The sequence below is a fragment of the Nicotiana tabacum genome, chromosome 15 (genome assembly GCF_000715075.1).
Source record: "Nicotiana tabacum cultivar K326 chromosome 15, ASM71507v2, whole genome shotgun sequence".
NCBI lineage: Eukaryota > Viridiplantae > Streptophyta > Magnoliopsida > Solanales > Solanaceae > Nicotiana > Nicotiana tabacum.
The window spans coordinates 74,136,018-74,208,106 of record NC_134094.1 but is presented as its reverse complement, the minus strand read 5'-3'; the positions used below and the strand labels follow the sequence as shown (position 1 = coordinate 74,208,106).

At 37.5% G+C, this 72,089-nt stretch overlaps 1 protein-coding gene, 1 long non-coding RNA gene and 1 pseudogene across 4 annotated transcripts; all 3 read left to right on the top strand.

Moving 5' to 3' along the window:
- The first annotated feature begins 23,566 nt into the window (after positions 1-23,566).
- Positions 23,567-34,804, top strand: LOC107765958 (putative pre-mRNA-splicing factor ATP-dependent RNA helicase DEAH4). 3 transcript variants are annotated; one of them, XM_075230877.1, is made up of 17 exons: positions 23,569-23,884; positions 24,364-26,598; positions 26,762-26,854; positions 26,972-27,076; positions 27,239-27,456; positions 27,624-27,676; positions 27,812-27,928; positions 28,616-28,707; positions 30,507-30,593; positions 31,118-31,332; positions 31,444-31,536; positions 31,810-31,933; positions 32,749-32,896; positions 33,062-33,131; positions 33,367-33,527; positions 33,769-33,944; positions 34,026-34,804. In XM_075230877.1, the coding sequence occupies exons 5-17, from the start codon at positions 27,258-27,260 to the stop codon at positions 34,174-34,176; spliced, it is 1,686 nt and encodes a 561-aa protein (XP_075086978.1). In that variant the 5' UTR covers positions 23,569-23,884; positions 24,364-26,598; positions 26,762-26,854; positions 26,972-27,076; positions 27,239-27,257; the 3' UTR covers positions 34,177-34,804. The 3 variants fall into 3 exon arrangements, 2 of the variants coding, with proteins under 2 accessions (XP_016440142.1, XP_075086978.1); XM_016584656.2 differs by lacking the exon at positions 24,364-26,598 and having other exon boundaries at positions 23,567-23,884; XR_012699299.1 differs by lacking the exon at positions 24,364-26,598 and having other exon boundaries at positions 23,568-23,884; positions 33,367-33,490.
- Positions 34,380-34,499, top strand: LOC142170090 (U2 spliceosomal RNA; annotated as a pseudogene).
- Positions 34,805-40,482: 5,678 nt separating the features above from the next.
- On the top strand, positions 40,483-43,744 carry LOC107765959 (uncharacterized). The gene is made up of 2 exons (XR_001643562.2): positions 40,483-40,619; positions 40,739-43,744. It is a non-coding gene; the product is annotated as an uncharacterized LOC107765959 (long non-coding RNA).
- Positions 43,745-72,089: the final 28,345 nt, after the last annotated feature.

Sequence of the window (72,089 nt, the reverse complement as noted above, 5' to 3'; positions counted from 1 at the left end):
ACGGAGCTAACGAAACCACTAAAACTACGTTCCGGGTTCAAATTCATAAAAAGTCAAACTTGGTCAACTCTCCCAAATTAAAGCTTCGACAATGAAATCCATTCTTCTAATTCGATTCCGAATAACCTGAAAATCAAAACCGACGATTCACATAAGTCATAATGTATCATACGGAGCTACTCATACCCGTAAACTACTGAGCGAAGTGCAACTGCTCAAAACGACCAGTTGGATCGTTACAGTTCTTTGTGGAGCGTTATATTGAAAGGTAGCGCTTAGAAAGTTTGGTGAATTTAATTATGACAAATATTTTTTACTTGTAGAAATCTGGTGATAGCATAAAAGAGACAAAAAAATCAGGGACCTTCTAATATCTTTAAAGTTGCAAAAGAATTCAAAAGGACATGTCTCCTCAAAAAAGTATATATGGTATATTTTATAATCGGGAGTATCTTTCGTATTGCATAAATTAAATTAAAAATATCTGAAGAATTGTATCCTGTCAAATAATTTGTATTATTTTATTTAGATTATTAAAAAGGTATTTAAGTAATTTGACTTTTAAGTTTAGAAGTTCCTACTTTTAATATAACTAGTTCTAGACACACGCGTTGCGCGTATATTTTAATACCAATTAGTATTAACTTTTTAAAAAATCATATAAATATACAACCTTGACGTAAAATTCTATATTTGTTGACAACAATAAGTAAAAAGATGGAGAAATTAGAGAGCAAAATGAACAAGAGGGGGTGGGTAAATGTGAGTGCTCCTAAGGTTTTTAGAGCAATGACTTCATATGTTTTTTTTACTCCATATATGTCATCAATCTAATATATTCCATCGAACTAAACTGCGTATATAACTAATTTTCTCCCTGTGACTATTAGAACTACTTCACTGGACTAGTAACGATCTGAATTATGTCTGATATAGAATATATATCATAGGCACTGCGTTGTTACACATTATTGCAAATAAAATATATTTATTAGACTTCACTAAAATAAAATTCCATAATTCAGACCTGTATTTAAAAATTCAAGTATATACAACTGCTCCTATTAACATTCAAAATAAGTTCCACGTACATTATTCATTGATTTTTTTTTAAAATTTAAAAAGCTAAGAAGTGACAAATACACAATCCTCTATTTACACAAACATGTATTTTCATATTCAACCCATTCCACTGGTTCACTATCCTCCTCGATTCCGCTCTTCCTGTTTCTTGCTTACTATTACTTTAGCTTTATTTACCATAACTACAATGGAGTTTAAAGAAGAGTGGGGATGTAGGATATTTATTGACATTTTTAATTTCTAATTAACTAATATAATTTACTTATAAGTTGTATATGATTTTCTCCTCTTTTCACCTTTTAGCATTTTGTCTGCAAAATTAATCTTTAGTTTTCGAGCAGTCCCGCAAGAATTTACGATGCTTCAAGATTTTCACCCCTCACAAAATGATTGGTTTTATCTTATCTTGATAACACAAATGGTTTATAGTGATTTTAGAAAAAGAGAAATAAAACGATATATATGAACGACTAATCAATTATGTATAATTTGCATTAAGTAGATGAATATGATATTGCATTAAATTATTTGAATGAATTTAGTCTATAATTGATGAATTACTCATGAGTACTCCAGAGAGGCTTAAAATATATTTCTCATTTCATAATCTAACTAAGTTTGCTTTTTAAATGACATTGCACGGAGTACATCTATAATTTTTTTTAAAATTGTCTTCAATCCAAGATGATAGCATATAAAATACAATGAATTAATTAAAATTTACAGTGTCTCTAAAGTGTATACAATAATGGTTGAACGTATGGCAACCTGTTATTGGGATTATTTCTTTCATGAATGTTGTGAATTATTTATTACCACACCATTAAGTATAAAATATCATTTAATGTGAGGTCATTTTAATTTTAGGTAGAGGGCAATTTGGTCATTCAATTTTTTAAGGACATTTTAGTAACTAACTTCATCTAAAAGTGTTCATGCTTATAATATAGTATGATATGATATAGATTTTCAATGTATATTTAGTTTAAAATTGATTTTCATTTTGATGAGTAGTAAAATAGGTAATAGGGTTTAATTTTACCTTACTTTTCTATTTTATGATAATCTATAAGTTTCCACAAATGAAAAGATATAGAGTATAATATTTAGGAAAAGTACATCCTTTACATATCGACCTTGTAATGATCCAACAGGTCGTTTTGCTTTTTAGATCCTCGTTTTCCTAAATAAGACTCCTCGTATGTGCTTTTACTATTTTATTATTTGTGGTGATGGTTAATTCGGGATTTGGAAGGGTTCAGGTTGAAATCGGAGTACTTGGTTCCTTAAGGTTGGCTAAAAAGGGCTAAGTTTGACTTGAGTCAACGTTTTGAGTAAACAACCTCGGAACAGGGATTTGACGATTCCAATAGGTTCGTATGATAATTTTGGACTTGGACGTATGTTCGGATCGGGTTTTGGATGACCCGGGAGTGTTTCGGCGCTTAATATTGATGGTTGGCACCTTGAAGGTTTTAAAGTTCTTTAAATTTGGTTTATAGTAGGTTTTGGTGTTATCGAGGTCCGTTTAAGATTTCGAGCCTGGGAATAGTTCCGTATGGTGATTTAAGACTTGCACAAAAAATTTGGAGTCATTCCGAGTAGTTTAAGTATGTTTCGGCGCAATCGTAATAAGTTGGAAGAATTTGAAGTTCATAAGTTGATTCAATTTGGTTTGGGGTGTGATTCTTAGTTTTGGTGTTGTTTTTCGCGTTCCGAGGGTTCGAACAAGTCTGTCTCATGTTTACGGACTTGTTAGTATGTTTGGGCGAGGCCTCGAGGGCCTCGGGTGCAATCCGGACGGCACAGATTGAACTTGGACTCAAAAAGGGCTGCTGGTGCACCAGTTCTGGTGTGCCCGCACCTGCGAGCTTTTGGCCGCAGAAGCGGCTTTGGAGCAGTTGGCTAGTGGTCCGCAGAAGCAAAGGGGAGTGCGCAGAAGCGGACTCGCATCTGCGATGAGGAGCCGTAGGTGCGAGAAGACCGCAGATGCGCTTCCCTGACCGCAGAAGCGGGATCACGTCCGCAGAAGTGGCCAGCACTGGGCATGGGGAATTTTGCAGAAGCGGACCTAGATCTGCAGAAGCGGTACCGCAAATGGGGCCAAGTGACCGCAGGTGCAAAATCGCTGGAGGCAGAATGGTCAATTTAATGCTGGACTTAGGCTATTCTGGCTCACTTTCTTTCATCGCTTGGGCGATTTTGGAGCTCTTGGAGAGGAGTTTTCACCTAGTACTTTGAGGTAAGTAATTTCTATACAATGTGTCATGACCTAAAATCCGTTTAGTCATGATGGCACCTAACCCAACCCGCTAGGTAAGCCAATTATCCACTATCCAATTCCATTAACAATTATTAAAGCAATTTACGTAAAGAAAAATCTTAATCTTATACATCCCCCAAGAACAAGTAGTACAAATCATGAGCTTCTAAGAACAGAGTATACAAAGCTGGTATGAAGTAAATACATCATCTATTTGAAAAGTACATAAACAGAGTTTTATGAATCTAAGGCTACCATGAACAAGAGGCAGCTACAACTGGAACGCATGTACATCTTCAGATCCAGCTCCTAACGAACGCAGCAACATCAGCGACCAATATCTGCACGCAAGGTGCAGAAGTGTAGTATGAGTACAACCGACCCCATGTACTCAATAAGTAACAAACTTAACCTTAGGTTGAAAGTAGTGACGAGCTCGTACCAAGGTCAGAGTCCAACTTCCATAACCAACAATAGTTCATAACAATATAAAACAAGTAATACCCAAAGTAACTCAGAGATAAAATGCTCAATAAAATCATAATTTCTAAAAATAGTTCTGCCTTTCAAGTATATCAGTAAAAACCCAAATCGTTTACCAAAGTTGCCAAAAATATGAATAAGTTTAAAAATAATAATTTTTCCAAAATCCTTTCCATAATAAATAAGATGTTTCATTTTCTTTCAAGATAGCCAGTGTAAAACAAATGCATCACTATGCCCATATATCAATATGTGTGAGAGGTCATGAATGACGTGATACCGTACAGCATGAGAAAAAAATATCTCTATGCCTATATGCCATGGGTACATGTCAATGCAATGTATCTCAGAGATGAACTCATGTACTCACACTCTCAGAGTACTCAATCTCACTTTCTCACACATTCCACTCATCATGCTCAATCACTCGGTACTGTATATGTCCAATCCGACCCAGGGAAGATCCATCCCGGAATATACACATCAACTGATCATTAGTCACCCAGTACCAAGTAGGGCCAATCCAGCCCGTGGAGAATATCCATCTCCAGGTATATAATGCTTCGGACATGATCCATGTCCAGGGAAGATCCATCCCTAAATAATATTAACTGCGCTCACTGGGGGTGTACAAACTCCGGAGGGGCTCCTACAGCCCAAGCGCTATAATCCGCACAAACAACTCATGTGTCATAATATCAATATCTTGATCCACACGGACAACTCACGTGCTATAGTATCAATATCCTCACAAACAGGCCCCCGGCCTAACTCAGTCATCAATCTCTCCAGTCTCACTCACGGGCTCACAATGTCATGAAACCAGCCCGACAACAATGATATGATGTATCAATAAATAACAAGTGAGATTGAGATATGATATGAATGCATGAATATGACTGAGTACAAAATATCACTGAAAACAGTAAAATAGCAACAAGAAATGACCAATATGGGTCCTAGCAGTATCGTCATAAATCCTAAACATGGTATCTAGCATGATTAACAGCTCAATTATTTTATCACATGGTGAAAACACGGACATCAACAAAGTAGGACCACTATACAGTGCCATGAAAACAACAGAGTCCCAATTCACATGGTGCACGCCCATACGCCCGCCACCTAGCATGTGCGTCACCTCAACACAAATCACATAACACGTATTTCGGGATTTCATACCCTCAACTCCAAGATTAGAAGAGTTACTTACCTCGAACAAGACGAATCCAATGCCGAGCAAGCTAAACAATGCTCCCGAAATCCCATTTTGCGCGTATTAACTCATGAACAGCTCGAATCTAGCCACAATAAATTTGATTCAGTCCACACAATTTATAGGAATTAATTCCATATCAAAATACTAATATTTTCCCACAAAATGCGAAATTACACTCCAAAAATTGCTCGTGGGGCCCATGTCTCAGAATCCAACGAAACGCGCAAAATCCGACAACCCATCCATTACAAGATCAACCATACTAATTTCACTCAATTCCCACTCCAAATCGATGTTCAAAACTCAAAAATTCATTTTATGAAATTATAGGAATTTCCTTCGATTTCTCTTGAAGATTCGATAATTATACACAAAAAATGAAGATTAATTCATGAAATATAATTACAAGGGAGTCAAGAACACTTACCCCAAGTTGTGTGAAAAAATTCCTCTCCAAAATCGCCCAAACCGAGCTCCAAAATCCGAAAATGAGTGAAAATATAGAACCCTCGAACTTAAAGGGTTCTGCCCAGGTTTTTCGCATCTGCGGACCCTGGGCTTGCACTTGCGCTCCCGCTTCTGCGGAAAAATGTCGCACATGCGTTGCCCGACTTCCTCACCATTTTCCGCTTCTGCGAATCCCTGCCCGCATCCGCGCAATTGCAGGTGCGGAAATCCCATCGCACCTGCGACCTCTGCTGACACCCTCCATCTCTGCACCTACGCTCGAGCTGCCTCACCTGCGGCCAAGACCCTCGCAAGTGCGATCACATCAAAGGCAGCAGTTCCAGCATTTTTCTTAAGTCCGAATTTGATCCGTTAACCATCTGAAACTCACCCGAGGCCCCCGGGACTTCAACCAAACATACCAACAAGTCCTAAAATATCATACGAACTTAGTCGAACCCTCAAATCACCTCAAACAACGCTAAAACCATGAATCATTCCCCAATTCAAGCCTAATGAACTTTGAAATTTCAAGTTTCCACAAATGATGCCGGAACCTATCAAATCAAGTCCTATTAACCTCAAATTTTGCACACAAGTCATAAATGACATAACGAACCTATTAAAATTTTCAGAATCAGATTTCGACCCCAATATCAAAAATTCAACCCCCATGTCAAACTTCCCAAAAATTTGACTTTCAACATTTCAAGCCTAATTCCACTACGGACCTCTAAATAATTTTCTGGACAAGCTCCTAAGTCCAAAATCACCATACGGAGCTATTGGAATCATCAAAACTCCATTCCGGGATCGTTTACACATAAGTCGACATCTAGTCACTATTTTAACTTAAGCTTTAAACCTTGTAACTAAGTGTTCTAATTCATTCCAAAACCTCACCGAAACCGAACCAATTAACCCGAAACGGGGCTGTAATACTCAAAACGACCGGTTGGGTTGTTACATTCTCCCCCACTTAAACATACGTACATCCTCGAACGTGCCAAGAGTTGTTCCCAAGCCATCAAATCACTATTCCATCTTACCACGTACGTACCCGGGGGTGATCCCACGTCACCCTATTCCACATAGGCCTGACAGCACAATACCAATGAAAATCCTTAATTTAACCTTAGCCCAAAAACCTTGGAATTCAATTCTCAACCTTTAGGATTTCTTTTCAAGACATGAATATTACATTACACATTGTATGATCCTGAACAAGCTGCATCGAGCCATAACCATAACCACGGATATAATCACCTAACATATTACACAACTCGCATGCTCATAGCACCATTCCTGATCACAATAACTACTCCAAAACCAACCAAGTACTAGTATTAAACCCCATATCGAACCAAACTTCATCCCATAACCTTCGTATACTGTTGATAATAAAAGAAACACGCGGAATCGTGTAACCCCGTATGAGATCCATAATCACTTTCTAAGCCGACTTTCAATGTTATCCTCCCAAATATACCGTAATCGAACCCGATAGTACCCATTCTAGGTCCTATGACCTTATATTATTAAACACGGCTATCCCACAGACATGCCACACCAATATAACTCAGAGCCACAAATCGTGTCATCCGTGCGCCAATACGCAATAATTCAAATGTACTCAGTCATGGAAAATGACTCAAATGAGAAAACTTCCCCGTAAGATTAACAAGTACCGCCACAACGAAATGCTGAAAATCCATCACACCGTAGAACCATCACACGATTCTAACACAAGGTTCATACCTTAACATAACTCCGTTGCAATGCGTGACCCCATCCAAACGCTGGTCAATATTATCTACCTCGAGCCACCCTGCTCAAAATCAATAACCACGGAGAGGCAAATAACACAATGCCACACAAAACCTGAAAGAACCTAACCAATATGCAATCGATCATGCAATACCCAAATACTCATCTCGCTCAAATTCTGCCATAAGGCCCCCAATAGAACTGCACCATGTGTGCATATAACCGATGAATCACAACTCCTCGTAGCATAGAAGAGTAACTCACATACCACTTCAGAACACGAATAATTTCAACATCAACTGAATGGCACATCCCTCAACAATAGCAGTATGGAGCCAACCAATCCGACTCGGTGTATAATACACATCCTAATTGGGCCTACCAATGGACCCCCAAATCAATTTTGGTCACCCACAAATATATAAATAACCCTCCGAAAACTCACATCGACTGAATCATAATGCATCATATAATCTGACTAGCTGCGGCCATGACTTCATAGTCCGCAACCATGAAACAATTTGCTCCTGAAAACTCTCAGTCTCCAAATCCATAGAATACACAAATCTCCATTTTTGATTCCATTTCCACAACATGAATGTCTAACACATCTCTTATACATGATCTTCCCACGAGGAATACTTCACCCATTCTTTCGTGCCACATAGAAACATCTTAAAATCAACAGTCGATCAATCAAGAGAGTGTCGTAATATCTATGACATATCCATAATTCAAAACATAGTGCGCCTTCTGAAATGTACACTCTACCCACGCAATACCAAATAGTTATAGCATTCATCTAAACATCGAAAATCGTACATGCCATCTAAGAATTTATGACCTCCCCTTCAAAACTAAACTGTGACCTTGCACACACCAACCTTAATCCCACACAACACACCGCATATATCATGCCATCATATGAAAAATACGAGAACCTCATAATCATTCTGAGTCACAAGTAGAATACATATCCGATCAGCCATAAGCCTTCCATTTGATCCCACCCGGTAGAAAATCACAATACTCAACATGCTACCTCACACCGATAGAAAATATCCATCTCAAACCATGGTGGAAACCATCCAGAACACTTTGAAATCCATTTGCACATAACCAAGCTATTAGAACTCAATTCCTCTAACTCGACCTAGCCACGCAGAAACCTAAGAATATTGCCACCAAAACATCTGTAAAGTCTTACCATATCGTGATTACCCCAAAGAACCGATCCTACCATTACCGTACTAGTCCAGCCTACTACCCAGTTGTCCTATTTTCTCTGAATTTCTTTTGAATTACCCTCAAGTGTCATTTATCCTTGTAAGAACATTATGATCCTTACCCAAAACTCACTATAAGACAGCCTTAACATAAAACCACACCGCCCTAAGGCCCATAAGCTGTTGTATTCTTTTTAAGCATCTTCATAAATACCACAACTGTAACACTTACTCTGAAAATACCTTATGTGAATTTGAAATTGTTTTTCTTACCTTCCTTATACAAAAATGCAGAATCCACAGTCATACGAAATTTTCGCAAGTCCAGGTACCATCAAATGCAAGTCTCAGATTTTTTTTTTATCCATACACAAGTCCGGAGAAATTCTCAATTGCTATATATAAACCTCGAACCTATTGGAACTCTCGAGAGAGAGAGAGAGTCTCCCCCCTTTGTTCAAATCCAAATTACACCGCCCAAATGGGCCAAAAGACACGTGTCCCATTAGTACAACAACACTCAAAGAAGTAACTCTACTTTAATACCACCTATCAAACTCATACTCTGTGCGCACTACATTATTCACAAATAACAACTCACTCATCCCATGATTTTCATATACTCATAAAGCGCCATAACCCGTATCCAGACATTTCTTTACTAGAGTCATTCTCGAACTCCACCTCTGCAAGTCATAACTAACCCACAAGTATGCCTCAGCCCAAAACTAAACCTTTACATATAACCATGAAATTGAATTGTTAACAGCAGGCTCCCCCACTTGGCTCGAAGCCATAGATTAAAACACTCGATAACTCACAATACCCATACTCTATTACTGCCTTAATACCGCAGTCAGTTCAACAAAAATTCTTCTCAAGCTCATACCATGCCAATCATAAAAAAATACCTCAATCGTCCGCTTAAGCTCGCATCCATTCCCTTAACACTCAAGTCAACTTTCTCAACCATGTTCAAATTCAAGTCTCAACACATACACCCTGCTGGCAGAAAAGAAACTCTATATTCACATCATAAGGAATACACCTACGTAGATTACTCCGTAGGAGATAACCCACCTGCTTAGTCTCTAATTGGCATCTTGTTATACCCTTTTTGTAGCCACAATTACTATGAAATCACTTAATCTTTCTGAGTTCAAACTCAATAACCAGACACGAGAACTTAATTTGCCCCAAAATTTAACAACGTGAAAGATCCTTCAAAACATTCATACTCGAGACTGTACGTCACATCAAAACGAAAATCAAGCACCCAATGGCCTTTTCTTTACATTTAAAGGAAACACTTCTCGTCACATTCAAATTTTCTTAACTCATCCCGCAGTTACATCATACTCATCACAAGGTTATTCCACCGCTCATCAAGCCAGAAATTTCACTCGTAGGGACATCACCGGACATATGAGTCCAAATGTACAAGTTACAACTGAAGCTACCATGCTCAAGCTGCAGTCTAACCATGGCCTCAAGTCCTCCAGACTGGCCAATCCCCAAAACACAGAATACACATCTTGAACTTCGTTCATAGAATCACAAGCCGGCGATGCACAGCTGATACTGAGCGCTCATGTGCACATACAAATGCGTGGAAGGAATTCAAGAGTTATGTCTCAAGCTGAATCAATTTCGCACGATAAGGAAGGAAAGATGGGAAGTATATATCCTAAATGCCCTGTAGCCTCTCGAAGATAGGTATGGACGCTATCATACCGATCCGCAAGACTCTACTAGACACTTGCTCATGACTTGTAGAACCTATGAACCTAGAGCTCTGATACCACCTTGTCACGACCCAAAATTCGTTTAGTCGTGATGGAACCTAACCCAACCTGCTAGGTAAACTAATTATGAACTATCCAATTCCATTAACAATTATTAAAGCAATTTAAGTAAAGAAAAATCTTATTCTTATACATCCCCCAAGAACTAGTAGTGCAAATCATGAGCTTCTAAGAACAGAGTATACAAAGCTGGTATGAAGTAAATACACCATCTGTTTGAAAAGTACATAAACAGAGTTTTATGAATCTAAGGCTGCCATGAACAAGAGGCATCTACAACCGAAATGCAGGTACATCTTCATATCCAGCTCCCAACGAACACAGCAACATCAACGGCCAATATTTGCACGCAAGGTACAGAAGTGTAGTATGAGTACAACCGACCCCATGTACTCAATAAGTAACAAACCTAACCTTATGTTGAAAGTAGTGATGAGCTCGTACCAAGGTCAGAATCCAACTTCCATAACCAACAATATTTCATAACAACATAAAACAAGTAATACCTGAAGTAACTCAAAGATAAAATACTCAATAAAATCATGATTTCTAAAAACAGTTTTGCCTTTCAAGTACATCAGTGAAAACCCAAATCGTTTACCGAAGTTGCCAAAAATATGAATAAGTTTAAAAATAATAATTTTTCCAAAATCCTTTCAATAATAAATAAGATGTTTTATTTTCTTTCCAGATAGCCAGTGTAAAACAAATGCATCACTATGCCCATATATCAACATGTGTGAGAAGTCATGAATGACGTGATACCGTACAACATGAGGAAAATACATCTATATGCCTGTATGTCATGGGTGCATGTTAATGCAATATATCTCAGAGATGAATTCATCTACTCACACTCTCAGAGTACTCAATCTCACTTTCTCACACATTTCACTCATCATGCTCAATCACTCGGTACTGTATATGGCCAACCCGACCTAAGGAAGATCCATCCCCGAATATACACATCAACTAATCATCAGTCACCCAGTACCGAGTAGGGCCAATCCAGCCCGTGGAGAAGATCCATCTCCAGGTATATAACGCTTCGGACAAGATCCATGTTCAGGGAAGATCCATCCCTCAATAATATCAATCGCGCTCACTGGGGGTGTGCAGACTACGGAGGGGCTCCTACAGCCCAAGCACTATAATCCGCACGGACAACTCACGTGCCATAATATCAATATCTGGATCCGCACGGGCAACTCACGTGTTACACGAACAACTCACGTGCTATAGTATAAATATCCTCACAAACAGGCCCTCGGCCTCACTCAGTCATCAATCTCTCTAGTCTCACTCACGGGCTCACAATGTCATGAAACTAGCCCGACAACAATGATATAATGTATCAATAAATAAAAACTGAGACTGAGATATGATATGAATGCATGAATATGACTGAGTACGAAATATCAATAAAATCAGTGAGATGGCAGTAAGAAACGACCACTATGGGTCCAAACAATTTCGGCATAATGCCTAAACATGATATCTAGCATGATTAACATGCTCAATTATTTTATCACATGGTGAAAACACGGACATCAACAAAGTAGGACCACTATACAGTGCCATGGAAACAACAGAGTCCAAATTCACATGGTGCACGCCCACATGCCCGTCGCCTAGGATGTGCGTCACCTCAACACAAATTACATAACACGTCTTTCGGGGTTTCATACACTCAGCTCCAAGATTAGAAGAGTTACTTACCTCGAACAAGATGAATCTAATATCGAGCAAGCTAAACAATGCTTCCGAAATCCCATTCTATGCGTATCAACTCCTGAACGGCTCGGATTTAGCCACAATAAATTTGATTCAGTCCACACAATTTATAGGAATTAATTCCATATCAAAATACTAATATTTTCCCCCAAAATCCGAAATTACACTCCAAAATTTGCTCATGGGGTCCACGGCTTAGAATCCGATGAAACTCACAAAATCTGACAACCTATCCAATTACAAGTTCAACCATACTAATTTCACTCAATTCTGACTCCAAATCGATGTTCAAAACTCAAAAAATCGTTTTATGAAATTATAGGAATTTCCTTCGATTTCTATTGAAGATTCAATAATCATACACAAAAAATGAAGATTAATTCATGAAATATAATCACAAGGGAGTCAAGAACACTTACCCCAAGTTGTGTGAAAAAATTCCTCTCCAAAATCGCCCAAACCGAGCTCCAAAATCCGAAAATGAGTGAAAATATCGAACCCTCGAACTTAAAGGGTTCTGCCCAGGCTTTTCGCACCTGCGGAGCCTGGGCTCGCACCTGCGCACCCGCTTATGCGGAAAAATGTCGCACATACGCTGCCCGACTTCCTCGCCATTTTTCCGCTTCTGCGAATCCCTGCCCGCATCTGCGCAATCGCAGGTGCGGAAATCCCATCGTACTTGCGACCTCTGTTGACACCCTCCATCTCTACACCTATGCTCGAGCTGCCGCACCTGCGGCCAAGACCCTCGCAGGTGCAATAACATCAGAGGCAGCAATTCCAGCATTTTCCTTAAGTCAGAATTTGATCCGTTAACCATCTGAAACTCACCCGAGGCCCCCGGGACCTCAACCAAACATACCAACAAGTCCTAAAACATCATACGAACTTAGTCAAACCCTCAAATCACCTCAAACAATGCTAAAACCACGAATCGTACCCCAATTCAAGCCTAATGAACTTTGAAATTTCAAGTTTCCACAAACGACGCCAGAACCTATCAAATCAAGTCCGATTAACCTCAAATTTTGCACACAAGTCATAAATGACATGACGGGCCTATTAAAATTTTCAGAATTGGATTTCGACCCTGATATCAAAAAGTCAACCCCCCCTCCCCCGGTCAAACTTTCCAAAAATTCGAGTTTTGTCATTTCAAGCCAAATTCCACTACGGACCTCCAAATAATTTTCTGGACATGATCCTAAGTCCAAAATCATCATACATTAGAATCATCAAAACTCTATTCCGGGGTCGTTTACACATAAGTCGACATCCGTTCATTATTTTAACTTAAGCTTTAAACTTTGAAACTAAGTGTTTCAATTTATTTCAAAACCTCACCGGACCCGAACTAATTAACCCGATAAGTCATAAAATAATTGTAAAGCATAAATTGAGCAGTAAATGGGGAAACAGAGCTGTAATACTCAAAATATCCGATCAGGTCGTTATACAATGTAAGTTAAATACATAGATTATGGGTAGATTTTAACATATAAAAATTGTGAAAATCATGTGTTTAGGTGAAAAACCTAGGTTTTTGATAAAAATAGAATTTCACCACGAAAATAATTATGGAATTGAGTGAAAACTATATATTCGAGTTCGTGAGGTTATGGGTAACATTTTTCTTCAAAAAAATTCGGAATCCGGGCACGTGGGCCCGGGGGTGAATTTTAGGAATCTTTCAATTTGGGTTGGGTAATTACTCTAATAGTTAAATTATGAAATTTTGAACATGTATTGATTAATTTATACTCCCTCCATTTTAATTTATGTGAACCTATTTTTCTTTTAGTCTGTGCCAAAAAGAATGACCCATTTCCTTATTTGGAAATAATTTACCTTTATGCAATGATTTATAGCTACACAAAATATATGTGCCTCATTTTACACCACATGTTCAAAAGTCTTCTCTCTTTTCTTAAAATCCGTGCCCAGTCAAATAGGTTCACATAAATTAAAATGGGGGGAGTATAACATTTGACTAGTTTCGGGTCGTTTGGCAAAGAGTTGCGGATTTAAAGCATATTTATGGATCGTGAGTGAGCTTGAGAACGACGTAAGTCTCTTGCCTAACCTTGTAAGAGGGAACTCATCCCCTTTGGCGTATTTTGTTGTGAATTTCATGTGTGGGGATCTACGTACGTACTAGGTGATAAGAGTCTATACGTAGCTATATTCTATGTGATGTCTGGGTAGTCTTAGACTTACACCATGCTTTGTTTGATCTATTATGTTGGTCATACATATTAGTTGTCTTAAATAGAGCTGAGATTAAGGATTTTAAGATTTAAAGTCTCCCTTTTAAATTTCTTATGTGTGGGGAAGAATGGAAGAATTTTATAATAACGTTGAGAAATCTATGTCCACTCGCGTCGCAAGTATTTTCGCGAGCGAAGTAAATTTTCTCTACTCTCATGCGAGAAGTTCGCCTCGGCAGGTTAATAGATGCATCTATGGTTCGTGTCGTTCGACCCTCAGCAGTGCACACAATATATACACATATTTTGAATCGGGTCGTACGACCTCGGCATAAATCGTACGTAATAATACTTGGAGCCTAACCTTCTTGATATGATTTTATTGGCTTGGGAGGTTACAATTATTTAAATGATGGGAATTGACTTGGGATTTATTATTAGTGAAAGAAATGTTTATTTATCGCATGTTATAGAGATTTATGGTTGTTTACATAACTCATGCTTATTTAGAATTTCTATATTTTATTGTTAGCCCATAGTAAGTGTCGAAGTCGACCCCTCGTCACTACTTCTTCGAGGTTAGACTAGATACTTACTGGGTACATATTATTTATGTACTCACGCTATACTTATGCACTAACCGTGCAGGATCTGAGGCAGGTGCATCTGGATATCATCCCGACGCGCACTCCTGATACATCGAGACTTAGTGGTGAGTTGCCTTTCCAAGCCGTTCTGCAGCACCCGAAATCTTTCTTTTGTATTTACTTTCTGTCTACTTTATTTCAGACAGTAGTTTAGTATTTTGTGCATTCTACTAGTAGCTCATACACTTGTGACACTAGGTCTTGGAATTTTGCTAGTAGACGTTTAATGATTTTTGAGTATTTATTTCACTACACTTAATCTTACAATTTGTTATGTTTTATTTTATTAAATTATCTCATCTCTTACTTATGTAATAATTAAAAATCAACTATTTCAAAATTGTTAAAAGAGTAAATACACGGTTAGTTCAGTGTTGGCCTGCCTAGCGGCGACGTTGGGCGCCATCACGACCTATAAGAAATTGGGTCGTAACAGACCTTGTCTCCAAATCTGTCTTATATACCTGTTAAACACGGTAATAATATTATGCACCAAAACTTTTAAAAGTGTATCTATTATATACCACTTCGGTATTTGACCACATTTGCTTAAAAATTACTATTACACACGCCAATCAATACCTGATACGTGTCATAAATCGAGGAAAAAAATAGAAAAGAAGCTCCACTCCCCCCACCCCACCCCACCCCCTCTTCTCATCATCCCAAAGGAAAAAAGGATGCATAAAAGGACAACCCCCACCCCACCTTATCTTCCCAACCCCATCATCTTCTCCACCACTATCACATCACCACCAACCCTTCCACCATAAGTACCTTTTTCTCTAAATATAGATTCAACTCTTTGCCATTTTTTAACAAATTCAGTAACATCCATCACAAATCTTTATAAGAAACTTCAGATTCAAGCTCAAACCCAAAGCTTTAAACTTGTTAATGGTTTTTTTGAATTTTATCAAAATTAATCACCAAGTTTTCAGTATGTTTAAGCAAATTTTAACTCAAAAATAATAACGAATTCAAACTAATTTTGTCTGTCATGGAACATCAAAATCGCCAAGACCGGGTTAAATTTTTAAACTTTTCCAAAAGGTCAATAATGGTGATTTTTACAAGACCCAATAGCTCTTATATTCTTCTTATTTTTCTTCTTAGTCATGGGAGGTTGGAGAGACAAAATAAGAGGAGTAGACAAAATTGGTGTGGGGGTGGGGAAGAAGAGGAAACGGGGGGAGGGGAAACGCGGGGGAAGGGGTTGGGGAAGAAGACATAGGTATGTTCTTTTCTTTAATTTGAAAAGGAAATAGTAAAAAGGGGAAGGAAAAAAAACTTAATTTCAGAATTTTTTTTCTCTTGTGACATGTATTTTTTTTAGCTTTCACGCGCTTGTGTTATGTGTAATACACGCACATGACACATGGCAAAAGAGGTGTGTAATAGACACTTTTAAAAGTTTTGGTGTATTATATTATTCTCGTATTTAACAGGTGTGTAAGAGGGATTTGGGGACAAGGTCGATATGTAAAGTATGTATTTTGCGTAATATTTATGTAATGCTTGAATGGGAAATTCTCCCACCACTTATAACTACCATCCTCAATCCGCATCCACCACCATCACCAATCGATGTAGCTACTTATATCACTAGCCATCATTTGCGATAATCACTATCAATCACCAAAAATCACCACCATCACCCATCACCATATGTCGCCAACACTACTTTCACTCTTCACCACCATTAGTCATTATCATCATTTGCCATCATCATCACTTGTCAACCACCTCATCACTTGTTATTACTTTTTTTTTATTCCTCTTTGATCCCCTTTTATTGGAGTTATTGCTCCTTTGGTGACTCGAACCCACAACCCTGTAATTATTATCACTTTAAACTTCCATATATTCTCATAATAAACCCATCTTTAAAGCTACTTTCTCAACAAGCTCTAATTTTTTCTTCATACCTTCGGGTATAAGATTAGGCTATGCTTGAGCCTAAATTCATATCAAAGGTATGAATTTGAAATGCATTGAACTTCAAAGATTTTGATAGAGTTTAACTTCAGACCCCACCCAACGGTCTACAATTTGAAACTTTAGACTCGCGATTGATTCGGGTATTTAATTCTGAGGCGGTTAAACTTTAAAAAAATTATAAACTCTGACTATTTATTAAACAAGATTCCCAAACAGATCTTACTTGGGCACTTCGCCAAACTTAAAGCTGGAAACTTAGCTAGCGTTTGGACATAAAATAGAAACTTAGCTCGCGTTTGGACATAAAATTGGTTAAAACTTGGAAAATGAGTTTTTAAGTTGTGTCGTAAATAATATTTGAAAGTTGAAGTTGTGTTTGGACATGCATTTTATTTGAAAAAAATTTGTAAGTTTTGTGATTTTAACCCAAAAATTGATTTAGACCAATATTTGGGAACTTGAAATTTTTTATCAAAAACTAACCATATTCCATATGCACAAACAATATTTTCAAAAAATATTGAAAATAAATTACCAATTGTTTTGGCCAAACGGGAACTTATCTAGCTATATATAATAGGAGAGGCAATTAAAGACAACATAGTAAGCCAAGTGACAACATAATAAAAAGCCAATTCGTAATTTTAGGACAAAGTTAGTTAGGTTAGGTAATAGTTAGTTCTTTTCTGAATTTAAATTTTAATAAAATTAAATTATGCATTATTTATCATTAATAATTAGTTACTCTTTTTGAATTTGAATTTAAGAAGAAAAGTCTAATTTGAATTTGAAATAATTATAAGCAACATAGTAAAACATATAAAAATAAAAATGTTATATCGAAATAAAATAGAAGAAAAGTCTAATTGTTTATTTTATATAATGTAGATTTTAAAAAAAAATATTAATACATTTTATACAAAATAATAAAAAGAACATATATTTTGGACGAAGTAAAAAGTGTAAAAATCAAAACTTTATATTGAAAATAAAATAGAATAAAATTCTAATTACTTATTCCATATAATGTAGAAAACAAAATCAAAATATTGATACATTTTATACAATATATATATATATATATATATATATATATATATATATATATATATATATATATATATATATATATATATATATATATATATATATATGTATTTTTGACGAAGTAAGAAATCTGTATTATCTATGTTATATTAAAGGAGGTATCTATATATTATATATTATCTTATCTATACATAATAAAAGGATAGGCAAAGATATCATATTAAATCAAGCGACAACATAATTAAAAGACATTCATGTTATAAAATAAAGACTATAAAAGAAATAAATTGAAGACAAGTATGAGGGAGATTGATATTTTATTCAACTTTCAAAGTTATGTTCATAATGAACTAAAAACTCCTCTATTTATAGAAGAAAGGAAGCAGTTGCGAGGCTTTTCAGGAAGCAGATGCAAGGCTTTTCTTTAGCTGTTTGTAAACTGTCTGCATGAGCTGCTTGCAACCTGCCTGTTTAATAAGAAGCTGCTGCAAATCATTTCATTGAGTTGCTTGCAACCTGCCTGCATCAGCTGCTTGTAAGCTGTCTGCATGAGCTGCTTGCAACCTGCCTGTTTAATAAGAAGCTGTTGCAAATCATTTCATTGAGTTGCTTGCAACCTGCATGCATCAGCTGCTTGTAGATAAATTTCAACAGAGTACTAAATGGATAATCTTCTTCAGGAAGATTATCTATAGCGGAGTAATGAATGGACATCCACAATATAATATTTTTATAACACTCCCCCTTGGATGTTTCATTAAAAGATAATGTGCCCCGTTAAAACCTTATTAGGAAAAATCCAGTGAGAAAAAAACTAATGAAGGAAAAAGAGTACACATATTTAGTAATACGCATTTCTAACTGCCTCATTAAAACCCCATGGGAAAAAACTTAGTAAGAAAAAAGAGTACAGTGCGTATTTCACTCCCCTGATAAAAATCTTGTTTCAGATATTTGAGTCTCCGCATTCCAATATTGTATATCATCTTCTCAAAAGTTGAAGTTGGCAAAGACTTAGTGAACAAATTTGCCGGATTGTCACTTGAATGGATTTGTTGCACATCAATGTCACCAATTTTCTGAAGATCATGTGTGTAGAATAATTTTGGTGAAATGTGCTTCGTTCTATCTCCTTTTATAAATCCTCCCTTTCATTGGGCTATGCATGCAGCATTGTCTTCATATAAAATTGTGGATCTTTTATCACATTCCAAACCACATTTTTCTCGAATGAAATGAATCATTGATCTCAACCATATGCATTCCCTACTTGCTTCATGAATAGCTATTATCTCAGCATGATTTGAAGAAGTAGCAACAATAGATTACTTTGTGGAACGCCATGATATGATAGTACCTCCACATGTAAACACGCACCCAGTTTGATATCGAGCTTTATGGGGATCAGATAAATAACCTGCATTTGCATAACCAACAAGATTTGCACTACCTTTGTTATCATAAAACAAACACATATCAAGAGTTCTCTTTAAATATCATAATTTATGCTTAATCTCATTCCAATGTCTCCGTGTAGAAGAAGAGCTATATCTTGCTAGTAAATTAACAGAAAATGCTATGTTAGGCCTTGTAGCATTAGCAAGATACATAAGTGCACCAATTGCACTGAGATAGGGTGTTTCAGGACCAAGGAGTTCCTCATCCTCTTCTGGAGGTCGGAACGGGTCCTTATTCACTTCAAGTGATCGAACAATCATTGGTGTACTCAATGGATGTGCTTTGTCCATGTAAAAGCGTTTTAAGACCCTTTATGTATAGGCAGATTGATGTATAAAGATCTCGTCTTCTAAATGTTGAATTTGCATACCAAGACAAAGTTTTGTCTTTCCAAGATCTTTCATCTCAAATTCTTTCTTAAGATATTCAATTGCCTTTTGGAGCTCTTTTGGAGTTCCAACAAGATTTATGTCATCAACATAAACAATAAGTATAACAAATTATGATGCTATTTTCTTTATAAAAATACATGGACAAATAACATCATTTATGTAACCTTCTTTCAACAAATATTCACTAAGGCAATTATACCACATGCGTCCAGATTGCTTTAAACCGTACAAAGATCTTTGTAATATGATTGAATATATTTCCCGAGATTTTGAATTTGTTTCAGGCATTTTAAATCCTTCAGAGATCTTCATATAGAATTAATCAAATGAGTCGTATAGGTTATGACTTACATTTAAATGGCATGACATCTTCAGGTGTCTGGACTACAGGTTCGATCCTCACAATCTTTTACAATATTATGCACTATATTGTATCAAATATATCATCGACGATCATTTCGTATCAGTTCGCAAACGACATAACTTGTTGAGATCTCATCACTTTCTTTATTTTCAAGTACCTGAACTTTTTCTGGAGTTTCATGAAATGTTATGTCGTGGGCTCTTCCAGAGCTTATTTCCTCCTTATTATGATCATTTTGATCATTTGCTCCTATTCTTTTCAAGGATTGTTATCTTTAGAACCGATTGGTCTACCACGCTTCATGCATACAGTAAACTCTATCCTTTAGGGACTTTAATTTTAATAGGAGCATTTGCAGCTGAAATGTGATATTTAATTTTGGATCAGCAAATGATTCTGACATTTGACTTGAATTATCTTCTAAGCGAGGATCATATTAATGATAATTCGATTCATATAGCATATTTTCAGCTGTTTTATTCCATCCCCCAAATGTTAGAAAAACTAACTCATATCCCCAATCTTCTTTGGGAAACATATCTTTGTGCATTGTGGTAGAGAAACTAATCATATACCACACATCAAAAGTTATTAGATAGTAAAAATATTTGGTTTCTTTATCCTAAACCAATTGTGAGAGGAGGACTTATTATATTTTGTTGGTCTGATACCTACAAGTGCTGATGTATGCAATTTAGAAAATCTTAGATCAACACATGAGGCTTTGTTCTTATAAGCAATAGTTTAGCCATTAATAGGAGGTATTCAATGCTAAACTAGCTTGGATATAAACCAGCATCATCAAGATGAACTATCTTGATTTCATAATCTGAAAATTATGCTCTTAATTGAGAAAAACAATTTCAAATGCCAAACTACAGGTTGACAATAAATATACATGTAACCATCTTATATATGCATCTATAAGTGGTTCACATGATAGGTGAATGGGCCTATATTCACCTTTTATATATTTCAGAATTCGGAGATTTTAGTCCCAACTTTAACTGGTATAATTAAGTTATTATGAGAACAAGCAACACAAGAGAATTCTTGAAGAATCTTCTAGTTTTTCAGTATATGTTTATCTGAATTCTCAAATAGCTCATTTAAAAATGGCAAATGAAAACTTCAAGTTTATCATGGCATGTGCTATCTCTAAGTAAACTTCTGGTTTACTATGGCACAAACTTTTGCATCAGTAAACTTCTGATTTACTGTGGCTACTTTTGTATCAGTAAGTTTCTGATTTACTGTGACTGCTTTTGCATTAGTAAACTTCTGGTATATTGTGATACATGATGTAGTACAAATTTAAAGAATAAGGCAGGTATCTTCTCATATACATATTTACTCTATATGATTGTGGAAACATGAAGATTTTCAATCTTTCAATCATTTGTAGTCTCAGTATGATAGCCATGTATATTAGTAAACTTCGATTTATCATAACATATGTTTTGACCAATATAATGACAAATAAGCTCTTTGGGAGCCTTCCATTTATTGTCCACAATCAAATATTATTCATACACTACTCGTGTCATGTGTCTTCTAGACAAATAGTTAGCTCTTCGGGAGCTTTTGTTGTACTACCAAATATTGTTCAGACACTTCTAGTGTCATGAGAGAAAATCATAACCAAATGAACAATATAAAGCTAATTCTAAATTTATAAATGACAAAAATTAAGAATTTTAATATTTCTACTACTAACTTTGTGATAAATATCTCCTTCAAGGAGAAATATCATTAACATCTGAATATTTTGTATCAATACGGCAACCACATAGTCATTGCATCTTTTAAGGAAAGATACACGAGTTGCTATTTCCTTCGGAGAATTCAATAACTAACCATAATATATTAATGTGGTTGTAGTAGAAAGCATTCTACAAGAATGCTTTTGCCTTAGAATGATTTAATAAAATTATCCAAGATATTTTACGTACAACAAGTACGTATGGCAATGATCTTTATGCTACAAAAATAATATTTATATCCTCTATTATTCTACCTCTCCAGGATGTGAGTTGTGGTATTTCTTCATTTACTCCAGGGAATAAAAATATACTTCAAAAATAACTTTGAATAGCTCATTATTTTGTTTAAGTACATAAAGATACTGCTTCAAAATATTTTCCTACTTCAGGAGGAAATTTCAATTGTGTTACTTCTTCAGGAGCAAATTTTAAATACGAAATATTGAGTATATATTCTCTCAATCATATTAACTCTTCTGGAGGTGAATTGTAATATATTTACAACAAGAGCGCGTTCATATTTACGACTTTATTAATATTATCACATTCACTTCAGGGAATAGATTAATATTTATAAAAAATTCTCATCCTTCAGGAAATCGAACATAATTATCTGAACGTGCATTAATCACATCAAATTGTGATGCTTCAACCTCTTTTAAAATATTTACTACTTCAGGAGCAAATCGAGGCGTGCATGTAATATAGAGAATATTTCTCTAACTTATCTTTAATTGTAACCATAGAAAGCCTAAATTATCACTTCTGATGGTCATAGGCATATACCACTTCTGGTAGTTAACAAAATTTAGTTACAATGAGATATACGAAATATAACACTTCTGGTGGTTGTATATTTCTTGCAAACTCTGCTGGAGTTTAAGTGGATCTAACAATGTTATTCACTTTGTAATCCTTTATTAAGATAATAAGGATGAAAACAAATACCAAAATAGGTACTATATACGTAACATATAACCAAGCAAGCGATGATAAAGATATTAAAATATAAGCAAAAGGCTCAAATTAAATTACGCAAATTTGGCCACTCCATATGTAAGTGATATCTACATCACTACTGCCAAGAAGAAAAACTCACCACCTCAAGGATATAATCTGCCTTATGATACTCGGAATGAACAAGATCTGACCACGGACATAAAAGTGTCGCCTTACATCGGAGATGAACACTGAAATAGAAATTAAATTCGATGTAAGTGCTCAAAATGACAGAGTCTCGTGCTGATAACGTGTTATAAAATAAAGATTATAAAAGAAATAAACTGAAGACAAGTATGAGGGAGATTGATATTTTATTCAACTTTCAAAGTTATGTTTATAATGAACTGAAAACTACTCTATTTATATAAGAAAGGAAGTAGCTGCAAGGCTTTTCAGGAAGCAGTTGTAAGACTTTTCTTTAGCTACTTGTAAGCTGTCTGCATGAGCTGCTTGCAACCTACCTGTTTAATAAAAAGTTGCTGCAAATTATTTCATGGAGTTGCTTGCAACCTGCCTGCATCAGCTGCTTCTAGATAAATTTTAACAGAGTACTAAATAAATAAGATTATCTATAGCGGAGTAATGAATGGACATCCACAATATAATATTTTCATAATAACTCATTAACTTTAGGACAAAAAAATTGTTATTCAATTAAACCAAATGTCAAGATACTACAAAATATTCTCGGCTCGGGTATAAATACTAGTTTTCAGTAATAGTACAGTAATAACAAGTTGCTCTGCCAAACAAATAAAGAGGTCCTGAATTCGACTGTAAAGAAGAGTTAGAAACCCCTTTACGCACCATCCTTAAAATTCAATTCTCAGAAATCAATGGCCGATTTACCTATAGTTCGATTTGAGGAGAAAATCATAGAAACAGTGGAGAAAAACCCTGTAGTGGTAGTCATTGGTGAGACCGGTTCTGGTAAAAGTACACAACTTTCACAAATGCTTTATAAAAGAGGGTATGCTAAATCTGGAATGATCGCTGTTACTCAGCCTCGCCGTGTTGCTGCAGTTTCTGTTTCTAGGTAATCTTCCTAAACTTTGTATCTTTACAATTTACATGTCGTGTTGAATTTATTTTGTTTCCTTTTTTTTTTTCCTCTTCAAATTTAATGCACTCAATATGTTCGTTTATTTGTTTGTTAAATCAAAATTTTCATTGTTTTCTTGTCCGGCTACCTGCTACATCCTACCCGCAATTATGAGTAGAACTCTGGCCACCATTAGAGTGCCGGAGCTAGGAGTTTATACGAGGTGATTAAAAAATGTCACACAGAGAATTTTAACCTATGACGTAAAGCAATTTTTAGAACCCCTTTGCGACTTTACTTGAACCTTCCCTTAGTTTTTGCCCTATTTGCACAATATAATTTTTCAACGAAGGGGATTCAATTCATCTTACTCCATCTCTATTCTTCGGGCATCTTTTTCGTCCTAAAAATTGGAAGAGCGTGGGTAGGGCGGGCTTGGAGTGGCTCACTGGGTTATTTAATGTCATTTTTAGGACCAAAAAGATGCCCGAAGAATGGAGATGGAGTACGATGGACCCGCTGTATAAGAACAAGGGTGATATCCAAAGTTGCAACAACTACTGGGGCATCAAGTAACTAAGCCATACTATGAAAGTTTACGAGAGGGCGGTGGAGCTGAGGTTGAGGATTGTGACTATTTCTGAAAATTAGCTCGGATGTATGCTGGGACGATCGACTACGGAAGATATTCATCTTGTTAGGAGGTTGATGGAGCAGTATAGGGAGAGGAAGAAGTATTTACATATGGTGTTCATCGACTTAGAGAAGACTTATGATAAAGTGCCCGGGGGGGCATGTGGAGATGTTTGGAGGCTAGATGTGTTCCTGTTGCATTCATTAGGGCTATTCAGGACATGTATGATAGAGCTAAAACCCGAGTGAGGACCGTGGGAGGGGACTGGAACACTTCCCAGTTATGATGGGGTTATACCAGGGGTCAACCCTCAGTCCTTTTCTTTTTGCCTTGGCGATCGACGCATTGGCGCGCCACATACAAGGGGAGGTGCCGTGGTGCATGTTATTTGCAGATGACATTGTTCTGATTGATGAGACTTGAGGAGGTGTTAACTGTTAACGAGAGGTTAGAGGTTTGGAGACAGACCCTGGAGTCTAAATGTTTCAAGTTGAGCCGGACCAAGACATAATACTTGGAGTGTAAGTTCAGTGGTGCAACTCAGGTAGTGGACGAAGACGTGAAGCTTGATTCACAAGTCATACCTAGAAGAGAAATAAATACCTTGGGTCAGTTATACAAGGGAATGGAAAGATTGATAAGGATGTTACACATCGTATTGGGGCGGGGTGGATGAAATGGAGGCTCACTTCCGGTGTTTTGTGTGATAAGAATGTGCCACCAAAACTTAAAGGTAAGTTCTACAGAGTGGTGGTCAGGCCGACTATGTTGTATGGGGCGCAGTGTTGGCCAGTCAAGAACTCCCATGTCCAAAAGATGAAGCTGAAATGAGGATGTTGAGATGGATGTGCGGGCATACCAGGTTAGATAGAATTAGAAATGAAGTTATTCGGGACAAGGTGGACGTGGTCCCTGTGGAGGACAAGATACGGGAGGCGAGACTTAAATGGTTCGGGCATGTGATGAGGAGAGGCGCAGATGCACCGGTGAGGAGGTGTGAGAGGTTGGCCCTGGAGGGTCTAAGGAGAGGTAGAGGCAGGCCGAAGAAGTATTGGGGAGAGGTGATTAGGCAAGATATGGCGTTGCTCCAACTTACTGAGGACATGACCATGGATAGGAAGGTATTGAGGTTGAAAATTAAGGTAGAGGGTTAGGACAGGTAGCCAAGCGTTGTCCTTGTCAGTAGTAGTAGCCTTAGTACGTCATTTAGTGTTACTTGTGTATTCTCGTATCCTTTGACTTCTGTGATTACTTGTTATTGCTTTCGTGTCGGCTTTCTAATTACAATACCTAGTGTATTTAGTTTTGTATTTTTGCTTCGGTTTTCTAATTGGTATGCTTGTTGTTGTTGCCCTTCCTTTTCCCTATCCTAAGCCGAGGGTCTTCCGAAAACAACCTCTCTGCCTTCTTGAAGGTAGGGGTAAGGTCTGTGTACACACTACCCTTCCCAGACCCCACTTGTGGGATTACACTGGGTTTCTTGTTGTTGTTGTATTCAATTGAACGACCTTCCTTCAAGCTGCCTCCGCCACCGCCCACCAAGACTTGAGCAGGCAATTCACTTGTACATGTCTATGAGAAGTTCAGTTCAAAGTTGCAGATGAAGTTAGTCTAGTTAGGCAGGTTGTGGGAGCTATACCAATCTCTTGGAGTTAGTTAGAGTTAGAGTTAAGGAGTCAGTTATGAAATCTCGGAAGGATGAGAGACTATTAAATATTCTGAAGGAAATTGCTAACCAGAAGACATTTCAATGGAGATGCGAGAAGAGAAAACAGGGTTATATAGTAGTAAGAATTTAGGTAATCTGAGATTTTACTTCCCTCTTAATAAGAGAGTCATTGAGGATTATGCTAGCAAGTATTTAGTATGTATAGTTAGAGACTTCCTTTATGCCAGATGATGAAAATTTAAGATACGTTACCTGACGTGGGAAGTCTTGTTGGTTGAGATGTTTAGTTGGGGCAAGGGTAAATGAGGAAAAAGACTTAGTAGTATAAGTGCATTTTTTATTGTGTTTGATAAAACCAGTGGAGGAGATTGCCACATTAGCCTTGACCTGAATCCACTCTTGAAGGTAATAGAAGCATGAAAAAGTGCTATTCGACATTTTTTATATATATATATGGTTTATGCTATAGTTACACCAACATCTGGTGTTCTCTATTTGCTTCATTCTTCGGCTTGTAACTTTATTTTGGTTCATTCTTTGATAATTTCCTTCAACTTTTCATGGACAGACGAGTTGCACAGGAGCAAAATGTTCGACTTGGAGAGGAAGTCGGTTATGCCATAAGATTCGAAGATAGAACTTCGGAGAAAACACATATCAAGTACTTTTTGTGGTTCTTAATTATTGTTACTAGCAATTACCATCGTTGGCGCTTTCTATTGGTTTAGTTCCCTTGCTTCTTTTTTGACATTTAACTGGAATAGTACTCAAACTGCAGATATCTTACGGATGGAGTGCTCCTCCGCGAGAGTCTTTTTAATCCGGAGCTGAATCAATATTCCGTCATCATATTGGATGAAGCACATGAGAGGAGTTTGAACACGTTAGATCCATTTTCAATGACCTTCTTTATGTTTATCTCGGCTTAACATTATAGAGATATATCCAACTGTTAGATTATTGTGGTCTTTCATTCACCTTTTGCTTAGATCGTGTTGGTTATCTCTATAGATGACTTTTTTCATTATTGAATTATCAATCACAGGGATATATTGCTTGGTTTAATGAAAAGATTAATCAAATGGCGTCACTCAAACTTGAAAGTTTTGATCACATCAGCCACTCTTGATGGTGGAAAGGTATCTAGGTTCTTCTCCGACTGTCCCGTCCTTACCGTACCAGGCGAGTTATTTCCCGTGGAAATAGTACACATCTCAGAGCGCCCTAAAAACTATGTGGAGGCTTCTCTAAAAACAGCTATTGGTATGACGAGAACTATGACATCTCATATTTGTTTTATAAGTTTGAATCTTGGTTTTATTCCTTCAATTGTTTCTTGCTTTCTACTAATCTGAAATGTTCACCTTTCCTTTTGTGTGTAAAATTTCTTGTTTTCCTGAAGTGGTCTGACAATTCATTTTGGTGCATAGATATTCACGTACGGGAGCCAGAAGGGGACATTTTAATATTTTTGACAGGGCAGGTGAGTTTTATGGAGTATTTCCTGTCTGATGCTTTTTTGTATATCACAGTCCTTTCTCTATTTCCCACTGAAGAATAAATGGTTCGAGATGCAAATCACTATTTCCTGGAAAGTGAAATTGAGAATCTTATTTAGGATGACATAGAGAAGTTGGTAATGAAGTTGGAGAAGAAAATTCAAAGCTTAGATGAAGGTTCTTGTCTGGATGCCTTAATCCTTCCTCTTCATGGATCCTTGCCACCCGAGATGCAGGCAAGTTATTTCCTTCTCAAACTCCTTGCCCTGAAATCCTGAAAATTCTAGATCTAGTTGGTTCAGATATTAGCTGATCTATGTTGTGTCTGACTTGACCCTTCCAATTACACGAGAGATTTCATATTTAAACTGAGAGTTTTACTGAAGGTGAACTAAAGTGTCATAGTCCTCTAGTCAAGTTAAAAATAGGAGTATCATAGTCCTAGCTGGCTTTCTGGAACCGATATTGGTAGTTGTCTGTGCTGCAACAATTTCATGTTTGTTTCACTTTTAGGTGTGAACGGTAGCATCTTGATTGACTCAATCCATTTGATTACCAGTTGACAACAATAAGTTTTTTGGTTGTTGAAATATGCGATAAATTATTTGGTTTCCGTAGCTGTTGTGACACAGTTTATATAGTGACTCCACAACATAAGTAGAAGTCAAATATGTGGTTGAGTTGAACTTAGCTTGGAGGACAAACTTTTGTTTGATTGATCATCTTCTTTATGAAACTTCAGATGATTGTTCTTCTTCTTTGTCTTCATCCACATTTTAAATGGTTTACCGAGCTGACTACTGGTAGTTGCGTGGTTATTGCTCTTGTAAATTCTATATGCGTTTGCGAGTATTTTCCTTTGGTTCTCTTATCACAGTTATGTATTGAACATTTTTCCTTTTGTTATTTCTTTTGATGGGCAGGTGCGTGTTTTCAGTCCTCCACCTCCAAATTGTAGGCGGTTTATTGTTTCTACAAATATTGCTGAAACGTCTTTGACTGTTGATGGTGTCGTGTAAGTAAACCTGACACCACTATGCACGATTATTGGAGGTTATATAAGTGTTAACATATTGTCTGCTTCATTGGTTCTTATCCTTTTATGACTTTGTGATACTTAGAATGCTCAACTTTCTGTTTCTCACTTCCCGACAGATGATTTGCAGTGATTGATCACATGCAATAGTGTGGTCGTCAAAAAGAAGAAAACTCAGTTAATTGCTAAACTAATTGTTATCTAGAGAACCAATAAAGGTAAATGGGTGAAATCAATGGGATTTTAATCTTTCCCCTTGGTGTTTTAACGTGCTCTCTTGAGCATGAATATGCAATATATGTTTCACTATCAAAAATTTGGGGAGGCGAGTAATGCTTACACTTGGAGTGCTAAACCTTGTACAACGGGTATTTCCAGCTATTAGCATTTACTTTAAAGTACAAAAAGGGCAGCCCGGTGCACTAAGTTCCCGCTATGCGCGGGGTCCGGGGAAGGGTCGGACCTTAAGGGTCTATTGTACGCAGTCTTACCCTGCATTTCTGCAAGAGGCTGTTTCCACGGCTCGAACCCGTGACCTCCTGGTCACATGGCAGCAACTTTACCGGTTACGCCAAGGCTCCCCTTCTTACTTTAAAGTATAAACGCTTCAAAATTTTTAGTTTACTATCCCAGGAGTGCTATTGTATATTTGTTTGAATAATATTCGAGTAAGCATCTTCTCAAGGAAAATAATCATAATAATAAAATAATTGAGCACACATCTTTTAAACAAAGACCCCTGCAAAAATTGTAGGATAGGTACTTACAGAACAGTAATCGCAAAGAAATTATCATGTACTTTACTAGCGTTTGTCTTCTTGTCTACTTGGGTATTTTTTTAGTTATGTAATAGTGGTTTTCGGGCTAGCTTGCGCGGACCTCGACTATTCTACCTTATACCTGCATCCTCCACCAAAAGAGTTACTCGAAAACTCTGCTCAACAAGGCTTAGGCAGGAGGGAAGCAATTAGCTGACTTTTTTGCCTATGTTGGGATGTGAACCCTTGTCTCCTATCATTCCAACTTTATCAACCTCTATGACACACCCTTGGATGCAGGTCGGGAGTGTTTTTGAGTGGACGTCTGACCATTTCCTGCTCTTGCAAGAATGTCATCCCCTCTAAGGAAGGCCTTAGGCAGTAATTTGATTGGTTATTTCTATTTTTATTTTGAAGATTACCATTGTCAGTAGGCCCGTGTAATTTACTTATGCAATCAACTTAGTTTTAGGATAAGAAAGTGTTGTATCTAAGAGTTGGGGAATTTTTCATGATAGAAAGGAAGTCGCTTTTTTGGGATTTGGGGGGGGGGGGGGTAGGAAAAGAGCAATATCTAAAACCTTGCTTATGCCTGTTTAAGTTTGACCTTATTTCTTTTGGACAGGGATTGTGGAATTATTGAACTCAAAAGATCCTGTCAATTCTTCTCTTTTACAATATCTGACTGGTATGACGTATGAACGGAGTATTTAGTACTATGGTGAAGTCTTAATCATTCTCTTCCTTCCACTCCTAAAAATCGACGGATTCTCTTTAATTGTTCCTACTTCTATGGAAGCAAAAGCATAATTAAGAAGAATATGTCCTTCCTCTAGGCGAAAGTTTCCACTCATCTTCCCTCCCTTCTTTCCCACAGTGTAGGCTACAGAGTACTAACTGTGAACTAAGGTTTATTTTTATTGCTGTTCATTTTGCTTGCTATGTAATGGATGTTAGATTCGTATTTTCTGCTTATGGACATCATTAAACAGCTTTTTCATGCAAAAAACCTGATGACAGGTATGTCATTGACTCGGGGTATGTGAAGCAACGGCAATATAACCCATCAACTGGCATGTACTCTTTGGAGGTTGTTCAGATTAGCAAGTAAGTTAACATGTGTAACCTTTCTCTCTTTATTTTTGACCTGGTTTTGGGTGCTTGAGAAAGGACTTCTGTTTGAGGTGTTAAGTTGCATTAACAGTCGGAAAATCTAGCTTTTTGATAATGAGAAGGCATTCGTGGGAAAAGATTGTTCCTCTTAGTATTGTTCCAGTCTTTCCCCTTAGTGTGTTGGTCCAGTAGTTCAAGGGTTGCTTGGAGGAATTTGGAATTAATACCATCTTTACCCTGGTATGCGTTTAGCCACCAGACAGTTTTTGGATACCTAATTGACTACTTTGTTCTGTCGGCAGATGAAAAGTATATGGACAGAAAAACTCAGTCTCTGATCTTTACTTAGTGTTCTATTCTTTGTTTTGTCTAATATTTGTTGATATAGATACAGGATTATTTCTACTTCAGTAAAGTATATGACTTCTATTCCTTTTAAATTTGTTGATATAAAGTATAGGGTCATTTCTACTTCAGTAAAGTATATGTTTGAGCTTTCCACCTATGAGTGACTGCAGGGTGCAGGCAAAGCAGCGTGCAGGACGTGCTGGAAGGACACGTCCTGGAAAGTGTTATCGTTTATATCCCTCTATGGTTTACCATGATGATTTTTTGGATGCCACCGTTCCTGAAATACAAAGGTCCTCATTGGCTGGAACTGTACTTTATTTGAAGTCGTTAGATCTCGCCGATATGGATATTCTCAAATTTGATTTTCTCGACTCTCCTTCCAGTAAGCATCAGTTTCTCTTACCTTATTCTTTGGTCTTATGCTCCAAGTCTCCTCTGCTTTTGTAAATGTTTACCTGTTCAATTGTTCATTGTTTTGTTGCTTTCGTTGCAGTCGAGTCTTTAGAGGATGCCTTGAAGCAATTATATTTAGTCGATGCAATTGATGAAAATGGTTCAATCACAAGCCTTGGACGAAAGATGGCTGGTAATAGTTCATCTCTATTGTTTTATATTCTATGTTAGACAGACTAGAGGTCCCCTTTAAGCCGTCCCACCTCAAAGAAAAAAAAACTCAAAACTTTGCTATGAAAGGACGAGACATCAATTTTCTTGTGCATTTGGCTTCTTCCCTTGAGAAACTATGGAGGGAGTTCATAAACCACACTACAGTTCTCCTGCAATCCATAATTCTGGAGATCATAAAGTAGTTCATTCTGGAACAGAACTACAGGAGATCTAACTTTTCAATTTTGTGCAGAGCTTCCACTGGAACCTTCTCTTTCCAGGACCTTACTAGAGGCAAATGAGTTGGATTGCTTGTCCCAAGCATTGACAGTTGTTTCCATGTTGTCTGCTGAGACCACGCTGCTTCCTGCCCCAAGGTATATAGAATTGTCCAGAATTCTTGCTTGTATTCATTCATGGTAGCATTGATGTCTGTAAAATCCTATTGTTTTCTGTGCAAGTGAGCTTGATTTTCGTACCAAGAAAAATCTAATATACTCTTCCGTAGCAAAGAAATTGAACCTTTCTGCAGCATTAAAGCATCTGAACATCTGGTGGTGATTTCGATGCAAAATTATGCATACTATCTTTGTGAAAAATAAAATATCACATGTAAAGAAAGTTTCTTGATAAAGAAGTAGGATGATTTAGAGCTGCAAACATGAACCTGAGATCTAGAATGGTTGCTTTATTCCAGATTTAGTGTTTTTATGGTAAAAAACCTCATAGAGATTTTCGAACATGAAGCTTGTGAACTGAAAATAGGAAGTGAAGGATAAGGTTACGGTGAGAAGAGCAGCTTGATTCTTCAGAGTCTAAGTGTCAACTAATATCAGCATCTTCTCCTTCTAAGACACTGTCAGAAAGATTATATTGCTACAGTATCTTTTGTATCAAAAGATTGTCAAAGTCATGATATAAGAAATATGTGACTCTTAATTAGGACTATTCTATTTCTCATAATAGGGTAACCAAAGTGGTGTGTTATCAGTTTTCTATACAGATATAAACATTCCACATGTCGAAGCCTTACATTGACTTGATAAAGAAGGCAAGATGTTTTGGTCTTCTTCTTGTTGTTTTTCCATCTTGAAGCATTGTCAATTTTATGTTCTTCTTTGGCATTCTTTTTGTCCCTCTGTACTTAAGCCGGCAATACCTCAAAGCTGACTACTAATTTGTTAACTTGCAGTAAGATCTCTGAGAAGAAGAGGAAGCACACTCCTTCGAACCTTCCTGATGGTGCTGGCTTGGGTGATCACATCCAGCTACTCCAAATTTATGAGCAATGGTATCAGACTGACTACAACATAGACTGGTGTAAAGAGAACAACTTACAGGTATTTTACTGTACTTCCATGGAGCACCATGAAGCACCATTGAAATACATTTTTACAGTACAATTGGTTTTGTTATTCGAGTATGATAATCCTTTTTTTTACTTTTTATGCCATTGGACATAAGTGGAATAACATACTATTCATTTTGGATCTTGTTAATTGTAGGTCCACGGGATGGTGTTCGTGAGAGATGTCAGGAAACAGTTATCTCAAATAATGCAAAAAATTGCTAAAGGTAATGGTTTCCTTTTGCTAGAGTTTTCAAAATACAAGCCATTGATAACTTAAGGTCTTCCCATACTGTCATGTTTGGGGTTGTAGAATTTTAACTTGTCCCTTTACATCATAACCTGGCGTATGTGCGCCTCCTTTGAGTTAGGGTTTAACTCTGGTTGGAGTACTGGCCCGCATAATAGTTCTGAAAAAATCAAGGTCCTAAATGTTACTTTATGTTGTCTTCTTAAAATTAGGCTCATTAGATGTCCAAACAAGCAAAAGACGGAGAGACAGCCCACAGGAGTATAGAATATTGAGGAAAGCATTGTGCATTGGTTACGCAAATCAGCTTGCTGAGCGGAGCATTCGACATAACGGGTATCGGCCTCTTGGTTTCAAGTCTGAACTCGTACAGGTTATTACTGTTTCACAGTGCTAGTTTGTCATGTTTCTCCTTTGTGGAGGGCATGGTCTACAGTTTCATCGTTAGTTTGAAGATGAACTCTAAACATGATGTAGGAGCTCTCCTTAGTTATTATATTTGGGACTAGATCTATATCTGCTGGCGTTATAGTCTAGATGTTCCATTATTATTGTTTTATACTTGAACTGGCATATTTCAATTCAAATCTTGAGTACCTTTTTTATTTGTGCAGGTCCATCCATCTTCTGTGCTAAAAGCAGATGAGGATGGGATGCTTCCAAACTATGTCGTCTATCATGAATTAATAGTTACTTCACGCCCATTTATGCGTAATGTATGTGCAGTTGAGATGCGATGGGTTGCACCAATCTTAGCGAAGCTTGAGAAACTAAATGTCTTCAAACTGAGGTAAGTAACATATGCTTGACATTTGAGGTGACTTTTATTATCCTCTCCGTAATGTTTGAACTTTTCATGCGCATGAAAAAGTGGGGGATCTAGTCAGCCTGATAAGCAAATTCAAGAAGTAACTTTAAACGTGGAAAAGAAAGAAATTGCTACTATTCAGTCACCTGAAGACCGTGACAGCAGGATACAAGCTGCTCGGGAAAGATTTCTAGCTCGGAAAGGTCAGAAGTAGCATTACAATGGTTGTTACTTGTTCAACAGATTGATCAGTTATGTGCATGGACTATCTTTGCCAGAAAATTGTTTGCTGCTTGGCTGGAATGGTACAATGTAACCCTTAAGCGCCATGATGGAGGGTGAATTCACCCTAAGCTTCATACATGGAGGGTGCAATTTTCCCACTTGACTTGTCTTAAGAATGGTCATATGGATTATATACCTTTCTCGGCCTTTTGACTAAGATCAAGTGTAGTATCTGTTTTTATCTGTTTAAAGGCCATCTGTCCACATGATATTTACAAGACTGCTCAGACGGATTCTTGATCTCAAACTTCCACAAGAGGGAGCAGCTGTTGAATGTAAAACAATCAAATTGGCGAGGAACAAGCAAGTTATAGCAACCTGCGTGTTGTGGCGTGTTGCGGGTGAGTGAGTCTTGATGGACAGATATATGATGAAAGACTCCTCATCAACCATCAAGAATGGCAAATTTCATTATGCCCATGACTATATTTGCCAACTGAAACCTAATATATAACATCAGGTGTATGTCACAGTTGTACATTTTCGAAATTCTCAATTGACCCTTAATTCAGAATCTGGTTCTATTTTTTAATGGCCGAGAAATCTTTGTTGGTTAGCTTGGGTACGGTTTGAGATGGTGCATAATAACCTCGTCTTTTTACTCTTTTCCACTTAAATATCAAATTTTAGTTTGAGGTTGTGTTTGAATTGTGATGTCTATTTAACTTACATAGCACATGCGACGTTTTTACCACTCAACTAAATCCCCAAGAGCCAGAAGATGTTTCTATTTCAGCCAAATTATTCTTTTTGTTTGGATGTTATAATTATACAAGATGCTGCTCGCCCGTGCTAGCACAAGCCCAGTAATTTGTGTTATGGAGTATTTATTAATTTGAGAAATGTATATTTTTAGCCGTAGGCGACAATTTTTTTTACATGTGTATTATATACATATTTTATATTCTTTTTAGCTAGCGAATGTAATGCGGATCTATTAAGGCCCGAGAGGGTGGTACGCCACTCACTCGCAAGCTTCAGTGATACACTGCATATAGGGGTGTGTGTGTATGTGTGTGTATATATATGTGTGTAAAGTGCCACATGTAATAACAAATGATACAAAGGTGCTAGTGATACACTGCATATAGGGGTGTGTATGTATGTGTGTGTGTATATATATGTGTGTAAAGTGCCACATGTAATAACAAATGATACAAAGGTGCTAGTGGCAAATGGTAGGAGATTCCACTTTGGTTGTGGAGGATCAAACCTCGCTGGCAATAACTTTTGAACCTTTTGGCTTGCTCAACATGTAAGCTTTCTTCCTCAAAATGAGTTAGTTAAATTTGTTGTTGTTTTGACAATTTGATGATTGAGATTTATTTTTTATAATATTTGAGAGTTATGTTTTAAATTTGAGCTCATTTGGAGTAGATTTGAGCATTCAATCGTATATTCGATTGTTGAAATTCGAAGAACAAGTTTATGTTTCAGAACTTAAGATTAAAATTTTTGAAGTTGCATTTGAAAGATAGAAGAACTTCAGATTTGATTTCTGAAGTCGCATTGAAGAGATTTGAACTACTTTAGATCCGAACGGGTACACTTTACAAAATTTTATGCAATGCATGTATAACTTCAATGGTGTCCCCAAAAGTGGGTACATATGAAAATGCCCTTTTTTGTGTCTCTTATTAGTTAAGTATTTGCTTTTTTTTTCCGCACAAAGTTAAAATAATATTTTATTTAACAAATCTTCACTCTATCATAACTATAGTACTATATTTTTCCGTTCAGTCGATATATAATATACAAAAAATACAAGTAACTCGAAACAAAGTTCAAAGTTGCTCAAACCGACAAAATATTTACTCTATCTCAATGTATAAATAGCGACACATGGACGTCTAAAGCTATTTGGCACCCAGAAGCTCCAAATCCTGGACCTGCCTTTGCTAGTAAATGCAATTAGTTTCGGCTGACCAGACAATATTGTATTAATTTATTTTAGGGAGTATTACTTTTATAACGACCCGACCGGTCGTTTTGAGTATTCGCATTCAGTTCGGTGGTTTGAGGTCATGAGTAACTTCATATGATGTATAATGACTTGTGTATATGGTCGGTTTTGGTTTTCGAGTTGTTCGGGAGTGATTCAGATGAATGATTCTCAACTAGAAAGCTTTGAGTTGGAAGAGTTGACCAAGTTTGACTTTGCATATTTGACCTAAGATCGGAGTTTTGATAGTTCCATTAGGCCCGGATGGTGATTTTGGACTTGGGAGTGTGCCCGAATTTGCATTTGGAGGCTTCTACGAGGTTTTGGCCATACTTGGCGAAAGTTGGTAATTTGAAGGTTTGGAAGGTTCATGAGTTTGATCGGGAGTTAACTTTTATGATATTAGTTTTGGATTGTTGTTCCGGGAGTTGGAATAGGGTTGTTATATCATTTGGAACTTGTGGAACTTGTGTGCAAAAATTGAGGTCATTTCGAGTTGAGTTGATATAGTTCGGCACGAGTTTTGGAAGTTGAATGTTCAAAGTTCATTAAGTTTGATTTGAGGTGTGATTCGTGATTTTGATGTTATTATGTATGATTTGAGGCTTCGAATAGGTTCGTGTTATATTTTGGGACTTGGTGGCGTGTTCGGATGGGGTCACGAGGGGTTCGGGTGAGTTTCGAATTGATTTCGGACCCTTTTTCCTTATGCTTGGCATAACTGGTTTTCTGTTGGTTCTGGTGTCTCAGGCCTTCTTCGCGATCGCGAAAGTAAGGACGCGATCGCGTAGAGTTTTGGGGAGCTACTGGTTGTTTATTCATCGTGTTTGCAAGAGGAGAAACGCGTTCTCAAAGGGCTGAGAGGTTTGTTCATCGCGTTCGCAGGTGTTGGTTCGCGATCGCGATTCAGCTGGGAGCTATGGATTTCTGTCTTCGCGTTCGCGAGGTCGTAGTCGCGTTCGCGTAGTTGTGGTGTCTGTGTTCATCGCGTTCGCGAGGGTAGTGCCGCGAACGCGAAGGGTATTTTTTGGCTTATGTGCATCGCGATCGCGAGGGTACAACCGCGATTGCGTAGAGTACCACTGGGCTGTGCATCGCGATCGCGAGGGTACAACTGCGATCGCGTAGAGTACCACCGAGCAGTGCATATAAGTACTCTATTTCGGACCTTGAGCACATTTTATCATATTTTGAGTTATGGAGCTCGAATTTGGGCGATTTTGGAAGAGTTTTTCACCATATGGATTGGGGTAAGTATTTTTGACTCGGATTTGATTATATTACATGATTCCACTTTCGATTTTGGCATTTAATTGGTGAATTTAAAAGAAAAATTGGGTTTTTTTGTCTAATCTTTCCTAAAGTGAATAATTGGGTTTTGAACATTGATTCAGAGTCAGATTTGAGTAAAATTAGTATGGTTGGACTAGTATTCGAATGAGTTGTCGGAATTTTTAAGTTTTGTCGAATTTCGGGGTATGGGCGCGGGTTGACCTTTTGGTTGACTTTAAGTATTTGATTAAAGATTAGACCTTTATCGTTTGTGTTTGCTTCTTATGGTATTATTTGATGATTTTGAGTTGCTTTTGGCTAGTTTCGAGCCGTTCGAAGGTCTATTTGTGCAGGATGGCGCTTCTAGTGTATTGATTTGGCTTGTTTGAGGTAAGTATCTAGCCTAACTTTATTGAAAAGTTTTTTCCTACTAATTGATACTATTTGCTACATGCGGAATGATGCATATGCACAGTGACAAACGTATATGCATGTGCCAGGTTATCCATGCTCGGGCTAGATTATACTATTCTTTGTGCATTGTTGGACTATATGAATTTCTTTCCTCGTATTTTATTTGACTTCTATGATAATATGAATATGAATTTCAATGTTAGAAACCAGGATCCAGCTACGACTATTATTCTTGAAATATTTGGATTCCATACTTGAGTTGAAGACCGCTTTTGAGATTTGTTGAGATACTTGAATGATAAGGTTCTTGAGGTTTATTGAATTGTTATTGGCTTGAGAGCTGTGATTGATGTTCATTTAGGGTATTTGATTAACCACTCTTCTTGATATTATTCATACTTCCTACGGTGCTTTGTTATTGATATACATGTGCTTAGTGAGAAAGAGTATAAAGTACGAAGGGTGATGACGTGCCATTACATATATATCATCCGTGCCATTTCATATACATCATTACACACGAATGGGTGATGCCGTGCCATTTCATATACATTATCATGTGAGGAAGAGAGTAAAATACGAAGGGTGATACCGCGCCATTGTATTTACATTATCACGTGAGGACAAGAGTAAAAGTACGAAGGGTGATGCTGTGCCATTATTTTTTTTATATTATCATGTGTTCATGGCACGAAGGGTATTTCCGTGCAGGAGAGGACGAGAGACATGCATTATATTGTGATGTGTTTTGTGGCTTCGAGCCAAGTGGGGGAGCCTACTATCAACTATCGGATTGCATGATCATGCGTTATATTAGTTCTTGGATGAGGATGTGCTTGCGGATAGGTATGATTTGATAAAGGTTTAGTATGGGTTGAATTAGAGCAAGGTGTATGACTATCGAAAGGGTTTTGATGAGTTCGAGACTCATATGTGGTATTTAAGGATTTTTCAGATTTGTGTATGGCTAGAACTTGAGATTTGTATTAGATGGTGTCTAGACTTGCATTACTTCTATATCATTATTGACTTTACATGACAGTACTAGAGAGATACAAGAAACAACTTCGGATTCGCAGAAGGTTCCTTCAGAGCGAGCATTTCAGATTGAGTTACTTTTGGGTTTGGCAGTCTGCGCGACTCAGTTGAGTGAGAGGAAAACAGTTCTGATGACTTGATTATGTGTTAATAGGTTTCGAAGAATTCACGATGGTTGTGGCTACGGTTCGGAATTGATGTCTTCTACGGGTATAGAATGTGTGATGCGTGCGGCAATGTCCTCCCGGATTGGGTTAAATGGAAAGTTCTCGGTTGATGAGGTGTTCATCATGTTTGTGATTTAGAGTTGATTATGAGACTTTTTGTAATTTTCACGAGTTAGCATGGCAGTGGCGGTACGCCGCGTGGGATTGGAAGTTTTGAGCACAAGGTTGCAATATAATTTAGAAGGGAAGATCATGGGTTCTTGATGGCACAAATAATTTCAGATGTTTAAGAAAATGCTGGCACTATTTGATGTCTCATGAGAAGAGTGATCATTTTAGAAGGCGCATTGTGTTTTTACTTGCGGATGCTTGGCTAGTGTTTTGATGATCGCCTGGTTTTGGGTTGCTGAGGTTCAGGTTTTGCTACGTGGCACAAGAGATCTATATGAGCATTTTTTGTATGATGAAGGAGTATGAGTGATGTATCAACCATTTGAGCAGTAGAGTTGGGATCGGATATGGAGATTTCGTTATTCTTGAGGTTTAAAGGCTGGATGTTCTCACGGGCAGACTATTCTTTAGTTACAGACTGTGAAGATATGCTAAGAATTAGATTGCTGATGGCATATGTTATGGATAGGTTGCTATAGACTTTTGGAAGGTTATATACCTGTTTGGGAATAATCGAAATTGGTTCGAGGGATATTTGTGAGCCTAATGAGAATGTGTTGTTATAGTACCTCTATAACTTTAATTAATCAAACAATTAACTTTCATAATTTAATAGACGAGTATTATAATTATTAGGATAATTTAAAGCTAGCCTACAATAATTAATTAATAATACATTTGTAATTATATGTTATTGGGATTAAATTAGTTTAATTAATTTAATTATAAAAGGGGGTTAAAACTTAAAATAGGCTACAATTGCAATTGATTGATTTAATTAAAGTGGCCATGATTTAGATTCCCATTCCAGCCTAATACCCAATTAATTGTCCCACAAATACTGACCCAATAACCCTGACCTGGTTCAACAGCCCACTACCCGTCCTACTTGGCAATCCTCGCCACTCATTCTCCACCAATAATATGATGCCACGTCACCTCCTTAAATCGCTCACATAATAAACAAATTCCATCTGGACCGTTGATCAAATTCATCAACGGTCCAAAATTATTTGCAAATCCTCTTTAATGTTAAATCCCCCAACGCATTTATCTCTACCGTTGGATCAAAATGATCCATGGGCCCCTGATTTATCCCCACTAAATATTTTCTTCCCTTTTTTATCTCCAAAAATCTGGAGACGTTGATCTAAATGATCCAGCGGCTCCCATACTATCTCCCATTTTTAACTAAGCCCACCCCCAAACCCTAGAGACATTTCGTCTCATCCACGGCCTTTATTTCCTCTTCTTATCTCTTTTCTCTCATTCTCAACCCACCCTGCCATTACTAAACCTTGCACAAGTGCAAGGTCACTGAAGATGATCAAGGCTCATCATTTCCCTCACATGTTAGCCGCAAATCCTGTTGAGTATTCCTTTTTCGCTCACCCAATTTTGAATTTCAAGCCCCGAAACCTTACACCAAAATGTAAAAGAGTAAGAATCTCATTTTCTTCCTCTGCTTGTTCAATCGTCACATGCAGCCATGGATTCATTAGAATCTTGACCGCATCATGATGGTCGGTGGTCCAGAGGTCAAACGCAATGACCTCTAGATATTGGCTTTGCCCGGCGGTCCGATTGGTTTCAACGGCTAGTTCACTCATTGTTTTAGGGAGGTAAAAATCTTTACCCCTTTTCCCTTCCTGATTTCGTCACTTCTCAGTCATCAGTGCTCATCATCATCTCACAGATTTTCAAAATTTGAGTGAAATCCTAAGTCTCAATTGTAGCTATAAATAGAGGGTTTTAATGCCCTCACCAAACACACGAACTACCATAGGAAGCCTAGTAAATGCTCTCTTCTTAAATACTTAAAAAACTTTCTCTAATCTCCTTTCTTTATTTTCAATTTTTGCTCGAGTGCAACTACTGAGAATTGATTGTGAACTTTAGTTCCTAAACGGCTAAGAATGGTTACTTGGTTTGTTGCCTCGAAGAATGTCAGTGGACCACTGATCTCCCTTTAATTATTCATTCATTTCATATATTATCATGTTGTCTCGTTTGTCTGGTGTTTTTTGTTAATTGCTTGCCTATGCTTCATCGTGATACTCATCAGCCAAGCATGAAACTTTCAATTGTGTTCTGCTGCTTGTGTTATTTTTCACTTAATCAACTGATACTCCCTGCTAATAGTTATGTTTATCCCCTATGTTGTTTAAATCAGTATTTTCTGGTGATCATTGAATTTTGTTTCTCATACCTATATTATCATGGTATATTGCTTAACTAATTGAATGATTTTCATGCTTATATTATTGTGTTGTGTTGTCTAATTGAGTGATCCTTGTTGACAGTCATCACCATGTTAATCTGCTTAACTAATTGAATGCCCCTCACTGATAGTCATGCCTATGTTATCATGTTGATCTGCTTAGTTAATCAAATAGGTCCAGTTGACAGTCATGCTTATTGTACCCCATTGTTCTATTCAGAATGATCTATGTTACAAGACATGTTTGTTTATCATGATAACTTGAATATGACAAACTTGTCTACCTAGCTTGGCATGTTTATACTTTAGAGCTTAATATGTGACCCGGTTTGCTTGAATAAACAAAAAAATGCTGATTTACAATTCCATGTCTACCTAGCTTGACAGTCATGCTTATTGTACCCCATTGTTCTATTCAGAATGATCTATGTTACAAGACATGTTTGTTTATCATGATAACTTGAATATGACAAACTTGTCTACCTAGCTTGGCATGTTTATACTTTAGAGCTTAATATGTGACCCGGTTTGCTTGAATAAACAAAAAAATGCTGATTTACAATTCCATGTCTATTTTGCCTTGTTTAATTGTAACAAGTATTCTTGTCATCTTATGACCATTTGATATTTGAGGACACTGTCCATAAGATCTTTATGTAATGTGGTTAAGCACTATTGGTCTTGGTAGTTTGAATAAGTATTATTCATTCTCAATGTGCACTATCATGTTTAGATGCCATGCCTACATAATTGACCCTCCTATTCATGCTTAATGTCCCAATTCTGAGTAAGGTGATCAGCCTGGGTTGTTAAGCATGTAGTGAGATCTACACCTATGTGTTTGTTTGTTGTTGAAGGAGTGTCCTAAGGATGTTCTGGGCCTTAATAACTTACTTTGATAATCTAAACTTGCTTCAAAGGAACCCTGTCTGATTAAATCCTTATGAACCATTAGACCTTTGATGAGATTCAGTAAATAAGTGGGTGCATTTGTCTTTTGTTCACTGTTGCCTTAAACCACCTGGAGAAGCATTCATGAAGTTGAAGTTGTTATTAGCACAACAAGCTTGCTCTATAGGGGCATATAGTTGATCACTTGTGCTTTGTAACCCGTTATTGATTCTGTATGTTTACCGCAGTGATACCTAAGAATATTCTGTAGATGTTGTGCCATATGGAATGGTTCAGAATCAACCTCTAAGCTCTTGAAACTGTTAAAAACTTTTGAGAACTTAAATGTGGTAATTTATACTTGTATCATGTGTTCTGACTTCTGATAATAATCACTGTTTAAAACTCAAGCATGTGCTACTCCTTGACTATTTAGGGCATTATACTCAAGTGATTGCTTCAATTCCTAGAATGATTGTCTGTTCTTAAAATTATTGGTGCCCCTATATGATTGAGTTTTCTTGAAATATGTCACGCCTAGATGGATTAAGATATCATATGGAACCTTATGTGCTTCTGCTAGTTTGTTTCATATTGATTGCGTGAGACTGCCTGGGCACCTGTTTGGTTGAATGCTAAGATAGGATTTCTTATGTGCCTAAACCTCTATAGAAGAATGAGGTTCAATGCTTAAGGGTGTTTGGTGTGGGCTTGACTTTACTGTTAAGGAACCCCTCCCTGACACAAGCATTGCTCGGGGTCCAAGAGACCCTCGTGAAATCTGGGTCCATAGGGGATCCTTATAAGTGTGGTTCACTCTAAGCCCATAATCATTGGCCTTAATTAATCTTCAGGGGATTATCATAATTAAAATTTGGCATAATCTGTTCACTCTACATCATATTTATGCTCATTTTTATTCTTTTATGATTCTGCCTTTATTTTTTCTATGCACAAATGCTAATTGATTCTTTCTCTTTTTCTTTGCATGAATACTGGACCTGCTGAGTTCATTGAAAACCCATACCCAAATTCAATGAACTGGGTTGCCTCCTTTGTCATCCGTTGAAGCCTGCTGCAGTTTTGAGCTTAGTTCGGCCTGACTAATTGTCAGTCCAGCACAAGAGTCCAGCCACTTTTCCTTATATGAAATTATTATTATTACTATTGTCCCGTTCTTTGTATATGTCCTTGTGGAACTGACATTGGTATTGAATATTTGTTTTGTCTTGATTATTTAGGAAAGACTTTAGGTAGATCAAACCTAATAAGGTAAAAGGTAACTTTCACCGAAAAGATTACTCGCTTTAATAATGTCAACATTTTTTTGGAATCTGACTGCTTTTAAACTAATTGTTTAGAAACTAATGTTTCTTCTTTTGCATACCCTTTTTCAAATGAGTTTCGTTTGTTATTAGCATTGATAGAATTTGAATGAGTTTAAACTGAAACAATCTTTTTGGAAAGAATTTTCAAACGGATAACTTAGGTGTCACGATCCAAAATTTACCTAGTCGTGATGACACCTAACTCAATCCGTCGGGTAAGTCAATTAACAACTATCTAATTTAGATGAGATTTATTAAGAAAAGAAAGGATAATAAAACTATTTTTATACAAGAATTTTTAAGGACTGGTAGTACAAATCATGAGCTTCTAAGATTAGAAGTTATAAAGCTGGTATGAAATAAGTACATGTACATAAATAGATTTTTATAAATTTAAGGCTACCATGAACAAGAGGCAGCTACTAACAGAACGCAGGTACGTCTTCAAATTGATCATAGCAACATCAACATCTAATATTTGCACGCAAGGTGCAGAAGTGTAGTATGAGTACAATCGACCCCATGTACTAAATAAGTAACAAACCTAACTTTAGGTTGAAAGTAGTGACGAGCTGGAATACAGGTCAAAGTCCAACACTGATAGCCAACAACGGCTCATAACAATATAATAAAAGTGGTGCAGGAAATAACTCAGAAATAAGATGTTCAGCTCGTTCACAGTTTCAGAAAATAGACATGTTTTTCAGGTATAACAGTAAAAACTCAAATCTTTTACCGAAAATACCAAAATATGAGTAAGTTTATAAAATTGTGATTTTCCTTCCAAAACTTTTCAACAGGTAAATGTTTCAATATCAAATGGCATGAGGAAAAGTATATCTCTATGCCTGCATGTCAATGTGTATGAGAAGTCATGAATGAAATGATACCGTGCAACATGAGGAAAAATGCGTCTCTATGCTTGTATGTCAAGTGTGCATGTCAATGCAGTACAACATAGTGAACAACCATATGCATACTCTCAAAGTATTAATCCACTTAGTCCTCCCAATCACTCGGCACTCTCACTCACACTCAATAGGTACATGCGCACACTGGGGGTGTGTGCAGACTCCGGAGGGGCTCCTTCAGCTCAGCGCTATAATCTGCACGGACAACTCATGTGCTACACGGACAACTCACGTGCTATAGTATCAATATCTGGATCCGCACGGACAACTCACGTGCCATAGTATAAATATCTGGATCTGCACGAACAACTCATGTGCTGCACGGACAACTCACATGCCATAGTGTCAATAACTTCACAATCAGGCCCTCGGCCTCACTCAGTTATCAATCTCTCCAGTCTCTCGGGCCCACAATGCCATGAAACTAGCCCAACAATGATGATATGATGTGTTAATATATAGCAACAGAGACTGAGATATGATATGAAATGAATGAATATGACTGAGTATATAATTATAATTTAAACATATAATTCGACATGAGAAATGACCTTAGTGGGTCCACAATAATACCAGCATTTGCCTAAGCATAATCTCTAACACGAGTCACAACTCAGTTTCTCTAACACATAAAAATACATGAAAAAATACAAGTTAATTGACTATACAGCTCTACGGAATCAACTGAGTCTCAATTCTACGGTGCACACCCACACGCCCGTCATCTAGCATGTGCGTCACCTCCAAACAATTCACATAATACGTATAATCAAGGTTCATATCCTCAGCTCCAAGTTTAGAAGAGTTACTTACCTCGAACAAGCCGAGTCCAATATCGAGCAAGCTAAACAATGCTCCAGAAATTCCATTCCGCGCTTATCAACTTCCGAATGGCTCGAATCTAGTCACAATTAATTCGATTCAGTCAACACAAATTGTACGTGACAGCTTGGTATCAGAGCGTTAGTTTCACTTAGGTCTCACGAGTCATGAGCAAGTCTAGCAGAGTCTTGCGGATCGGTACGGAGACGTCTGTACTTATCTTCGAGAGGCTACAGGGCTGTTAGGAGTACTTCCCTTCTTGATTTCCTCATCGTGCGGTTTGATTTCATTGAGGCTTGTGCCTTTATTTCCTTCCTACTCAATCTTATACGACGCGAAGCGCTGTTATGAATTGGGCATCGAGGAGTTGTAGTGGTACTGCAGACGTGGTGCATGATGTTTTTCTCTGCGTGTTCGGGCAGGCTATTGTCGTCTCCTTGCAGAAGGATGTTCTTTTGATCCAGCTCAGTATCTGTATTTTCTATGATTTCGAGACTGTGCACGGATTACTATGATGTCTATGAGTGGTTATCGCATAATGTTGGTGTAATTGGTAATGTGTCGAGGCAGAGAATGACTCGAAAGGAGGATTTCTCAGTGCATGATTTAGAGGTTCAACATTTAATTCCAGCAAAGGAAAGGCAATCAGACTATGGATATTCAGGTTTTGGTCGATGGAGTAACGAGACTTGGTATTTTCGAGCGTGGTGGAATTTTCATTGTGATGCGGTATCATCATCCTTGTTTAAATGCATTATGGTTCGTCGGTGTTATGGTCTCCTTTGAGTTTGCCTTCGGGGCAGAGTGTTGCGAAATGGAGCTTGAGGGGCGGTTATCAGAGATAGTGGTGTGCAGTGGTTCAGAATCAAATTAGTATTTCTAATGTTGATGGCTCGAGAGAGATGATCTTCGAAGAGGCTTAGAGTCGGTAACAATTTATTGGTTCAGGTGCTACAGAGATGGATTTTGATTTTGATGCAACATTTGGGCAGCAAAGTATGAGGGAGGACATGGCGGGAAGTGCTTCGCGGTAGTTGAAGTACCAGCAGGTCAAGTATGAAAAGCAGAGATTGAGAATTTGCTTAAAGGAGATGGTTTAACCGAAGTAAGAATGGCAGATTAGCATATGGATTCTGTGGTAGGATAGTCGCGTTCCTTGAGAAAGTGGAGAACGGTTTGGGAATAGTGATGGAAGGTGATTTGGCCTACGGATTTTATTTGGAATGGTGGTCATTGTACGAAGAAAGATTGAATATGGAAGAAAAGAGCTTTCTTGAAATGAAAAGGGGTGTGAAGATTTGATTATCGTTTTAGATGCAATATGACTTGACTTCGTAAGGTATTGTTTAACTTTCAGTTGATGTCAATAGGGAAGGAGCAGACTTATACAGCTGGTGGGCGAGCATGAGGTCAGGAGGATTTAGTGATTATGTGGTAGTTGTACCCCGTGCAGCATCGTTGGAAGATGTCGGTAAGGAATTCCACATGTGGATTATCTCCTGTGAACAGGTTAGATACTACTTGCTAGCCGGTAAGAGGCTGAATATGTGATTGTGACTAATGATTCAGAAGGTTCATGAAAAGTTTAACAAGAGATTTTGAGAAATTTGGCGAGTTATCGGTGCAAGATCATGGTAATTGAGAAGGAGAAATCTTTGTGGGTTCTAGGTTTATGTAATTGTAGCTTAAAACTAAGTGGGGGAGCCCCACCGCCTACGATTGGATCGCGTGGTTGTCTGCTTGTGCAGTTTCTGATTATCGATGCATTGATGGATCAATTATGACTAAGAAAAAGAAAACATCTGGGGTAATTCAAGCAAAGAACTTGATGAATATGTGCTATAGTTCGCCTTATCGATTCATGTGCAGGTTTTGGGAAGACTCAGAGTTTATACTTCTTGCGGATGTGATTCATCTGGTTGCTTCTTTGTGAGTGTTCATGTGCTAACAGAGTGTTAGAGCTTGGTTATATTCAGAATCAAGTCAGAGTGGGTGACTCTCAACAACGGACCTAGTGGGTTCAAGAATTTAAAGTGCAGTGCCTAAAGGTTTCGGGTCCGTGGTGTGGTTAAGGATCGAGTTTTCACAGTGGATTACGAGCGGGGTTTGGAATATTCTATGTTATCATCGGGTATGCGGTGCAGTATTGGGGGAAAGGAAGAAATAGCTTCGGATTCGCGGATGGTCTTGCAGAATGGGTGTACCAGTTGGAGATGTTATTGTGCACATAAAGAGGGTATGAGATGGTTCATGAGTATTGAGACGATGTGGTCTCGTGACACGGGTCACTCAGGACGAGTGCAGATTGAGTTCGTTATGTTGTAAATAGAGCTATTATTTGTAAGATAGGTCAAGAGTAAATTGAAAGAAGTTGGGTCGGTTAGTAATGGTTGAATCAGCATGATTGTGGCAAAGATCAGTTCCTTAAGCGTGTGAAGTTATAAATGTGGTTTGTGGTTGTACGCGCGGGCTTGACAACCACCACAACTTGATTGATTTGGGAGGTATTTCATTCAAATGGCCTTGTGGTGTAAATGGACTCCGGAGGACTCATGGTGGTTCAGATCATGACTTGAGGTTTGTATTTTCTGTGGTTTGGGAATTCAGTTGCGTGTTGCATTGGCTCTTCTGAAATGAGCGGAGTGAAAGGTTTCTAGCCAATGAAGTGTTTATTCTGCTAGTAGTTCAGTGGTTATGATGGATTCTTGTATTCTCGCGTAGCGGCATGATAGGTGCAGTGAGCAGCATGGGAATTTGAAAGTTGAGGATCAAGGTTGCGGTTCGGTGTCGACAAGAATGTCACGAGTTCGGATGAGCAAGGGTAAATTCAGATGTTCAGAGTAAGCTGGCATTTTCTTTAGTGTCACCTGAGAACGGTGTCTTGTGTAAGAGGCTTTGTGTATTGAATTGCTTTACAGATTAGTACGGTTGGTGGTATGGAGGTGCAGGCTTTTCTACCTGGTACGGAAGTTCGTGTGAGAGTATCCCATGGGGAAATCTATATAAGTGTGGCATGTTAGTCACTTGATTGTTAAAGATTGAAATCAAGCATGGAGATTATCGTACCATCGTTAAATGTGAGAGTTCATGCCTGGAAGGCGCTCTATTCCTTTGGTTGTGAACTGTGGGAGTTGTTTCGGATTGAGACGGTTTAATTATTCGCACATGTGTTGAGGTCTCGTGTAGCTTGTGGTGTTATATGAGCAGGATGACTCTTGAGATGCAGGTCATTTATCGCGCCTTAGTTGTGCTTGGGTTTTGTGGCGTATTGCGCTATCTGTCTCCCTAGAGTTGTATTTTTGCACTTAGCGTGCTTATGGCCGATATTCGGTACTCCTTAGGTAGAAGCATTATGGCTTAATGAGTATGTCCTTGTTTATTTTTATGAGTGGATCAGGTGGCACGCCGCCACGGGTACATTATTTGGATCGGGTTGCACGCTGCAACGGTATCATGATTGGATCAGGTTGCACGCCGCAACCGTATTATGTTGAGTATGGTTCCCTATATCTATTCCTGCATATTTTGTTTCTCATCCTTTGAGAAGGGTTCATAACATCTGTTCGACCATTTTATTCGTTACGTGGGTTGGGTAATTCTTTTCCAAAATTCGTTTCTCCTTATGAGTCATATTCGAGTTGTAGCTTGCCGGCGCATTGATGGAGTCATATGGGATCTGAGACAGTGTTTGAGATGTCTTATTACCTGAGCAGCTTGTACTGGGTGAGACGAGATTATTGGACCTGAAATTTGTGCAAACAAATTTATACAAAGTACATTAAAGGGAAAATATCGTCATTCAGTTCAGAATGAGGTAATGGTTCTTGTCAGGAGGAGAGACTCCATGAATTATTGATTCGGCAGGTGGTTATGAGTTTCTACACGTCTCTCTCGTCATGGAAGTATTGCGAGAGTTGGAACAGGATTTATATACGTCATGAGATGTATTGCGGGCATTAGATTTGTGAAGTTTCAGCTATTGTGGTCGGAGGATTTTATTATGGGCATGTGAATTATGCGGGGCATGGTGTGAATTCAGAAAAAGGTGTACGATCGTGTTTTGATACGGTGTGTGGTGATTGGTACGGAATTCATATGTTAGAATCAAGTCTTGTAGAGAAATTTGGAGGTTGGAATTTGGTTCTAGGGCCTATTGACTAAATAAAAGGGAGGACCTTCAGTCCGGCTCGAGCTAACGTGCCCAATTGGGATGTGGTGGCATGGGTAGGTGCATGAGGTGTTAAACAGTGATTTTGGACAACTCCGTAGCAGTCCTTAGCACGTTCAATGACGAACGTATGTCTAACTGGGGGAGAATGTTACGACCCGATCGGTCGTTTTGAGCTCTAGCGTGTCATTCGGAAGTTTATGGCTTTGAGTAGCTTCACTTCAGGCATATTGACTTGTACGTGTGGCCGAAATTGAATTTCGGTAAATTCAGGATAGATTTGGAAAGAAAATTCTAATTTCGGAAGCTTTAAGTTGGAAGAATTGGCTAAGATTTGACTTTTGAGTAAACGACCTCGGAATCAGGATTTGAAGGTTCCAATAGGTTCGTATGATGATTTCAGACTTGGGCGTATGTTTGGATTGAGTATCGGATCACCCGAGAGCATTTCGACGCTTATTATGGAAGGTTGGCATTTTGAAGGATTAAGAATTTCCTAAGTTTAATTTGAAGTAGGCTTTGGTGTTATCGATGTCCGTTTGGGATTCCGAGCTTTGGAATGGGTTCGTATTGTGATTCATGACTTGTACGCAAAGTTTGGCGTGCAACCCGATCCAAATATATATATCAATATTAATACTGTTACGGCATGCAATCCGATCCATATATGTAAATATAAATACTGTTGTGGTGTACAACCGGATCCATATATCAATATATATACCATTACAGCATGCAACCCAGTCCAAATATATCAGTTTATATGAAATTATTCAACAACAACCAAGCATGGAAAAGTGCACAAGATAACACCCAGAAAACGAACACGCGGAATTCAACTAGGAATTATAAACTCAAATAAAGTATATAAGATGGGCAACTCAGTACCCAAGAGTTAGTCTCCCATATATAGTGACAAGCTTCCACAAAGCATAAGCACATAACCAATCTAATAGTCACTCAATCCCACTAAGCATAAAAGAGTAGGACATGAAATGAGTAAAGGTATATGGCAAGTAAAAATAGGTATCAAGTAGAGGCAATTAATAAGTGAGATCATATAACAAGTAGGGGCATGTAGCAAGTAAAGACATATAGTAAGTGAAGACATGTAGTAAGTGAAGGCATGTGGAAAGTAAAGGCATATGACATGTAAAGTCTGGTAATAGGTAAAGGCAAGTAAAAGCACGTCGCAAGCAAATGCATGAAATAGGTAAGTACATGTAACAATAATAAATCAAGTAGAAAGCGTTGATGTAATGGTAACAAATAGAGGGAAATAGATCTATAGTAATAGACCAAATAAGAAACATAGAGGTAAACCAAGTAAAAAATATAGACATGAAAGTAACACTCAATATGGAAAACATAAATATAAACCAAGGTAGAGTACATGTATGCATCTACCAAACAAGTAACCATAACATAAGGTCCAACTCCCATCCTCTCCGCACGAAAAATAACCACGTGCATGTCACGACCCAATTCTACCATAGGTCGTGATGGCGCCCAACGCTACCGTTAGGTAAGCCAACAGTTAAATCAACATGCCTATAAATAATTCAAGACGCATCTTAAAACAAATAATGAAATAAATAAGTGGAATCATTTCATTTTCATAGTAAAATACTGATATTATCTTAAATATTAGAATCCAGATATCATAACAGAATACACCCAAAACAAGAATCTAAATTCCTAAAACCTGGTGTCACAAGAGCATGAGCATCTACTAGAATTTACAATACTACTACAACAACTATCTGGAATAGAAAATAGACAAAGTACAGTAAATGAATAGGAAGGGGACTCCATGTGCTGCGGATCGTAGTATATAGAGCAGCACACCACCAAATCTCCTCAGCAACTGCGCCTACGCGGCGGTATGACTACCAAACGTACTTGTCTCAGCACCTGCATAATTAATGCAGAGGTATAGTATGAGTACGTAAACTAACGCGTACCTAGTAAGTATCTAGTCTAACCTCGAAGAAGTAGTGACGAAGAGTCGATATAGACACTTACTAATGGTCCAATAATCAAAATATGATAAATGTAGACAGGTATCAAGCATAACATATAAAAGCAACAAAAATAGATATACGTGCCTAACACGATCCTCAACAGAAGAGTAGATACAAATATTTAAATACCGAATATTACCTCGAATGGGACATGTATATGATCATTTACAAATAAAATGTCAAACCTTAAGTCAGGAAGACTCATAGGTACACTGACTCTCTATCGAATATCACGCACGATTCTTCCAAGGTCGTTCGGCCCGATCCATAAAATAGTGTACGTTGCCGAGGTCGTATGGCCCAATCTTTGGATGCATCTCATAATACTGCCGAGGTCGTACGGCCTGATCCATAACAATACTGTTGAGGTGTTCAGCCCGATCCCGTATGAATAGTGAGACTTTGATGGGTCACTGGCCCAACTCACGAATATATGTGCGAGTTATGAGATTCAAGAAACTTTCGGACAAATATGCACAACGCAAGAGAAATCTGTAACAAAAGGTATAATTTCTGTGACTACTCACGTAACATGTCAAGTATCTACAATAGCAAAGTTCGATATTCTACGCAAGTCTAGTCACAAGCGAAATACAACTTAAAGCATCTAAACAGGGAAGAATAACTAAAGTAATACAATTAAAATATGGTGTGAGTCTAAGTATACCCGGATATAATCAAAAATCTAGTATACGGACAGACACTCGTCACCTTACACGTGCGTAACTCCCATAACATGTAGCACGTAACAAATATAGCACTTACAGGGTAAATTTTCTCTTTCAAGGTTAGGCAGAAGACTTACCTCACTCTGAAATGTGTTAATCGTCTCCAACGCCTCTCCAACATCTCAAACCAATGCTAAACGATCCAAAACTAGCCAAAAAAGTGCAAACCAATCAAAATATACTCAAAGACTCATAATTTAACAATTAGAAATAAATTTCCAACTCCGCATGAAAAGTCAACAAAGTCAATCCTGGGGTCACGTGCCCGGATTCCTAAAATTATCAAAAATAAATATTATCCATAATTTATATAGTCTATATCCATAAAATCATCCAATTTCGTCCATGAATGACCCTCAAATCAAAGATTTATCATTTCTCGATTTTGGGGCTCAAAACCCCAATTTCTACAATCCAAACACGGATAAAAAATAATAATAAATGGAAATAATCATGGAAAATATCAAAATAAAAGTTAGATATTTACCCCCTTGTTGAGACGAGAACAACACCGTGAAAATCACCTCAAAATACTAAAATGCTCGGTTTGCCAATTTAAAATACTGCCCAGGTAATTTTTGTTCATCGCCTTCATGGGATACCATCACGTTCACGAAGAGCAATTTTTCACGTTTACCGGTCAATCCAAAATTCCTTCTTCGCATTCGCGGGACTTCCCTCGCATTCGCAGAAAATAAAAGTTCGCACCAGAAACCAGCAATCTTTCCTGATACGAAAATGGGCATAACTCTCTCATACGACCTCAGAATTTGACGATTCTTGTTACTATGATACCATAATTACGATATGGATCTATGGTTTAATCGAATCACAAATCAAAGGTCTTTTGCTCAGTATAGTACCCTTTACGCCAAAAGAAACGACGTCGAAACATCATATAAGAGTGAGACACAATCCAAACCCATTCGAAAGTCATCGGAATCTAACCAAAATTTGTGGACAAATCTAAAATCATTATACAAACTTGTTGAAACTTTTAAATCATGAATCCGAGCTAGTTAAGTCTACTATTTGACTGTGGTCAATTCATTTTCTTAAACTCAACTAGTACGCAACTTAAGTGTCCAAATCACACTTAAACATTCTGGATCATGAACAAATGTCACACACAAGTCTCAATCAACTAAATGAACCTATCCAAGGTCCCGGAACACCACCCAGATTCCGATAACATTAAAGTCCACTCCAAGTCAACTTAACAAATTTAAAAACCTTCAAAATATAAACTTCCGACAATACGCGATACTCAACCCGAACATACGGCTAGTCCGAAATCACCTTACGAACCTATAAAAATCTTCAAATCTTGATTCCGATTTAGTTTACTCAAAAGTCAAACTTTGGTCAACTTTTAACTTAAAGCTTTCGAATTGAGAATTATTCTTCCAAATCAACTCTGAACTTTTCAAAAATTAAAACCGACTACGCGTGCAAGTCATAATACATATAGTGAATCTACTCAAGGTCTTAAACCGCCGAACGACATGCTAGAGCTCGAAACGACCGGTCGGGTCGTTATAGTGCCAATCGTATTTCAAGCCGCATGGGAATAACCATCATGTCAACATCATATCAATCGCACAAAAATATCCATCGTGCCAAATATTGCCCTAAGGACCCAATCATAGTGTCTTATTATGGATAAATAAGTTCAAGTAACATGAAAATAAAAGGTACAGATGTGTGTTCATGATATAAGAACTTCTATGGACAAGTTAAGTATGTCAACAATCTCAAAAATAGCTCATTGAATTCCTTTAAGATGTTATATGTTTTAATAGGATCTCTAGAATGGATAAATTAACTCATTTAGTTATAGAAGTAAAAAAAAAAAGAATATGCCAAAAAGTCACAAAGTTCAACAAGACAAAAAGAAGCATATCATTTACCCCGAACATGGATAACCCTTGCACATACATAAACGCTTGTCACCTCATACATCACCCCCGCATATAGCAAACAATATTATCTATTAGGAAAAGATTTCTCAACAAAACTAGACAAGACGCTTACCTCAAACAAGCCAAATCAATACTCTAAAAATGCTCGCACGACTCGAACTCCAAATGGCTCGAATCTAGCCAAAAAGAAATCAATAACATCAAATAATGCCATAGGAATCAAACACAAATGATAAAGGTGGAATCAACCCAAAAAATCAACTCGGGCAAGCTTCCCGGAACTCGAAAAAACTCACAAATCCCAAACACTTATTCTAATACGAGTCTAAATATACAAGTTTCATCCAAATCCGATTCTGAATCGGGGTTCAAATCTCTATTTTTTTATCGTAGAAAAGTTTTGCCAAAACCCCCCAAAATACATTTTCTTATCTTTCAAGCCAAACCCCTCTTTTCTTCTTAAGATTCCTTGATTTAGAGCCAAAATCACTGATAAGTTCATGTTATAATCATAAATTCGAGTTAGGTATACTTATCCTAATAAAGTAGATGAAAACTCCTGAGCTTCAAAACTTTGTGAGAATAAGTAACTAAATCCCGAAATAAGTAAAAAAAATGCAGTAGTTGTCCCAGCCTGAATCAGATGCTAGATGGTCCCGAAACTCTCATTTGATAAGCCCAACCAAAATTTCTTGCGAGATTACACCCAAGATAGCCTTTTGAATCACCCAATTTGGCCTTAAAATGAGGGAGATATGATATTTTAAAATTTTAAAGGAAGTCTAAAAATTTCAAGGACATAACCGGTATTTTCGGAATTGTTGCACCAGAAAATAAGCAATCGCAAAATCTTTGTTTTACCACCCAAAATTCACTGGGAACCTCCCGGACACAAACCATATATGCAACTCAATCATAAAACACGCTACGAACCTTCTCGCGTACTCAAAACACTGAAAATAGATCTTTTTGACCTGATATTGATCGTGGTCAAACTCTAAAGTCTTAACTTAACTAGTCTCTCAAACAATGATCCAAAATACATCCGAGCCCGTCGGGACCCCATCCAATCATACCAATAAGTAAAAATACATTATTCAAGCTTGTCCAAAATCTCAAAACACCAACAGGAACATCACAACAAAAAATCGAGGCTCAAATCGAATAGAATTTCTTTTAAGTTGTTAAATCTTTATTCTTTCAAAAGAGTGTCCAAATCACACTTAAACACTTCGGATTACTTTCAAACTTTGCACACAAATTCAATTCAATTATATAGACCTATCCAAAGTCTCAGAACACTAATTGGAGTCCAATAATATCAAAGTCAACTCTTGGTCAAATTTATGAACTCTTATGTTCTTCAAATTGCTAACTTTCGGCAAAAAAACCAAATCATCCTAGGAACTTTCGAAATCAAATTCGAACATACGTACAACTCCAAAATCATCATATGAACCTATCGGGACCATCAAAACCTGATTTTGAGGTCGTTTATCCAAAAGTCAAAGCTTGGTCAACTCTTCCAACTTAAAGCTTCCAAATTGAGAGTCATTCTTTCAATTCAATCCCGAAGCACTCTAAAATAAAAACCGACCATACACACAAGTTATAATATATTATATGAAGATACTCAAAGTCTCAAACTACCAAACGGAATGGGAATGCTCAAAACGATCGGTAGGGTCATTACGTTCTCCCCCACTTAAACATACGTTCGTCCTCGAATGTGCCAAAAATCATTCCAATGTCATGAATTCACTGTTTACTCATCGTACACATACTCATGGGTGATTCCATGTCACCACAAGCTATATGAGTCCATTAGCACAATTTCGACTGAAGATTTGTTTTCTTCAACCTTAATCCATAAGCCTTATAACCAAATTCCAACATTTGGAACTCCTTGTCAGATCTGGTCCTTGTATATATACAGTATATCAATCTCAACAAGCTGCATCAAGTCATAAATACACTATCAATATCAAACCACACAATGTACCACATAATACATGTACTCATAGCAATAACTTCCGACTATAATAGCTGCTTATTACCAAACCCGGCACCGGTAATATACCACATATCAAATAAAGCCATGTTACAAACCTTCGCAACACTGCTAATGATGAAAGAAGCATACAGAAACTCATAATCACCCATGAAATTAATAAGTTGTGGAGTTCTCTCGTCCGACAAGGACCATTGCCAAATTCTAAGCTGACTAATTATTCTTCCAAACATAACTTATTCCAATCTGATTGTGCAATTTCTAGGTCCAATAACCTCGTCTTACCTAGTACAAGTTGTTCAACTGGAAAGTCTCACTAAAGGCCACATGGAACCTCATACAACGCGGTTTGTACCCCAAGCAAGTAATAACTCTAATATAACCAATTTTGGAAAGAAACAAGATAAGAGAACTATCCAACAAGTGCAACTAATATAACAACAAAAGCATAATTCGATGAACTCATCCCACAAAGGGAAAACAAAACACATGAAATAAAACACATAGAAGGGTATCCCACAAAACTCTGTTGCGGCGCGCAACCTGATCCCAAATATATCAATCCACATAGGGATACCCATCGAGCCACAATGCTCGTGCTTACTAATCACATGTGCATCAACATCAAGCACGATAGAGTGGATAAATATAACTGTGGGAAGATGAATAGGCATAATTCACTACGGAAAAGGTAAGCACGACTAAGGTGGAATAATAAAACCAACATCACAAGAGTCATCTCGCTTATATACTGCCACATGGCCTAAACAGGTTCAGAACATCCGTCTGAATAATAAAGTAGCCTCACAACCCATCATAGTGTAAGAGAGGAGCACATAACACAGATCAGGGCATGAATAACATCCATTCTGGCCGATGATACACTCATGGTAAAAGTTGTGTAAGAGTAAGTAAACGCGATCCGGTATGGAATACACATCCTTATTAGGCCAACTAATAGGCCCCAAATCAATTTCGATCATCCCAAAATAGGTAAATAACCTTTCATATCACCCTATCCATGACACATAACATCAACTATTTAACTTTTAACATATCTTCATAGTCCACAACCAAGGAATAGTCTACCCTTGAGAATATCCAATCTCTAAACCTCAAGAATACAAGAATCCCCATATCTGATCCCGGTTCCACCTACTCAAATGACTGACACATCACTCACCATCATCTCACGAAAAATACCAACAAAAATCATCCGTATCGAGTTTCCAACCTGAACATCAACAGTTATCAACCATGAAGATACTGAAATACTAGACATGCATATGCAAATGTCGTGACCTAAAATCCCACCATGAGGGTCGTGATGGTACCTAGTACCTAAGACTAGATAATTCTATCACATCATGATGCCAATCAAGATTTAACAACTTTAGAATTTAATAAAAGCTGTAAAATATAATAATAATAAAACTGCCAAACATGAATAAAATGAGCAATTTCCCAAAACCCGGTAATATTGAGTCATAAGCTCTACATAGAGTGTACATAAATCTCAAAAATACATCACTGTTTATAAGATATAAATAGTAGAAAAAGAAATAGAATAGGGACTCCGAGGCATGCGACCGGAACACCAAGTATACCTTGAAGTCTCCAACAGGTGGACTCCACTCTCTATCAACCAACACGATCTGAGGTACCTGGATGTGCATAAAAAGTGTGCAGAAGCGTAGTATGAGTACACCATAGTCGATACCCAGTAAGTATAAAGACTAACCTCGGTGATGTAGTGACAGGGTTCAAGTCAAGACACTCACTAGTCAAATAACATGTGCAAAATATCAAAGACTAGCAACAGGAAGAATAATAGGAAGCAATAACTAAAATCTTATCAGAACAAGTGATAGTAATTTAATACAAATAAGGCTCGATTTCAACAATAAGTTATCCAATAGAATCGTACACATATGGCACCTCGTGCCCACATTGTCAATCACCCTCGCACAGCAAAGACCTTGTGCTACAACATAAGTCACACTTGCACGGGAAAGACCTTGTGCCAAAATATAAGTCATACTTGTACGACAAAGTCCTTGTGCCACAATATAATCCGATTATGTATTATTTACCAATTAACATGTTCACGAGAACTTTTCAAAAATCAATATAGCAATGCATGATAACAAATTTCTTTTTACTTTAATCTGTTATTCTACCAAAAATATCATTAACAAAACACCTCTAAGCTATCACATATCATCCCCACAATGCCACCCTTATCTCACCGCGTGCGCAATAATAAAGTAAATGTTTGCATTGTCTCGCCACACACTTATTAACAAATCATCTCACCTTGTCTCTCCACATATGCAAACCCGATATATAGCCTGCCTTGTCACGCCACATGTGCAATATCAATAATAACAATAGCTGCCTATTACCAAACCTGATTCCTGTAAATTACCGCATATCAAATAAAACCTTGTTCCAAACCTTTACAACACTGATAATGATGTAAGAAACATGTGGAAAATCATATCCACTCACTCAACCAACAAGTTGTGGACTCCTCTCACCCGACAAGAACCAATGACAAGCTCTAAGCTAATTAACGACATTCTTATCCAGACATACCTTATCCAAGTATGATCGCACTAACTCTAGGTCCAATGATATCACCTCATACAGTACACGCTATTCGACCGACAAGCCACACCAAATATCACCTAGTCACACATGTCGCAACCCATACCCAACAATCACAACTCAAATATAACTGAAGATGGAAAGAGAAACACATGAGAGAACTATCCGACAAGTCCTAAAGGTACAACTTCCCATCAGCACAATAGTAGGAATCCATTCCACAAGGAAGAAGCAAAACACATGAAATGACCATAAAAAATCTCATCCTAACATAACCCCATCACGGCACGTAGCTCGGTCCAAAAAAACTGATCCACATGAAAACACGAGGATCCCATCCTCAACTCGGTATCACAAGTAGGATAGACATCCCATCAACTAAAAACCTTTCATTAACTCAATCTCGTAGAACAAAAATCACAACACACCACGGACCCCCTATGCCTGTAAAGCACCACTCATGGCCGAACCATCCAAAATCACATCAAAACCTACCATATTAAGTAGCAAAAGGCCAACCCTAGTCTCATAGCCCTTAATAGTGACCATACACGAACGAATAACATGATCCAACACAATAGAATCCCTAATGGGTGTAGACACATAAACATGGGTACTCATGAATCACGAGGCATATCCAAACATGAAGCAGAATAGAACGACATATACAAATAAGTAGGACCTCGATCAAATAAAATTGATGCATCTTTATGACAAACCGGAACAATACATGTAATGACATCATATGGTGCAGCGGCCTCAGTCCTACCAGGGAAAGCATAACAACGGGCCTGGCCTCCCCCTCTAGGATGCCCTCTACCCGCCTGTCCCCCTATCTCTAGCTGGCTGTATAGGTGTAGCAACAACTGGAGCAGAACCCATAGCCTGAGTACTCTGCTAAGGTACACCCATCTGGAGTTTGGGACAATCTCTCACCATGTTCCTGATATCCCTACAGTCAAAATAACTTCTCTACTGACGTGGCTGTGGGAACTGTCCGGAATGAGTGTTATGGGATCCATGGATAACTGGAGCACCACGTGAAGCCTGAAGTGCAGATTGAACTGGCTGACCAACAAAACCTCTACCATGACGTGCCCTGCCTCAAAAATAGGGACTAGTAGATCCTCCAGATCCACGACGTTTCTTAGACTCCCTATCCTCCCTCTCTAGGCCACGGATACACTCCAACCTCTTAGCGATCTCCACAATCTGATGAAATGAAGTATCAGTCCCCAACTCCCATGCCATCCCAAATTTGAGACCATAACCGATTCCCTCAATAAATCTATGAACCCTCTCTCTTACAATGGAAATTGAAGCAGGTGCATGACAAAATAACTCAGCAAAACTCATAGCATACTCGGACACATTCATAGTCCCTTGGCGCAACTGCTCAAACTCGGTGTGCAACACATCCCTGAAGGTCTGTCAAACGAACTCCCTAAAAAAGAGATCACTCAACTAAGCCCAAGTAACTGGCGCTGCATCAGTTGGCCTACTCTCCTCATAAGCTTGCTACCATCTATATGCCGCCCCTGTCAGCTAGAAAGTAGTAAGGTCTAAACCATGTACATCCTCAGAAGTTGCGCCATTAAAAGTAGAAGTAAAATACTTCTTGAACCTCTCTAACCTCGTCTGCTCCTCCTCTAACACCACTGGCCTGACCTCAAGTTGAACCGCAATCATGGGCTGCACCGATCTAACACCCGGAGCATCATGAACATGAGCCCGCTGATCTGGAGTATGTGTAGCGAGAGTATTGACCCCTCCCCCAACTTTGAAGTAGCTGGTGTAACCGGGATCAACCCCGCCTGAGCCAAGGTACCAAACATGCTTAGAAAATGCGCCAAAGTCTCCTGAAGTCTAGGGGTAGCAACAGGTGCCTCGGGTGCCTGATTGCTCCTCAACCGGAGCTACTGGTGGCTCCTCGGTCGCGGCCCTAGCACGGCCCCTCGCAACAACACATGCTCTGCCTCTGCCTCGGCCCCTGCCCCAGCCTCTAGCAATACTGGACATGGGGGCAGCATCATCACTAATTATAGCTCGTGTCCTCACAATCTGTGAGAGAATAGAAGAACAAAGGCTCAAACTCCAAAATGAATAAATCTGCACGATGAGAAATGAAAGAAGTGGAATTTCCTAACAGCTTCGTAGCCTCTCGAAGATAATTACAAACGTCTTCGTATTGATCCGTGAAACTCTACTAAACTTGCTTATGACTTATAGAATCTATGAAGCTAGAGTTCTGATACCAACTTGTCACGACTCAAAATCCCACCGTGAGGGTCGAGATGGGACCTAGTACCTAAGCCTAGGTAAGCCTATCATATCACGATGCGAATCAGAATTTAAATTGGTATATAATAAAATTTAAGTTAGAATTTAATAAAAGCTGTGAAATATAATAAAATTACCAATCATCAATAAAATGAACAATTTCCTAAAACCCGATAATACTGAGTCATAAGCTCAACATAGAGTTTACATGAAATCTCAAAAATACATCATTGTTTAGAAGACATAAATAGTAGAAAAAGAAATAAAATGGGGACTCCGATGCCTGCGAGCAGAACAACAGGTATACCTTAAAGTCTTAAACAGCTCGACTCCACTCTCTATCAACCAGCGCGATCTGAGGTACCTGGATCTGCACAAAGAATGTGCAGAAACGTAGTATGAGTACACCACAGTCAGTACCCAGCAAGTATAAAAACTAACCTCGGTAGAGTAGTGACGAGGTTCAAGTCAAGACATTCACTAGTCAAATAACCTGTGCAAATATCAAAGACTAGCAACAAGAAGAATAACAGGAAGCAATAACTAAAATCTTATCAGAACAAGTGATAACAATTTAATACGGATAAGGCTTGATTTCAACAACAAGTCATCCAATAGAATCATACACATATGGCACCTCGTGCCCACATTGTCAATCACCCTCACATGGCAAAGACCTCGTGCCACAACATAAGTCACACTTGCACGGCAAAGACCTCGTGCCACAATATAATTGATTCCTTATCATTTGCCAATTAACATGTTCACGAGAACTTTTCAATAATCAATATAGTAATGCACGATAAAATTTTTCTTTTTACTTCAATCTGTTATGCTACCAACAACTCGACAGAATATGAGATGATAACTCCATGTAAGTAAATCCAGCTTGGCAACCAAATCATCAAGTAATAACAGAGGCACAATTTAGCATATAGGAACAACGCAACGAAATATGTAAAAATGCATGATACACATAAAGAATTCATAAGCACAAACAAGAATGTCCATATACAACACCACACAAACATCATCAACAAAACACCCGAGGCTATCACATATCATCCCCACAATATCATCCTTATCTCACCGCATGTGTAACAATAAAGTAAATGCATGCCTTGTCTCTCCACACGTGTATTTACAAATCATCCAACCTTGTCTCGTCACATGTGCAAACCCAATATATAGCCCACCTTGTCACTCCACATGTGCAATATCAAAAAATAACAATAACACGGCAGAAATCTCATCCAAACACCCGAACAATCTGCCCGACAAGTCCACATGTGCCACAATTATAACAATATAGCATGCCAACAATTGTCACCAAGACATAAATTCATAATCCGCCAATGCAAATTACAAGAACAATTCAACAAGAAAATGTGGATGGGTGTTCAACATATAAGCATGAAAGCCAACTCAATCAGTAACAATCTTACAAATGCACAACTTATCCAACTTAGGAAATAAAATCCTAAAACATGATGGATTCAAGTAATTATCCAAAGCGAAAAACACGTAGTACAGGGACCTCTCAATCAAAACAAGGCAATAAAAGTAACCTTTGGTCAAATTTGGTTAAAAGGCACACATGCGTCCGTGTATACACTTGTCACCTCGTATACACGTCGTTTACATATAACATAAATAAACAATTAAGTCAAATCCTAAAGGGTAATCCCCCCACACAAAGTTAGGCAAAAAGACTTACCTCGAATTTCCCAAATCAACACTCATAATAGGTGTTCCTTTAAAATTCACCTCTGTTCGGCCCAAATCTAGCCTAAAACGACTTAATAGAATCAACCAATGCAATAGAATTCAATTTCAACTAATAAAGTTAAGATCATTACACAATTCTATCAACAAAAGTCAATCCCGGGCTCGCCTAGTCAAACGGTAGATCTTGACTAATGCGACATAATGTATGCAAATGTGAACCAGGAAGGCATCGCAAAAGAGGAAAGAAGAATGCAATTGCGGCCTACTCTAGCCCCAGTTTCCCATTGCAAATATGATCCAGGCATCGCAAATGCGAAGCCTGACATCCCTGCCAACATCCGCAAATGCAACACTGGCTCCGCAAATGCGAAGCCAGTCTACTTAGGCAACAAATAGCAAATGCAATGCACACCTCGAAAATGCGAGGTCCTCAAATGTGAATATGATCTCGCATTTGCGAGACCTAAGCATCAGCCATGAACCAGCAAATCTGAAACTCAACTCAAATAATCCGAAACTCGTCTAAAACTTTCCCGAGCCTCTGGGGCTCCACACCAAACATCCATACAAATCTAGAAACATTATAAGAACTCGCTCGTGATCTCAAGATACCAAAATAACATCCGGAACCATGAATCGGACACCAAAACACATAGAATTCAAAAATGAGACTCAAGAATAGCTAAAATCACAACCAAGCATCTAATTCCTACCAAACCAACTCGGAATGACACCAAACTTTGCATACAAGTCACAAATGACAAAACGGACCTATTCCAAGTATCGAAACCAAAATTCGAACCTAATAGTCACAAAGTCAACCTATGATCAAACTTTGGAAATTTCTAAACCTTCAAATTGTCCATTTTCGGCAAAAAGAGCCAAATTAACCTAAGGACCTCCAAATCCAACTACGGACATACACCTAAGTCCAAAATCACCATATGAACCTATTGGAACCATCAAAACATCGTTCTAGGGTCATCTTCACAAAAGTCAATCCTCAGTCAATATTTTCAACTTTAGTTTCCAAACTAAGAACCAAGTATTCTAAATCAATCCAAAACCTCACCGAAACGAAACCAACAATCCCCGCAAGTCTTAAAACCACAAATACAAATACAAATACGGGACACTTTAAAAGGGGAAACGAGTCTCATATACACAAAACGACTTGTCGGGTTGTTACAATGAATCAATACACAATGTGCCTTCCACAACACACACTCTTCTCAAGCGATACAAGATAGTGCTAAAATTCTCTAAAAACATCTGAAATCTCCCATGTTATCTAAATCTCGTAACCTTCCTTTAAAGGTTGAACCTCAACCTTGCCCATACAATCTCAATCCCACATGGCATATCACATCTATCATGCTAACACAAGAAGGTGCGAGAAAATCAATTCTGAATCACGAGTAGGATATACACTCGATTAACCAAGAATCTTCCATTTAACTCAATCCAGGAGAACATCACAACACAGAACTACCCTTCTATTCATGTGGAAGATATCAACCCCTAGTTGTGGTCAAACCTTTATGAACTCTTCGAAACCCACTAGAACCATTCTTGAGTGTCACTCACTCTGACCAAGTCTCTAATGCATAGCCCAAATGTGTTGAGCAACTAGCATTTCGCTAGCACACGAATACCCCAAAAGAAGCAACTGAGAAATCCCCCTTCCTTGCGCACTACACCCATAATGAATATCAAACCTAAACCACTTTGCAACCCCCATATATCCATAAGGTGTAATATATCATGCATCCAGTGAGTCCCTAGAAAATATCATCCTCGATGACACCCTTCTCATATTGCATCCAATCCACAGTGCATCCAAGTCCAAGGCTATAGCAACTCATGCCCAAATGACTCGATCATTGATGGTAAGCTCCTCCACTTAGAGTGGAGCCACAAACACATCATCTAATAACCCACAATACTTCTTTTTTCTATATTGTCATGACCTCGGGTCGTTATCCAGCTGAGTACTTCATAAGTTCATGTAACATTAGTCAAAAAACACTCCAAAGACTCTGCCAAGTGCATACTCATCCTCGTGACAGTTGTGCGAACATCTTCAAGATATTCGAACTCTGATCGTAACACATACATCTCACTAAGTGGAAAGAAAACTCTTCATAGAATCCCTCATAAGATTCACATAACCTCAAACCTTCTTGCAAGAGATAACTCACCTGCTTAGCCTCCAACCGACATCTCTCTATGACCTTAACATGGTCACAACCACTATGCAATCAATTAATCTTCTCGAGTCTACACTCGTCAACAAGATATAAGAATCCACTCCATCCCACAAATAAACAACTGAAAGATCCACCAACACCTCCACATCTCAAAATTATACAACACATCAAGACAATGTTCAAGCATCGATAGTCCTTCGTATCCCATCCAAAAAATCACAAGTCGTCGGTGGACACTGATATTGAGTTCTTAACATCTCATACGGACGGATGGGAATGAATTGAAGATACAGGCTTCAGGCTGAAACAAGGTCGCATGATAAGGAGAGAATGAAGTGAAGTTTCCTAGATTCGAAGATCGGTGTTGCGTCCTATTTTGCACAGTTCAAAACTAAATACAACTTGTGATTTCCCTGAAGTTGATAAATAAGAGTCTCCACTAAATATTTAAAGGTATACTAGCGTACCTATAAATCTATAAAGATCATTATCTTAAAGGTCTACTAAACCAGTGAGAATCTAGATAAGGGTTCTAGTTATTTTAAGGGGGAGGTATTAGGCATCTCTCAAGATCTATCTAAGATAGTTCCTTAAACTTAAGCTAGATACGGGGAAGAATTGCCTATATTCTAGTTGATCAATTATTCAAGTTGCTAAGTAGGCCTCTATGAAAGTCTTGAATGAATGAGGAAGCATTTTAATTCTTATTTGAAAACTCATTTCTTTTGTTTTGAGAAAAAGATTTATATCCCCTTTAGAAATAGTAATACTCGTTTAAAAACCCATGTGATATGTCTTGCAAAATAAGGGATTGTTTCAAAATAATGCATATATGTTAACGTGAGTATACATCGAAACAGGTATACCTTTTTTGTTTATTTGAAGGTTGTTTTGGCAGAAATCAATATATTTTCCAAAGGTTGTTTGGTCTAGTTCTTGTAAAATCGAATCCGGCTGTGTATTGCGCAATTGCTTCTTTTATTTTAAAAATTCAGACGTCAAGCTGCCTAATGTAACGACTCGGCCGGTCATTTTGAGTATTACAGCCTTGTTCCCCCATTTACTGCTTATCATGTGTTCAATTATAATTATGTGACTCGTCGGAGAGGGTTCAGAATGAATTGGAACACTTAGTTCCAAGATTTAAAACTTAAGTTGAAATAGTTGATCCGATATTGACTATGTTTAAACGACTCCGGAATAGAGTTTTGATGATTTCAATAGTTTCGTATGGTGATTTTGGATTTGGAAGCGTGTCCGAATTTTTTTTTGAAATTCCGTAGTTAAATTATGATTGAATTAGCTAAAATAGAAATTTAAGTTTTGAAGTTTAACCAGGGAATTGACTTTTTGATATCGGGGTCGAAATCCAATTCGAAAAATTGGACTACGTCCGTTATGTTATTTATGACTTGTGTGCAAATTTTGAAGTCAATCGGACTTGATTTGATAGGTTCCGACATCGAATGTAGAAGTTGGAATTTCTTGGTTTCATTAGGCTTGAATTGGGGTGCAATTAGTGTTTTTAGCGTTATTTGATGTGATTTGAAGCCTCGACTAAGTTCGTATGATGTTTTAGGACTTGTTGGTATATTTGGTTAGGGTCCCGAGGGTCTCGGGTGTGTTTCGGGTATGTTTCGGGTGTTATCGGATCATTTTGGGCTACTTTGAATGCTGGTTTTCTAATGTCTGGTGTTGTTCTTCGCGTTCGCGAGGAGCCTCTCGCGTTCGCGAAGAAGGATTTTGCTACTGGGACTTTGTTCTTCGCGTTCGCGAAGAGACTCTCGCGTTCGCAAAGGAATTCCTGTTGTAAAAATTCTTAAACCTTCAAAATGCCAACCTTTCATAATAAGCACCGAAATGCACCAGGGTGATCCGATACTCAATCCGATCATACGTCCAAGTCCGAAATCATTATACAAACCTATTGGAACCTTCAAATCCTGATTCCGAGGTCGTTTACTCAAAAGTCACTTCTTAGCCAATTCTTCCAACTTAAAACTTACGAAATTAGAATTTTCTTTCCAAATCCATCCCGAATTTCCCGAAATTTAATTCTGGCCACAGGTACAAGTCAATACACCTGAAGTGAAGCTACTCAAAACCTCAAACCGCAGAACGGCGCGCTAGAGCTTAAAACGACCGGTCGGATCGTTACACAAACAATCAGGAATATTCTTTGAAGTTGTATATCTCACTTTTAAGGATATTAGTGAAGATTAGAATTGATTTTGGATGAATTTTCATATTGAAACTCGAAGATATATTAGAGTTGTATGAAATGTATCAAAACTGTACTTAGTTGTATCCGGTTGTAGTTATATTCTTTTATGAATATCGTATGAGAGTTATAAATAAGCCGTATATTGTATGATCGTTGTATAAAATTTGTATTTAAGTTATAAATACTCTCTTTATGGTAATAGTTGCTGCTGTAACAAACTGTATTATTTTTACTTTGCTCAATTCGTGGTCAATCACTCCTGAAATTGCTTGAATTAAGAACCTTTCCTGCTTAAGTTCATGTCATGTTGGCAAAGAGTACGAGTACATGATCACGGGAGAAACAATAGATGGAAACGTCTTAAGAAATTGAGAAAACTATGGGTTCACTATAGCTTATATACAAATTTTATATAATTATTCATACAATATATAATTTATTTACAACCTTCATATAACATTCATACAAAAGCAATATAACTATAATAAAATACAACTGAAATACAATTTTCATACAACTTTAATATAATTTTGATACATATATATAACTTTACGTAAAAAAGAGTATTTATAGCTTAAATACATTTTTTCGTACAACGATTCATGCAACATATAACTTGTTTTCAACTTTCATAAAATATTCAAAACAAAAAAAAATATATAACTAAAACAGAATACAATTTAAATACAATTTACATATAACTATAATACAACTTTAACGTGTCTTCTTATTCGAGTTACAATATGAAAATCCATCAAAAATCAACTCTAATATACACCAAACACTCCCAAAACTGATATATAAACCGAATATTCTCAATCGTTTGCAACAACACCCAATCTAAAATAATAATACTTGTAAAAAATCTAAATTCAAATTCAAAACTTCAAAACATTTTGATGGCTGTCAATGGCCGGCATAGTAGCTGTTGGTGGACGACTGGCCGATGAGTTTTTCTTCCAGTGACGTTTCTAGGCCGAATGTTCGGAGAACTGAGATAAGATATTTACTGTTAAGGTGGACTCCCAAACCAAATCGATTGAAATCAAAGAGTTTTGGATGGTGGCCTGTATGAGGCATCGATCCAAATCGGCATTAACAAGCAGGAGAGGTTCATCCTCTTGGTGAAGATCTTCGACTTCTTTGATAGATTCCTGGAAATATGTGGGGCAGAGAGTGTAGCGATAGCGATTATAGGGTTGCTGGGAAGAAGCACTAATCACGGTAGTAAATAGGGCATTATTCAGCCGAAATATATAGAAATTGTAAAAAAAAACTCAGTTACCTTTGATAAATACAAAATTTGGGTAATCTATCTATCTATATATCTATCATCATATCATATCATATTATCTATCTATCTATACTATATTAAAAGCACGAAGACCCTTAGCGAAATGTCGTTCGCCTTTTTTATCCTTTAAAAAATAAACTTCATACTAGACAAAATAGTCATTTAATTATTTTTCTAAAATTTAGGACTTTGAAATCAATTAAAATTCTACATATTATATCTTTCCTTATTTGAAATTATATGTAATTAGTCCTAACTCACGCATGTTATGACTCAAAAAAAGTTTTTTTTTTTTTTTGGAGAAGAAAACTTAAGTTTTAAAAGATAGCAATTTGCTTTGTTGACCAATAAAAGATATCATCATTTAATTATTTGCTAATTTTAATAGAAAATATATCCAACTTTAGACAAAATCAATTGTAAACAAAACGTCATTAAGTTTTTCTCCAATTATTCCAACAAATGACAACATTCTACATTTTTTCTATAACTTTAACTATTTATTATAAAATATTAAATCAACATTAGTCATTTATGGACTTTACATTGTCATTTATCAATTTTTTATGAGCTATAAGACAACATCTTCATTCCCGGAAGACTAACAGAATTAATTTGTCAATTTATTTTATATAACAAATCTTAATAAAATTATTTTTATGTTATTGGTTATATATATATCATAAAATAACAATAATTTTCATAAGATATTTCCATATAAGTATGCATAATTCACAATGAGATATCCAAGTACTTCTATGATCAAGATTTCTTTCGCTTGCTGGGATCATCAGTCGTCTTTTATCAAATTTAGAGAAAACTCAAATATTTTTAAACAAAAATATTCTATTTGTAAAGGAAACTCTAACTTTTGTTATGGGAAATTTTAGTTGATTACCAAACGAAATTAGGAATTTTTTTATACCCTTTTTATCTATATGTTTAATTGTAAAAATATTATGCTTTTACTTTGAACACAATTCAATTTCTTCTTAAAAAGTTCCAAATTTATTTTTAATTTCATATAAGAAAAGTTATATTAAAAGTGGGAAGGTCTATGTCAAAACTTGAATTATTAAACTACCCATCAAAGACTAATTAACCATTTTGTTTTCATCCAAAAGTGGAATTACCTCCCATTTATTGTTATGCATCATTAAACCCTTAATTAAGTTTCTCTTCATTAATCTCAATACGTGAAGAATTTGAGAAGTTACAATAAATTGATGTAACGATCCGACTTGTCGTTTTAAGAATTTACGTCCCGTTCAGCGACTTATGGTCTCGAGCAGTTTCGTAATATGTATTATGACCCGCGTATGTAATAGAGTTTGATTTTCGGAAGATTCAGAATTTAATTTAAAGAACAATTCTCATTTTGAAGCTTAAATGGAAAGAGTTGACCAGAGAATTGACTTTTGAGCAAACGACCCCAGAATAGAATTTTGATGATGTCAATAGCTTCGTATGGTAATTTTGGACTTAGGCGTATGTCCGAATTTGGATTTAGAAGTCCATAGGGCAATACGACGCATTATGGCAAAAGTTCGAAAATAGAAGATTTTTGGAGAGTTCGACCGAAGGTTGAATTTTTCATAACGAGGTCGGATTTCAATTCCGGAAATTGACAAAGCTCTATTATGTCATTTATGACCCGTGTGAAAAATTTAAAGTCATTCCGGATTGATTTGATACATTTTGGCGTAAAATATAGAAGTTGAAAGATTTGAAAACTCATAATTCGATTCGATGTGCGATTCGTAATTTCGGCATTGTTTGATATTGTTTAAAGCCTCGACTAAGTTTATATTATATTTTGGGACGTGTTGGTATATTTGGTTGAGATCCCGAGGGCCTCGGGTGGATTTCGGAAAGTTAACGGAGCAATTTGGACTTGAAGAAAACTGCTGGAAAATGGACAGCAGCTGGTGGAATCGCTTCTGCGATGCCATGGTCGCAGAAACGACATCGCAAAAGCGTGAAGCTCTTCGCAGAAGCGGCTGGGAGTGTACTGGGAAGAACTTGCAAGTGCGAAGCAATTCCCGCACCTGCGTGATCGCAGAAGCGGACAGAGAAGGCGCAGAAGTGGAAGGCATCGCAGATGCGCACTAGACATCGCAGAAGCGATATGCGCAGATGCGGCATTCTGTCCGCAGGTGCGAGCTTGGGCTGGGCGGTGAGGATCGCTGATGCGAGTTTTTGTCTCGCAAAAGCGAGACCGCAAATGCGGCATATGTGTCCGCAGAAACGAAAATGGACAGAAACATAAGGGGTCAAAAATCAGTCATTTCTTCATTTCGATTGGAATTTTTGGAGCTCGGTTCTTGGGCGATTTCGAGGATTTTTTTCATGACTCCGACTGGGGTAAGTATTCTACATCTAAGAGTGGTTATATTTCATGAATCTATTGTTATATTCATCGTTTAATTTGAGTTTTAATGGAGGAAATTGGGATTTTTGCAAAATCTTTCAAAAACAAAAATTTAATATTTGAAGGTCGATTCGTTATCGGAATTTGGTAAATTTTATATGGTTGAACTCATATCGGAATGGGTGTTCGAATTTCGTAAAAATTTTATCGGGTTCCGAGACACGGGCCCCGCGTTGACTTTTGATTGACCTTTTAATGTGAAATTTTAAATCGACTTTTTATTATCCAGAATTTTTTTGATGAATTTTAATGAAGTTATACAATTAATTTGGATAGATTTGAGCTGTCTGGAGGTCAATTCAAGCAAGAAAGCTATTTTGAAATATCGGCCTAACTTCAAAAAGGTAAGTATCTTGCCTAACCTTGAGTGGAAAAAATTACCCCTTAGGCATTGAGTCTTATGTGGAAATTGTGTAATTGAAAATTATGTACACGAGGTGACGAGTACGTACTTGGTTTATATGTGCAAATTACATTGGTTGAAATTCGTAGACGCCCTTAAGTATTAAATTGAAAATTTGCTGGTACTTATATCATCCTTATTTGTCATGCCTCGTTCTTTGTTTGTCGAATTTGTTTTATATGATGATTTGGTGTGATTGCTACTTTGATCCTTATATGGATTCCGTGTGCTGGTTGAGTTGACATTTTCGGAAATAATTACATTTTGGATTTTCCATCTGCAAACAATTATTAAATAAGTTTAAATGGAGATATTAATATATTTATCAGAAATTTTGATTTAAGAAGAGGTTGTTCTTACTGAGTTATTCTTCCGTCTTTGCTCTTGCATATTTACTTTGGGACTACTAGACGTTTAGTCGGGAGATCCCTCTGTCTTGCATATTTACTTTAGGACTACAAGGCGATATCTCAGAAAATCCCCATGTCTTGCATATTTAGTTTGAGACTACGAGGCGGTACCTCGGGAGTTCCCTTTGTACTGCATATTTACTTTGGGACTACGAGGCGGTACCTCGTGAGATCCCCCTGTCTTGTATATTTACTTTGGGACTACGAGGCGGTACCTCGGGA

Excerpts from the sequence above, each read along its gene's own strand:
- LOC107765958 (XM_016584656.2), top strand. The coding sequence starts at position 23,685 with ATGGCCGATTTACCTATAGTTCGATTTGAGGAGAAAATCATAGAAACA. Across the intron at positions 23,885-26,761 it reads GCTGCAGTTTCTGTTTCTAG|ACGAGTTGCACAGGAGCAAA; the intron begins GTAATCTTCCTA and ends TTTCATGGACAG. Across the intron at positions 28,708-30,506 it reads TTGACTGTTGATGGTGTCGT|GTATGTCATTGACTCGGGGT; the intron begins GTAAGTAAACCT and ends ACCTGATGACAG.